The 56,904-nt window shown below is 50.6% G+C and overlaps 1 long non-coding RNA gene and 1 pseudogene across 1 annotated transcript; one reads left to right on the forward strand and one right to left on the reverse strand.

Annotated features, from left to right (window-relative positions):
- Positions 1 to 1,022: 1,022 nt before the first annotated feature.
- Positions 1,023 to 36,061, reverse strand: LOC139358583 (zinc finger protein 337-like; annotated as a pseudogene).
- A 1,953-nt stretch (positions 36,062 to 38,014) lies between these two features.
- On the forward strand, positions 38,015 to 54,887 carry LOC139358889 (uncharacterized). Its single transcript, XR_011614391.1, has 5 exons — positions 38,015 to 38,136; positions 41,935 to 42,062; positions 45,884 to 46,011; positions 49,832 to 49,959; positions 53,781 to 54,887. It is a non-coding gene; the product is annotated as an uncharacterized lncRNA (long non-coding RNA).
- The last annotated feature ends 2,017 nt before the right edge of the window (positions 54,888 to 56,904 follow it).

Genomic DNA, 56,904 nt, shown 5'->3' on the forward strand with positions numbered 1-56,904 from the left:
CACCTCCCGGGTTCACACCATTCTGCCTCAGCTTCCCGAGTAGCTGGGACTACAGGCACCCGCCACCACACCCGGCTAATTTTTTGTATTTTTAGTAGAGACTAGGTTTCACCATGTTAGCCAGGATGGTCTTGATCTCCTGACCTCGTGATCCACTTGCCTCGGCCTCCCAAAGTGCTGGGGTTACAAGTGTAATCCCAAATATAATTATGTATTTATATAATTATATTATATATGTGTGTGTGTGTGTACATATGTATTTGTCGAGCTTTCCTGTTCATCATTATATTGTGCATTGCCCATTTAATCAGCACAATCAGTGAAATGACAGTTTCTACTTTGTTGCTCCTATTAGGATGTGTTTTTTTTTTAGAATGTTAGAAATGTTGCAGAAACTAATTCAACCTTTTTTTTTTTGTTTTTGTTTTTGTTTAGACAAGGTCTCACTCTGTTGCCCAGACTTGAGTGCAGTGGTGTGGTCACAGCTCACTGCAGCCTCAACTCCCCAGCCTCAGGTGATCCTCCCATCTAAGCCTCCCAAGTAGCTTGGACTACAGGCATGTGCCACCACACCTGGCTAGTTTTTTGTAGAGATGGGATTTTGCCACTTTAGCCAGGCTGGTCTTGAACTCCTGCACTCAAGCGATCCACTCAACTTGGCATCAGAAAGTGTTGGGATTATAGGCATGAACCACTGTGTCTAATCTCTAATTCAACTGTTTTACTTCACTTCTCCATATGCACATTCTACCAGTGCACTAACTTCATGTTGAGTAAGAAACAGGGAAAAAGTAGCTATGAGTTGCCTTATGTTTCCAATCCCATCTGTGTGATCATTTTCCTGCTCAAAAGGAACTTGAGCAGGAAATGCGTTGACCAGGTTCCTTGGCTGTTTATGCTAAGATGTTGTCTTCTGAATTCAAATCAAATTCTGGGTCCAAATGGACAGTGGTGTCTCTTGGGGCTGTCAGTGTCCCTGATTACTCAGATGTAAATGTGTTCAATACGGAAGAGAAGCACAGAATTCTGGTGAACCCACAATGTATAGTGAAACTCAAAATGAGTATGAGGAAAGTTATGGAAGTTGAAGGGCAAGCATCACAAATACCGTTTACAAAAGGATAGGCATATTGCATGTATCTTCCCTGTGCTGGACAGGGGTTGTGTACAGCTATGTAGGGCACATGTGCATTAAGCTGGCCTTAATTGTGAAGGTTCTGTGGTAATGAATGGTGGAAATGCTATTCATAAGGAAGGATGGGCCATTTCTACACACTCAGATGGTCTGTGGCTGGGAGCATGGCAGAGGCAATCTTGGGCATCCATGGAGATGTTCCTGTATCATTTTTCAGGATCCCAGATTTTCCTCACAAAGGGTCTGACCTCTACAAAATAGACATGCATTGGCTAAGCATTCCAACATCTGTAGAGCTCTGCCACTGTAACTACAAGGCCTTCAGCCTACATATTTGGGCAATGATTCTGCCTTCTATCCAAGAAAATAAAGGCCTCGTAAGCACTCATCAAGGAGTCCTGGTTTACTTAACCACTGTTTGCTAATGGCTGAATGACGTCTTCAATTTCTCAAGGTCCTTCTGCAGGTGGTAATGCAGATCAGCGATAATCAGTCTACTCCGCTCTTTGTAGGCACTTTCTCTACATTTTCTAAGGCCTGCATCATCACACATGCCACAGCATTCTCTATCATTGAAGCATTTTCTCAGGAAATCACCTGTGAAATATTTTGCAGCTAACCACCTACCTGTGCCCCACTAGCCAACCTGCTTTACTCCTGCCAGGCAGGTGAGTGGTCCCCAGATCCCTATTTTACCACCTGTTTTGTCAGACTGTTCTTGGTATCACTGTGTTGGAGGGAGTTCTCTGCAAAGACCAAGATGGGACTGCATGTACAGAGATTTTATTTCAAGATATGATTGTGAGAGAATGATGAGGGGAGCAGTTACTTAGTCTATTTGAGCTGTTATAACAAAATACCACTGGCTAGGAAATGTATAAAGAGGACTTTATTTTCCCAGAGTTCTGGAGGCAAAGTTCATCATCAAAATATCAGTAGGTTCAATTGTCTGTTGAGGGCTCATGTCTGTTTCTAAGATGATGCCTTCATGCTGCATCTTTTGGAAGGGAGGAGCATTGTGTCCTCACAGAGCAGAAAATAGAAGGGCCACAGGACAAACTCCCTCTATCAAGCCTTTTCATAAGGGCACCTGATCCCATTCACAAAAACTCTATATTCATGACTTGACTTAATCACTTCCCAAAGGTCCCACTTCCTAATACTGTCACACTGTTTCAACAGTAAACAGTTTATGTAGCGTTTCAACATAAATTAAGGAGGGGACAAAACATTCAAACCAAGGAAGGCTGGGAGGGCAGCCAGAGGGAAGGAAAGTGCAAGAAGAGGTTTGGTGGAGGTGTCCTAGATTGCCTGCAGTCCAAGGAGGTTGGGGAGATTGTCAGTAACAGACTTCCCTTGGTATCCCTGCTCTGCAGTCACTGGCTAAGAGCAGTCCTTAGACAAAACAGCCTGGCACAAATACAAGAACATGTGCTCAGTAGGAAAGAGACCATATTTCCCCAATAGCCTAAATAATGCCCTCCCCTCAACTGGCATCTCTGTTCCTTAAACATTGACCTCTTTTCTCCGAATCTCTTGGGGACACATGGGTTGAATTCAGGTTCTCTGTGGCCCTCTGGATTCTGTCTGCCTTTGTTATATCTTCACAAACAAGTTATGCAGCCTCAACTGAAGCTTGTAACAAAGCAAAGTTACTCTCCTGTGTGTGTCCTCTGATGGCTGGTGAGATATGGCTTCAAGATGAAGCCTCACCCACACTCCCTGTACAAAAACCCTTCTCACGTAAGTGTCTCTTTAAGTGCTTACTGTAGTATGACTTATTGCTAAACTTTCGTCCACACTCTTGGCATTCATAAGGCCTCTCTCCTGTGTGTATTCTTTCATGCACAGTGAGGTCTGACTTACTGGTATAGCCTCGCTTACACTCCTGGCACACAAAAGGCTTCTTGGAGTGTATCCGCCAGTGGTGTCTGGTGAGACTTCTCTTCCAGCTGAAGCCTTGTCCACACACATTACACACGAAGGGCTTCTCCCCTGAGTGTGTCCTCTGGTGTGTGAGGAGATTTCCCTTCCAGTTGAAGCCTCGACCACACTCCTTGCATACAAAAGGCTGCTTGCCAGAATGTGCAAGCTGGTGTTTCACAAGGTTTGACTTCCAGATAAATCCTTGCCCACATTCACTACAGATGAAAGGCTTCTCCCCCGAGTGTGTCTTCTGGTGGAAGAGGAGAGTTGACTTTAGGATGAAGCCTCGCCCACAATCCTAGCAATTAAATGGCCTTTCCCCTGAGTGTGTCCACTGATGTCTAAGATTTGCCTTCAAACTAAAACTTTTCTCACACTGCTTGCACATGAAGGGTTTCTCTCCTGAGTGTGTCCTCTGATGTATGGTGAGATTTGGCTTCAAGGTAAAGCCTCGCCCACAATCCCTGCAGAAAAAACGTTTCTCTCCCAAGTGTGCCCTCAGGTGCTTGTTATACGAGGACTTATCCCGAAACCTTCGCCCACACTCCCGACATCCATAAGGCTTCTCCTCTGAGTGTGTCCTCTGGTGTAATGTGAAGGTTGACTTTTGGATATGTGGGGAAAAGGAAGAGAGATCAGCCTGTTACTGTGTCTATATAGAAAGAAGTAGACATAAGAGACTCCATTTTGTTCTGTATTTGTGATGCTGTTAATCTGTGACCCTACCCCCAACCTTGTCCTTTGCAAGAGACATGTGTTGCGGTGACTCAAGGTTTAATGGATTTTGGGCTGTGCAGGATGTGTCTTTGTTAAACAAATGCCTGAAGGTAGCTTGCTGGTTAAAAGTTATCACCATTCTCTTAATTTCAACTACCCAGAGACACGTACACGGCCAAAGGTCGCAGGGACCTCTGCCTAGGAAAGCTAGGTATTGTCTAAGGTTTCTCCCCATGTGATAGACTGAAACTATGCTGCCAAAAGGTTTATGGAGATGTTTACATATGCATCTCAAGGCACAGCATTGTCCTTTGAACTTATTCATGTCACAGAGGTTTTTGTTCATATGTCTTACTGCCGATTTCCTCTTTTTTCTTTGATCCTATTGTCCTGCCACTCCCCTGTCTTTAAGATGGTAAAGATAATTATCAATAAATACTAAGGGAACTCAGAGACTGGGGCCGGCGTGGGTCCTCTGTAAGCTGAGCGCCGGTCCCCTGGGCCCCCGCTTTTCTTTCTCTATACTTTGTCTCTGTGTCTTATTTCTTTTCTCAAGTCTCTCGTTCCACCTTACGAGAAACACCCACAGGTGTGGAGGGGCAGGACACCCCTTCAGGATAAAGCCTCGTCCACAGTCCTTGCACACAAAAGGCTTCTCCTCTGAGTGTGTGATCTGATGTTTCACAAGGGTTGACTTCTGAATAAACCCTTGCCCACATTCTCTACAAACGAAAGGTTTCTCCCCTGAGTGTGTTCTCTGGTGGTAGATGAGAGTTTGACTTTTGGCTAAAGCTTCGCTCACAATCCTTGCACACAAAAGGCTTCTCCCCTGAGTGTGTTCTCTGGTGTCTGAGGAGACTTCCTTTCACGCTAAAACTTTGCTCACACTGCCTGCACGCGAAGGGCTTCTCCCCTGAGTGTGTCCTCTGGTGTGTGATGAGGTGTGACTTATTGCTAAAGCCTCGGCCACACTCCTGGCATCTGTAAGGCTTCTCTCCTGAGTGTATTCTCTTGTGCACAACGAAGTATGACTTATTAGTATAGCCTCGCCCACACTCCTTGCACACAAAAGGCTTCTCCCCTGAATGTGCCTTCAAGTGCTTGTTGTATGAGGACTTATCATTAAACCTTCGCCCACACTCCTGGCATTCATAAGGCTTCTCTCCTGTGTGTGTTCTCTCATGCACAGTAAGGTATGACTTACTGGTGTAGCCTCGTCCACACACCTTGCACAGAAAAGGCTTCTCTCCTGAGTGTGTCCTCTGGTGTCTGAGATTTGCTTTGAGGCTGAAGCCTCGCCCACACTCACTGCATACATAGGACTTCTCTCCTGTGTGTGTCTTCTGGTGCAAGAGCAATGCTGACTCATTTCTAAAGCCCTGGTGACACTCCCTGCATGTAAAAAGTTTCTGCCTGGAATGTGCTTTTTTGTGTATGATTACTATCGTCTTCTGGCTGAAGTCTTGCCCACGCTCTGCACACCTGAATGCTCCCCATCTTGAATTTTCTATTCCTTTCAATACTTTGTCTATTTCTGTAGGATTTTCCCTCTGGCCTTGACTAGACTCTATTTCCACTACACTGTTCCTCCTCCTTGAGCTTACTGCATGTCTTAGGGGTGGGCTGGAAAATGCCATGGGCTTAGAGCTTTTTTCTTTCTCTTGACCTTCAGCTGTGTCACTCTGGAAGCTTTGATCAGAAAACTGTAGTTGCTGTTGCCTCTGATGTGCAAGTCCAAGATTCTTGGGCCGCAGGACATGTTCTGCATATATTCCTGGAGAACAGACCAACAATGAGACTGAATCAGTAATGAAAAGTCTTCTATCAAAGAAAAACCTAGGACCCAATTGCTTTACTGCTTAATTCTAGTAAACTCATAGAGAACAACAAACATCAATTCTTCTCAAACTATTCCAAAAACCTGAAGCGGGGCGGGGAGGAATTCTTCCTAACTCATTCTACAAGACCAGCATTATCCTGATACCAAAAACAGACAAGAACACAACAAAAACAGAGAACTACAGGCCAATATCCCTGATGACGCTAAATGGAAAAATCCTCAACAAAATACTAGCAAACCCAATCCAGTAACACAGAAAAGATAATACACCATGACCAAATGAGATTTATCCCAGGTATGCAATCATGATTCAACATACACAAATCAATACTTGTGATACATCACATCAACAGAGTGAAGGACCAAAAGACATATGATCATCTCAACAGATACAGAAAAGGATTTGATATAATTCAAAATCCCATTATGATAAAAACTTTTGTTTTTTTGAGACAGGGTCTCACTCTGTTGCCCAGGCTGGAGTGCAGTGGCATGATCATGGTTCACTGCAGCCTCGACCTCCCAGGCTTACACGATCCTCTCACCTTAACTTCCCGAATAGCTGAACTCCAGGTGCCTGCCTGTAGTCAAGCCACAGGTGCCACTGCCTGGCTAATTTTTGTATTTTTTGTAGAGATGGGATTTCGCCATGTTGTCCAGGAAAAGTACTCCAAAACTTGTCGGATATATGATTATATGAGCTTTCCTACATCATCTGTATAATTTCTAATTTTTCTGATCACTCAGATAATGAGAGTTAAGTTTGCTGATTCTGTAAAGTTACAGGGTAACTTACAATGGTGTTATTTTGGCACTACCCACATACACCCCATCTTCTCATACCTGCACTGAACCAGCTTTGTCATTCTGCCAGTAACCTCACTTATGAGTTAAATAAAATCCTAACATGTACTCCCATTACATTAAACATTCACACTTTCAGAAGTCAGTGGTAGACAAGAAGCCTTTTATTTTAATTAACTGACAGACAAATCAGCAAGCAATTAATATGGGGGCGAGAGAAGGGAGTTGATAATGGACTGAACGTTAGCATCCCCCCCCAAACTCATATGTTGATGCCTTAACCTCCAATGTGATGGTATTTGGAGGTGGAGTTGTTGGGAGATAAACAGGTTTAGTTGAGATCATGGGGTGACCATGAGAGGACACAGCAAGAAGGTCGCAGCCTGCGAGCCAGGATGGGGACCCTCACAATGAAGCAAAGGTGCCAGCACCTTCATCTTGGAATTCCCAGATTCTAGAACTGTAAGAAATAAATGTCTGTTGTTTAAGCCTCCCAGTCTATGATATTTTGTCATTTCTATGATATTTGAGATGACTAAGAAAGGAGTCTCTTCCCACCTATGCAAACTGAGGAAGTGGCACCGATCATAAATCCAAAAGCAGAGACTTCATACCCATGAAAACACAGACCGGCTCCAAATTTCTCAGTGGATGCCCCCACATTTTTTATGGGGTGGTGGGAAGCAAGGAATGAGAAAGAACTCCACAGTCTGTATGAACCTGCTTTTTTGGGAAACAACAGGACAAAGTCAACAACAATAACCATAAAAAAAAAATCAACCTGCTAATTTTCTGACAGAGAGTATACTGTGTAATTCCACTTACAAGAAGTTCTAAGATAGGTGAAATTAAGGCATATTGAACAAAATCCAAATAGTGATTTTCTCTGGTGGATGTGGGGGCAGGAAATGACTGGAAAAAGGCGTAAGAGTACTTCTGGGGTGAAAGTAATTGTTATGTGTTGTCACAGGGGTCCAGATTACATAAAGATATGCATATGTCAAAGCTCACTGAATGTTACACTTAAGATTTATGCATCTTACATAAGTCCTAAGAAGAACCACAAAGAAACATTATAATATTACTTATTGATATGCATGCTGAAGTGTTTATCAGTAAAGGATAATGATGTCTCCAATATTAAAGAGCATCAAAAGGAAGATGGACTTATGGAGAGAGCAATGTACAGCTGGATAAGTAAGTGAAAAAGAATATGGAGCACAGAGCTAAATGCTGACTGTAGGTGGTAGACTGACAGGTGTTCATTCTATAAGCCTTTCAACTTTTTAGTATCCACCAAAATATAATTGTTTAACATTTGCTTCACAAAAAAATGCTGGAAGAAAGAAAGTATTATAGGATGTAAACTCAAAATATACATGCCATGAAATAAGGAAAGTTAAATGAGCATTACAGTCACCAAAAATATCTTAAGAACTAATATTAATATTAAATGAAATAGATAATAATATAGTAACTATTATTATGTTTTACAAATGAAATACGATGACCAGGATTTGCTTCAAAATAATCCAGGAATGGGAGATGAGGGTGAAAGTACAGAGGACACAAGATTCCCTGTAAGCCAATAAAATTATAATAATTCTAACCTTGCATGTATTTAATAGTAGGCTAAAATATATAAAGTAGGTCCTACAAAACTTAGTAGATATAGAACAATCCACTATGAATATAGAAGATGTAAAAACCATCTTTTCAAGTATTGGATAGTTCAAACTGCCCTCCCTAAAAAAAATCTGTAAAGACACAGAAGAGTTAAGCAACAACAACAAAAATTTTTATATATAATTGGCCAAGCATGGTGGCTCATGTCTGTAATCCCAGCACTTTGGGAGGCCGAGGCGGGTGGATCACCTGAGGTCAGGAGTTCAAAACCACCCTGGCCAACATGATGAAACCCATCTCAAGTAAAAATACAAAAAAAAATTAACCAGGGGTGGTGGTGAGCACATGTAATCCCAGCTACTCAGAAAGCTAAGACAGGAGAATTGCTTGAACCTGGGAGGTGGAGATTTCAGGGAGCCAAGATCGTGTCACTGCACTCCAGTCTGGGTTACAAGAGTGAAACTCCGTCTCAAAACAAAACAAAACTTTGTATCTTTAAATCTTTGTATCTTTATAAACTTGATCTACGAAGGGTTTCTTAAACAAGACATAAAGAGACTTCTAAGTACTCGAGGAGAACTGCAGCTAAGTAAGGCTAAATCTGTCCACACATTCACTAAATAGGATATAAAGGTCAATAGAAACAGATGACCCTGAAACTGACACAAAACAAGACAGAGAAAACTAAATTTATCATTGTCATAAGCAGAAAACTTAACATCACTTTTTAGCTGTCTCCTGTGGTCTCACTGTGAGGAGTGAGGGAAGCCAGTAAACTAGAATGAAAAGAGAAGAGAGGAAAACAGGGCCTAACTGTGAACTAAAACTGCTCCAAGAGAGAACAAGTCCACCCTAGAGGCAAGAATCATCATCATCATCGTCGTCGAGGCAAGAATCATCATCATCATCATCGAGTCCTGATGATCATCATTATCATGATCATCATGAGTCCTGATCATCATCATCATCATCATGAGTCCGGATCATCATCATCATCATCATCATCATCATGAGTCCTGATCATCATCATCATCATCATCATGAGTCCTGATTATCATGATCATCATGAGTCCTGATCATCATCAGCATCGAGTCCTGATCATCATCATCATCATCATGAGTCCTGATCATCATCATCATCGAGTCCTCATCATCATCATCATGAGTCCTGATCATCATAATCATCGAGTCCTGATCATCATCATCATCATGAGTCCTGATCATCATCATCATGAGTCCTGATCATCATCATCATCGAGTCCTGATCATCATCATCATGAGTGCTGATCATCATCATCATCATCATGAGTCCTGATCATCATCATCATCATGAGTCCTGATCATCATCATCATCAGTCCTGATCATCATCATCATGAGTCCTGATCATCATCATCATCATGAGTCCTGAGCATCATCATCGAGTCCTGATCGTCATCATCATCATGAGTCCTGATCATCATCATCATCATCATGAGTCCTGATCATCAACATCATGAGTCCTGATCATCATCATCATCGAGTCCTGATCATCATCATCATCACGAGTCCTGATCATCATCATCATCATCATGAGTCCTGATCATCATGATCATCATCATCATGAGTCCTGATCATCATCATCATCAGTCCTGATCATCATCACCATCATCATGAGTCCTGATCATCATCATCATCATCATTATCATGAGTCCTGATCATCATCATCATCATCATTATCATGAGTCCTGATCATCATCATCATCATCCTCATGATCAGGACTCATGGGTCCTGATCATCATCATCATCATTATGAGTCCTGATCATCATCATCATCAGTCCTGATCATCATCATCATCATGAGTCCTGATCATCATCGAGTCTTGATCATCATCATCATGAGTCCTGATCATCATCATCATCATGAGTCCTGATCATCATCATCAACATCATGAGTCCTGATCATCATCATCATCATCATCATGAGTCCTGATCATCATCATCATCAAGAGTCCTGATCATCATCATCATCATGAGTCCTGATCATCATCATCATCATCATCATGAGTCCTGATAATCATCATCATCATGAGTCCTCCTCCTCCTCCTCATCATCATCATCATCATGGGTCCTGATCATCATCATGAGTCCTGATCATCATCATCATCATCATGAGTCCTGAGCATCATCATCATCATGAGTCCTGATCATCATCATGAGTCCTGATCATCATCATCATCATCATGAGTCCTGATCATCATCGAGTCGTGATCATCATCATCATGTGTCCTGATCATCATCATCATCATCACCATGAGGCTTGATCATCATCATCATCATCATCATGAGCCTTGATCATCATCATCATGAGTCCTGATCATCATCATCATCATCATGAGTGTTCATCATCATCATCATCATGAGTCCTGATCATCATCATCATCGAGTCCTGATCATCATCATCATCATGAGTCCTGATCATCATCATCATCATCATGAGTCCTGATCATCATCATCAACATCATGAGTCCTGATCATCATCATCATCATCATCATGAGTCCTGATCATCATCATCATCAAGAGTCCTGATCATCATCATCATCATGAGTCCTGATCATCATCATCATCATCATCATGAGTCCTGATAATCATCATCATCATGAGTCCTCCTCCTCCTCATCATCATCATCATCATCATGGGTCCTGATCATCATCATCATCATCATGAGTCCTGAGCATCATCATCATCATGAGTCCTGATCATCATCATCATGAGTCCTGATCATCATCATCATCATCATGAGTCCTGATCATCATCGAGTCGTGATCATCATCATCATGTGTCCTGATCATCATCATCATCATCACCATGAGGCTTGATCATCATCATCATCATCATGAGTCCTGATCATCATCATCATGAGTCCTGATCATCATCATCATCATCATGAGTGTTGATCATCATCATCATCATGAGTCCTGATCATCATCATCATCGAGTCCTGATCATCATCATCATCATGAGTCCTGATCATCATCATCATCATCAAGAGTCCTGAGCATCATCATCACCATGAGTCCTGATCATCATCATCATCATGAGTCCTGAGCATCATCATCATCATGAGTCCTGATCATCATCATCATCGAGTTCTGATCATCATCATCATCATCATGAGTCATGATCATCATCATCATCATCATCATCATGAGTTCTGATCATCATCATCGAGTCGTGATCATCATCATCATCATGAGTCCTGATCATCATCATCATCATGAGTGTTAATCATCATCATCATCATGAGTCCTGATCATCATCAAGTCCTGATCATCATCATCATGAGTCCTGATCATCATCATCATCATGAGTGTTGATCATCATCATCATGAGTCCTGATCATCATCATCATCATCGAGTCCTGATCATCATCATCATCATCATGAGTCCTGATCATCATCATCATCAAGAGTCCTCCTCATCATCATCATCATGAGTCCTGGTCATCATCATCATCATCATGAGTCCTGATCATCATCATCATCATGAGTCCTGATCATCATCAACATCATCATGAGTCCTGATCATCATCATCATGAGTCCTGATCATCATCATCATCATCATCATCATCGTGAGTCCTGATCATCATCATCATCATCATGAGTCCTGATCATCATCATCATCATGAGTCCTGATCATCATCATCATCATGAGTCCTCATCATCATCATTGAGTCCTGATCATCATCCTCATCCAGTCCTGATCATCATCATCATAATCATCATGAGTCCTGATCATCATCATCATCATCATCATCATGAGTCCTGATCATCATCATCATCGAGTCCTGATCATCATCATGAGTCCTGATCATCATCATCATCATTATGAGTCCTGATCATCATCATCAGTCCTGATGATCATCATCATCATGAGTCCTGATCATCATCGAGTCTTGATCATCATCATCATCATGAGTCCTGATCATCATCATCATCATGAGTCCTGATCATCATCATCAACATCATGAGTCCTGATGATCATCATCATCATCATGAGTCCTGATCATCATCATCATCAAGAGTCCTGATCATCATCATCATCATGAGTCCTGATCATCATCATCATCATCATGAGTCCTGATAATCATCATCATCATGAGTCCTCCTCCTCCTCCTCATCATCATCATCATCATGGGTCCTGATCATCATCATGAGTCCTGATCATCATCATCATCATCATGAGTCCTGAGCATCATCATCATCATGAGTCCTGATCATCATCATCATGAGTCCTGATCATCATCATCATCATCATGAGTCCTGATCATCATCGAGTCGTGATCATCATCATCATGTGTCCTGATCATCATCATCATCATCACCATGAGGCTTGATCATCATCATCATCATCATGAGTCCTGATCATCATCATCATGAGTCCTGATCATCATCATCATCATCATGAGTGTTGATCATCATCATCATCATGAGTCCTGATCATCATCATCATCGAGTCCTGATCATCATCATCATCATGAGTCCTGATCATCATCATCATCATCAAGAGTCCTGAGCATCATCATCACCATGAGTCCTGATCATCATCATCATCATGAGTCCTGAGCATCATCATCATCATGAGTCCTGATCATCATCATCATCGAGTTCTGATCATCATCATCATCATCATGAGTCATGATCATCATCATCATCATCATCATCATGAGTTCTGATCATCATCATCGAGTCGTGATCATCATCATCATCATGAGTCCTGATCATCATCATCATCATGAGTGTTAATCATCATCATCATCATGAGTCCTGATCATCATCAAGTCCTGATCATCATCATCATGAGTCCTGATCATCATCATCATCATGAGTGTTGATCATCATCATCATGAGTCCTGATCATCATCATCATCATCGAGTCCTGATCATCATCATCATCATGAGTCCTGATCATCATCATCATCAAGAGTCCTCCTCATCATCATCATCATGAGTCCTGGTCATCATCATCATCATCATGAGTCCTGATCATCATCATCATCATGAGTCCTGATCATCATCAACATCATCATGAGTCCTGATCATCATCATCATGAGTCCTGATCATCATCATCATCATCATCATCATCATCGTGAGTCCTGATCATCATCATCATCATCATGAGTCCTGATCATCATCATCATCATGAGTCCTGATCATCATCATCATCATGAGTCCTCATCATCATTGAGTCCTGATCATCATCCTCATCCAGTCCTGATCATCATCATCATAATCATCATGAGTCCTGATCATCATCATAATCATCATCATCATGAGTCCTGATCATCATCATCATCGAGTCCTGATCATCATCATCATCATGAGTCCTGATCATCATCATCATCATTATGAGTCCTGATCATCATCATCAGTCCTGATGATCATCATCATCATGAGTCCTGATCATCATCGAGTCTTGATCATCATCATCATCATGAGTCCTGATCATCATCATCATCATGAGTCCTGATCATCATCATCAACATCATGAGTCCTGATCATCATCATCATCATCATGAGTCCTGATCATCATCATCATCAAGAGTCCTGATCATCATCATCATCATGAGTCCTGATCATCATCATCATCATCATGAGTCCTCATCATCATCATTGAGTCCTGATCATCATCATCATCGAGTCCTGATCATCATCATCATAATCATGAGTCCTGATCATCATCATCATCATCATCATGAATCCTGATCATCATCATCGAGTCCTGATCATCATCATCATCTGAGTCCTGATCATCATCATCATCATCATCATGAGTCCTGATAATCATCATCATCATCATGAGTCCTCCTCCTCATCATCATCATCATCATCATGGGTCCTGATCATCATCATGAGTCCTGATCATCATCATCATCAAGAGTCCTGATCATCATCATCATCGAGTCCTGAGCATCATCATCATCATGAGTCCTGATTATCATCATCATCATCATGAGTCCTGACCATCATCATCATCATCATGAGTCCTGATCATCATCAAGTCGTGATCATCATCATCATGAGTCCTGATCATCATCATCATCATCATCACCATGAGGCTTGATCATCATCATCATCATGAGTGTTGATCATCATCATCATCATGAGTCCTGATCATCATCATCGAGTCCTGATCATCATCATCATGAGTCCTGATCATCATCATCATCATCATCACCATGAGGCTTGATCATCATCATCATCATCATGAGTGTTGATCATCATCATCATCATGAGTCCTGATCATCATCATCAAGTCCTGATCATCATCATCGTGAGTCCTGAGCATCATCATCATGAGTCCTGATCATCATCATCATAGAGTCCTGATCATCATCATCGAGTCCTGATCATCATCATCATCATCATCGAGTCCTGATCATCATCATCCTCATGAGTCCTGATAATTATCATCATCATGAGTCCTCCTCCTCCTCCTCCTCATCATCATCGTGGGTCCTGATCATCATCATGAGTCCTGATCATCATCATCATCGAGTCCTGATCATCACCATCATCATCATGAGTCCTGATCATCATCATCATCATCATGAGTCCTGATCATCATCATCATCATCATGAGTCCTGATCATCATCATCATCATAAGTCCTGATCATCATCATCATCATCATCATGAGTCCTGATCATCATCATCATGAGTCCTGATCATCATCATGAGTCCTGATCATCATCAACATCATCATGAGTCCTGATCATCATCATCATCATCATGAGTCCTGATCATCCTCATCATCATCATCATGAGTCCTGATCAAAATCATCGAGTCCTGCTTATCATCATCATGAGTCCTGATCATCATCATCATCATCATCATCATGTGTTGATCATCATCATCATGAGTCCTGATCATCATCATCATCATCATTGAGTCCTCATCATCATCATCATCAGGAGTCATGATCATCATCATCATCGAGTCCTGCTTCTCATCATCATCATGAGTCCTGATCATCGAGTCCTGATCATCATCATCATCATCATGAGTCCTGATCATCATCATCATCATCATGAGTCCTGATCATCATCATCATCATCATCATCATGAGTCCTGATCATCATCATCATCATCAGTACTGATAATCATCATCATCCTCATGATCAGGACTCATGAGTCCTGATAATCATCATCATCATCATGAGTCCTAATCATCATCATCGAGTCCTGATCATCATCATCATCAGTCCTGATCATCATCATCAACATCATGAGTCCTGATCATCATCATCATCATGAGTCCTGATCATCATCATGAGTCCTGATCATCATCATCATCATGAGTCCTGATCATCATCATCATCATCATGAGTCCTGATCATCATCATCATGAGTCCTGATCATCATCATCAGTGTTAATCATCATCATCATGAGTCCTGATCATCATCATCATCATCATGAGTCCTGATCATCATCATCATCATCGAGTCCTGATCATCATCATCATCATGAGTCCTGATCATCATCATCATGATTCCTGATCATCATCATCATGTGTCCTGATCATCATCATCATCTTGAGTCCTCATCATCATCATGAGTCCTGATCATCATCATCATGAGTTCTGATCATCATCATCATCATCGAGTCCTGATCATCATCATCATGAGTCCTGATCATCATCATCATCATCATGAGTCCTCATCATCATCATTGAGTCCTGATCATCATCATCATGAGTCCTGATCATATCATCATCATCATCATGAGTCCTGATCATCATCATCATCATCATGAGTCCTGATCATCATCATCATCAGTCCTGATCATCATCCCCATCATCATTAGTCCTGATCATCATCGAGTCCTGATCATCATCATCATCGTGAGTCCTGATCATCATCATCATCATCATGAGTCCTGATCATCATCATCATCATCATGTGTCCTGATCATCATCCTCATCATCTTGAGTCCTCATCATCATCATCATGAGTCCTGATCATCATCATCATCATGAGTCCTGATAATCATCATCATCATGAGTCCTCCTCCTCCTCCTCCTCATCATCATCATCGTGGGTCCTGATCATCATCATGAGTCCTGATCATCATCATCATCGAGTCCTGATCATCACCATCATCATCATGAGTCCTGATCATCATCATCATCATCATGAGTCCTGATCATCATCATCATCATCATGAGTCCTGATCATCATCATCATAAGTCCTGATCATCATCATCATCATCATCATGAGTCCTGATCATCATCATCATCATGAGTCCTGATCATCATCATGAGTCCTGATCATCATCAACATCATCATGAGTCCTGATCATCATCATCATCATCATGAGTCCTGATCATCCTCATCATCATCATCATGAGTCCTGATCAAAATCATCGAGTCCTGCTTATCATCATCATGAGTCCTGATCATCATCATCATCATCATCGTGTTGATCATCATCATCATGAGTCCTGATCATCATCATCATCATCATTGAGTCCTCATCATCATCATCATCAGGAGTCATGATCATCATCATCATCGAGTCCTGCTTCTCATCATCATCATGAGTCCTGATCATCGAGTCCTGATCATCATCATCATCATCATCATGAGTCCTGATCATCATCATCATCATCATCATTGAGTCCTCATCATCATCATCATCAGGAGTCATGATCATCATCATCATCGAGTCCTGCTTCTCATCATCATCATGAGTCCTGATCATCGAGTCCTGATCATCATCATCATCATCATGAGTCCTGATCATCATCATCATCATCATGAGTCCTGATCATCATCATCATCATCATCATCATGAGTCCTGATCATCATCATCATCATCAGTACTGATAATCATCATCATCCTCATGATCAGGACTCATGAGTCCTGATAATCATCACCATCATCATGAGTCCTAATCATCATCATCGAGTCCTGATCATCATCATCATCAGTCCTGATCATCATCATCAACATCATGAGTCCTGATCATCATCATCATCATGAGTCCTGATCATCATCATGAGTCCTGATCATCATCATCATCATCATGAGTCCTGATCATCATCATCATGAGTCCTGATCATCATCATCGAGTCCTGATCATCATCATCATGAGTCCTGATCATCATCATCATCATCATGAGTCCTGATCATCATCATCATCATCGAGTCCTGATCATCATCATCATCATGAGTCCTGATCATCATCATCATGATTCCTGATCATCATCATCATCTTGAGTCCTCATCATCATCATGAGTCCTGATCATCATCATGAGTCCTGATCATCATCATCATCATGATTCCTGATCATCATGTGTCCTGATCATCATCCTCATCATCTTGAGTCCTCATCATCATCAAGTCCTGATCATCATCATCATCGAGTCCTGATCATCATCATCATCATCATGAGTCCTGATCATCATCATCATCATCATCATGAGTCCTGATCATCATCATCATCAGTCCTGATCATCATCCCCATCATCATTAGTCCTGATCATCATCGAGTCCTGATCATCATCATCATCGTGAGTCCTGATCATCATCATCATCATCATCGAGTCCTGATCATCATCATCATCATCATGAGTCCTGATCATCATCATCATCATGATTCCTGATCATCATAATGTGTCCTGATCATCATCCTCATCATCTTGAGTCCTCATCATCATCAAGTCCTGATCATCATCATCATCGAGTCCTGATCATCATCATCATGAGTCCTGATCATCATCATCATCATCATGAGTCCTGATCATCATCATCATCATGATTCCTGATCATCATCATGTGTCCTGATCATCATCCTCATCATCTTGAGTCCTCATCATCATCATCATGAGTCCTGATCGTCATCATGAGTCCTGATCATCATCATCATCATCATGAGTCCTGATCATCATAATCATCATGAGTCCTGATCATCATCATCATCATGAGTCCTCATCATCATCATTGAGTCCTGATCATCATCATCATCGAGTCCTGATCATCATCATCATAATCATCATGAGTCCTGATCATCATCATCATCATCATCATGAGTCCTGATCATCATCATCATGAGTCCTGATCATCATCATCATCATCATGAGTCCTGATCATCATCATCATCATGAGTCCTGAGCATCATCATCATCATCATCATGAGTCTGATCATCATCATCATCATCATCATCATCATGAGTCCTGATCATCATCATCATCGAGTCCTGATCATCATCATCATCATGAGTCCTGATCATCATCATCATCATCATGAGTCCTGATGAACCACTGCAGTGACTAAGGGGACTTAAGAGGGTGCACAATTCTAGACCACAGCCCCACTCAGGCAGTACTTCTGGGGGAAATGGGGGAAGGAGGAAGGTGAAGTGACCTCTGGCAACAGTAGTACTGCTTAAAACATTAAAAGACAAGGAAAAAAGCTATGGGAATTGAAGAATAATAATGGACAGAGGTTTTAAGAAGCTAAAATAGAACTTAAACAAATTTACAAAAAAAAAAAAACCCATCAAAAAATGGGCAATGGATATGAACAGACACTTCTCAAAAGAAGACATTTATGCAGCCAACAAACTTAGAAAATATGCTCATCATCACTGGTCATTAGAGAAATGCAAATCAAAACCATAATGAGATACCATCTCATGCCAGTTAGAATGGCAATCACTAAAAAGTCAGGAAACAACAGGTGCTGGAGAGGATGTGGAGAAATAGGTATGCTTTTACACTGTCAGCGGGAGTGTAAATTAGTTCAACCATTGTGGAAGACAGTGTGGCGATTCCTCAAGGATCTAGAACTAGAAATATCATTTGACCCAGCAATCCCGTTACTGGGTATATACCCAAAGGATTATAAATCATTCTAGTATAAAGACACAGGCACATGTATGTTTATTGCAGCACTGTTCACAATAGCAAAGTCTTGGAACTAACCCAAATGCCTATCAATGATAGACCAGATAAAGAAAATGTGGCACATATATACCATGGAATACTATGTGGCTATAAAAAAGGATGAGTTCATGTCCTTTGCAGGAACATGGATGAAACTGGAAACCATCTTTCTCAGCAGAGTCACATAAGAAGTGAAAAATCAAACACTGTATGTTCCCACTCATAAGTAGGAGTTGAACCATGAGAACACATGGACACAGGGATGGGAACATTATACACTGGGGAATGTTGGGGGTTGGGGGGCAGGGGGAGGGATAGCATTAGGAGAAATACCTAATGTAAATGATGAGTTGATGGGTGTAGCAAACCAATATGGCACATGTATACCTATGTAAGAAACCTGCATGTTGTGCACATGTACCCCAGAACTTAAATTTAAAAAAAAAAGAAAATCAGTATATAGAAGAATGAGATCCAAATTATGTCAAAAAATTTATATTTACTTATACGGAAAAATAAATAAAAAACAAAACAAAACAAAAAGAAGCTAACATAGGAATACCCTGACAGTATCAGGAAGGGGCGACAGACTTAGGCTTGCAGTCGGGCAGTCACGAGGAAAGTCACAAATGAGGAGACTGAGTGGGAGAAAGAAGCCTAGCAAGTAGGGGGAAAGGAGGCTTCCTGGGAGAAGGAGTCCAGGGGCCCCAAGAGAACCCCTCACTCAGCAAGGACTGAAAGGCAGGCAGGGCCAGGTGGTCTGAAGAGCAGCCAAGGAGGCCAGAACAGCTTCCAGGTCCCCTGGCCTCAGAGAAGCCTCCTCCCTCCTGAAAGGCTGAGTGCTTTGTGCTCTGTCTGCCCTGTCTATCCCCTCACCTGCACGGGGGCCTGGCCGGCATCTTCTCTCTTCTCCCCAGGGCGCTTCCCCTTGCCCTAGCCACCTGATGAGTTCTGGTTTAGGATGGAGAATTCCTGCTCACAGAGAAAAAAACCATAAGGTGACTCCTGGTTGTAGGCTCCAGGGGCCATTTGCTGGAGCCACCCAGGGCAGGAAGGGAGGGAGACTCAGAGGGGGAAGGCTCAGGAGGACCCTGTCTACCATGCTCAGAGTACAAACCCCCAGGGGGAGCCGCAGGGTGGGGAAAGAGGCCTGCAGGTGCCCAGTGGCAGTCAGTATGAAACTTTACCAAAGGTAGACCTTCCTCAGGGGAATAGAGAAAACAACATTCTTGTCTCTGAACCTAACCCTATGGCAACATCAGAGGCGCCACAGGTCAAATGTTAGGCTCGAGGGAAGCCACGCTTACCTAGTGAGACCAGGTGGCTGTAGTTCTCCAGTGTCACCTCCCTGTACAGGGCTCTCTGAGCAGGATTCAGCAGCCTCCAATCCTTCTGGGTGAAATCCACAGTGACATCCCCAAATGCCAAGAAAGCCTGTAACACAAAACCCAGGCATGCTCACCAGGGACAGTGTTGCACTCAGGCAGTTGGAGGATTCCAGGTTCTGCCACCTGTGCCTGGAGTTCCAAGACCTCCGTCTCTGCCTGGCCCCAGTATTTATGGTGCTAGGTAGTCTTAATGGGGCTTCCTAGAAGCACAGAGAGTTTCAACTGCATGGAGCTTTAAACCTAGGCAGGGAGAAGAGGGAAACTCAAAAAATTAACTAACAGTGTTTCCTACAAACATATGAACAGTAAATAACACATTACTAAAGTTTTACGGTACCCTGAGCCATGTTCTGAGTTAGATACTCCATGAATTTCTAAATGAGCAAGACACAGCTCTCATGGATCTTCTGATAAAATGACAACCGATCATTTGGGACCTGCGCTGGAAAATGTAAATCTCCACTGCAGGATCCCAGAATTCAGATCCAGGTTAGATCTGATTTCTACCAAAAATCCAGTGCTGTATAGGGCAGTCTGAGCACATCTGAATTAGTGGATGGAGCACTTTTGAAAGAGCCCTTCTCACAGTACATCTGTTCTGCAACTACGCACGTGACCAGTTTGGCATCTCTGTAGGTGCCTGATGAATTTAAATTCCATTTGTGGCCAGGCACGGTGGCTTGTGCCTGTAATCCCAGCACTCTGAGAGGCTGAGGCGGGCGGATGACTTGAGGCCAGGAGTTTGAGACCAGCCTGGCCAACACGGTGAAACCCTGTCTCTACTAAAAATATAAAAATTAGCCAGGTGTGGTGGTGCATGGCTGTAATCTCAGGTGCTTGGGAGGCTGAGGCAGGAGAATCGCTTGAACCTGGGAGGAGGTTACAGTGAGCTGAGATTGTGCCACACCACTCCAGCCTAGGCGACAGAGCAAGACTCTGTCTCATAAATAAATAATCAATTCGTGAAGCTCATCAGACTACTAGACTCATGAGTCAGAAAGCCTCTCCTTTGACCCTTAACTGTCAATCCCTATTTCCCCCAGCACTGATCTATCATGTCACACCTACTGTAAAGATCCTCAAAATCCAGGCAGGCTGGGCATGCTGGCTCATGCCTATAATCCTAGCACTTTGGGAGGCTGATGCAGGATTGCTTGCATCCAGGAGTTTGAGACCAACCTGGGCAAAATAGCGAGACCCCAACTCCACATACACAAAAATAAAAAATTAGTTGAGCATGGTGGCAAGTGCCTGTAGTCCCAGTTAGTTGGGAGGCTGAGGTGTGAGCACTGTTTGAGCCTGGGAGGTCAAGGCTGCAGTGAGCTATTATTGTGCCACTGCACTTAGCCTGGGCAACAGTGAGACCCTGACCACCACCCCCCCAAAAAACCCAAAAGAAAAGCCAAGAAAACCCCAGACAGCTTAAAGACCAAGTTGGGCTCCTCAGGCTGGCATCCAGGCCTCTGTCCTCAGGAGGGTCAGAGGTAGCCAGCAGTCTTTAGGAATAATCAGATGACAGGGGCCAATGAGGGAGGTAGGTGGGAGCTATCTCAGCAGTTTAGGCCACGCTGTGAGGAGTCTGCAGGAAGTGGCAGAGCTATGGGAGGTGGCAATCCTACACTGTCAAACCGTGAGGACCCTGGTGAGCTTGGGCATCTGTGGCCAACTGACAATGCAGGCTCGGCACAGGGCAGTGACTGCTCCTCAGAGACGTGGCCGATCCAGGGCTGTAGGTGCAATCTCCCAGTTTGGTAATGCTGAAAGCCCATCTAACCATCCAACATGCTGTCTGCCAAACCAGAGATATTCAGGTGCCCTGTGTGACTCTGCACCTCCACTAGAACACACAGAAAATCAGCTGTGGCCACCCCAAGCCAGCACCTGGCAGACTTCTGAGTTGGGAGCCTAAAGGACCACAGTCCACTCCTGCACCCACATCTAGGCCATGCTTCTCGCAGCTGTTCCAGGCAGTGGCCATGCATTTTAAGGACATCAAGGCAAGCCCCTTCCGATCCAGGCGCTCCTCTGATGGCCCACTATGGCTTGAAGACCTGCTGGCCTGGCTGAGCCTCCCAAGGCTGTACTTGGTCTCCGATACTTCCACGCAATTTTATCCCCCTCTCCTCACTGGAGTCTGATGAGGCTCCAGTCATCCCCTTTTCTCTCTTGCAGGCCTTTCCTCTAACATGAGCCCAGCCCATCTCATTGCATCTTGGGATCTGCTTCTCCTAGGACCTGGATTCATCCACCAGCCGTCTGTGAGAACGTTGACTGCTAAAACCCTTCGTCCCTGCAGTTGAGCAGTCTGCCCAGTGGCGGCCTGAGATTGAGCACACTTCTGCCTCTTCCCCATCTCCTGTACTTGCCACATCTCTCGCAACTGCCCAGGGAGCCCCTCCCACTGGAGGCCTTTGTGACCTCCCTCTCTGCCCTACCCTTCATTGACACCAACCCAACATCATCACTGGACACCTGAGTGTGGAGATTCCTGTCTTTGGCTGTAAATGCTCCCTGGGTGTTGTACACAGATCACTACTTGATAAGTGACACCCACAGGCCAGTCACTTGCTGGAGGACGCCAGGAAAGACAGATCACTCCCCAGGAGCGGTGCTGGCCTTGGTCCTGTGCTAACAATGTGACTGCTAGGGCCAGTGAAGGAAACGAGCCTATCCTGTGACAGCAAGAAGGACAGTTCTGGGAAGTCTCACCTGTCTCCTGGCTCCCTGGGGTCCCATGACTGTCTTCCTGCTCTCCATGGAGAAGGGAAGCTTGCAGATGGCTGATCTGTGGGAGGAGAGAAGTCAAAGGGTGGCTGGGTGCAGCTGCCCTCCCCACATGTGACACAGGCCTGATTCCAATACCAACTGGGGATCTGGGGAGAGCACATCTGCACAATCCCCCTGTGGGGGTCTGGCCAAAAGGTCTAGGGAGCCAGGCTCCCTGCAAATCCAGGACAAGCTCATCTGGGAGTGAAGACCCTGTGTCCCAGGAGCTGGGTGAGGTTTGTTGCTTACATCACTGAGGGGCTAAAAGGATGTGCAACACCTGCAGATGAGGTCTTGAGTTTAAGGTTAGGGCTCAGAGTTGCAGGTGTTCTTTGCATTGGACAGAACACACAAAAGCTGTCTGCCTCTTCTAGCCTCCGTCTACCTGGGTTTAAAGTCAGGATAATCACAGGGGCAGACAAACTTAAGAAGGCCACAGGCAGATGGCATTGGCAGTTATTAAGTACTGTACAACACCAAAGCCTGTAACAAATTAATAGCATGGGGAGTGTGAGCCTTCAAGAATAAAAGTCCTCAGACATGTGGTCAATCTAAGGCAGTGAGTGATCCAATGCAATTTGGATCCTGATTGCAACAAAGAATACGTGAGGAGTTTTAGCAGCCAGTGAAATCTGAACACTAATTGGATATTAGATTATCAAACATTGATTTTGTTGTTATAAAAATATTTTGGGTTTTAAAAGCATGAGCCCTTCCTTGTATACAAACTTTCAGAACATTCATGAGTGAAAATGATGTCTGGATGTGCTTAAACACCCCTTCTCACCCTCAAAAGTCAATTGAGCATTATTGGCCACACTTGATAATTTTTAGAACTGAATAATGTGTACTGGGTTCATTGTACTATTTTCTCTGAATTTTTGGAAAATAATTCCAGTAGAAATACAGGAAAAGAATTAATTGTAAATTAAAGTGGTGGGTACAATGATTTCATTAGAGTACTCACTATACTTTTAAGTGAATGTTTTGATAAAAAAAAAATTCAAAGTAAAAACAGACATACAAGGGTGAAAAGAAGGAAATGTGAAGGAACAAAGATGCTATCGTGGTGATTATGATGAACACAGCATACATCCACTGGCCAGCAACTTTGAGACAGAAGAAGTGAACAAATACTACGGTGTTATGAAAGGAAAATAAAACTAGGGACCCCAGTCCACTATGCCAAAAGGAAAGCATGTAAGAAGCTGCCTTTTCTTTTGTTCCAAAGGAGATAGCTACAGATAAAAGGTTAAGTATCTCCATAGTAGCTGCTCTATGCACACCTTATCTTACATAAAGTGCTGATTTACTGAGTGTGAGATGAATACATAACTGATTATTCTCCTACCTGCTCCTTTTCTCTTGCCACAGGTGGATTACCATACCCTCCCTCTTTCCCCTCCAGCCTACTTTTCCCTTTTAAACAATGAAGCTCTCAAACTCATCTTTGGGGAAAGCCACTGACCTCTCTCTGGGGCATGTGCTCAACCTTGGCAAAATAAACATCTATTAGCACATCAAAAAGCTTATCCACCATAATCAAGTGGGCTTCATCCCTAAGATGCAAGGCTGGTTCAACATATGCAAATCAATACATGTAATCCAACATATAAACAGAACCAAAGAAAAAAACCACATGATTATCTCAATAGATGTAGAAAAGGCCTTTGACAAAATTCAACATCCCCTCATGCTAAAAACTCTCAATAAATTCGGTATTGATGGAATGTACCTCAAAATAATAAGAGCTATTTATGACAAACCCACAGCCAATATCATACTGAATGGGCAAAAACTGGAAGCATTCCCTTTGAAAACTGGCACAAGACAGGGATGCCCTCTCTCACCACTCCTATTCAACATAGTGTTGGAAGTTCTGGCTAGGGCAATCAGGCAAGAGAAAGAAATCAAGGGTATTCAGTTAGGAAAAGAAGAAGTCAAATTATCCCTGTTTGCAGATGACATGATTGTATATTTAGAAAACCCCATCGTCTCAGCCCAAAATCTCCTTAAGCTGATAAGCAACTTCAGCAAAGTCTCAGGATACAAAATCAATGTGCAAAAATCACAAGCATTCTTATATACCAGTAACAGACAAACAGAGAGTCAAATCATGAATGAACTTCCATTCACAATTGCTTCGAAGAGAATAAAATACCTAGGAATCCAACTTAAAAGGGATGTAAAGGACCTCTTCAAGGAGAACTACAAACCACTGCTCAGTGAAATAAAAGAGAACACAAACAAATGGAAGAACATACCATGCTCATGGATAGGAAGAATCAATATTGTGAAAATGGCCATACTGCCCAAGGTAATTTATAGATTCAATGCCATCCCCATTAAGCTACCAATGACTTTCTTCACAGAATTGGAAAAAACTGCTTTAAAGTTCATATGGAACCAAAAACGAGCCCACATTGCCAAGACAATCCTAAGTCAAAAGAACAAAGCTGGAGGCATCACGCTACCTGACTTCAAACTATACTACAAGTCTACAGTAACCAAAACAGCGTGGTACTGGTACCAAAACAGAGATACAGACCAATTGAACACAACAGAGTCCTCAGAAATAATACCACACATCTACAGCCATCTGATCTTTGACAAACCCGAGAAAAACAAGAAATGGGGAAAGGATTCCCTATTTAATAAATGGTGCTGGGAAAATTGGCTAGCCATAAGTAGAAAGCTGAAACTGGATCCTTTCCTTACTCCTTATACGAAATTAATTCAAAATGGATTAGAGACTTAAATGTTAGACCTAATACCATAAAAACCCTAGAAGAAAACCTATGTAGTACCATTCAGGACATAGGCATGGGCAAGGACTTCATGTCTAAAACACCAAAAGCAACGGCAACAAAAGCCAAAATTGACAAATGGGATCTATATTAAACTAAAGAGCTTCTGCACAGCAAAATAAGCTACCATCAGAGTGAACAGGCAACCTACAGAATGGGAGAAAATTTTTGTAATCTACTCATCTGTCAAAGGGCTAATATCCAGAACCTACAAAGAACTCAAACAAATTTACAAGAAAAAACCAAACAACCCCATCAAAAAGTGGGCAAGGGATATGAACAGACATTTCTCAAAAGAAGACATTCATACAGCCAACAGACACATGAAAAAATGCTCATCATCACTGGTCATCAGAGAAATGCAAATCAAAACCACAATGAGATACCATCTCACACCAGTTAGAATGGCAATCATTAAAAAGTCAGGAAACAACAGGTGCTGGAGAGGATGTGGAGAAATAGGAACACTTTTACACTGTTGGTGGGATTGTAAACTAGTTCAACCATTATGGAAAACAGTATGGTGATTCCTCAAGGTTCTAGAACTAGAAGTACCATATGACCCAGCCATCTCATTACTGGGTATATACCCAAAGGATTATAAATCATGCTGCTATAAAGACACATGCACACGTATGTTCATTGTGGCACTATTCACAATAGCAAAGACTTGGAATCAACCCAAATGTCCATCAGTGACAGACTGGATGAAGAAAATGTGGCACATATACACCATGGAATACTATGCAGCCATAAAAAAGGATGAGTTCATGTCCTTTGTAGGGACATGGATGCAGCTGGAAACCATCATTCTCAGCAAACTATTGCAAGAACAGAAAAGCAAACACCGCATGTTCTCACTCATAGGTGGGAACTGAACAATGAGATCACTTGGACTCGGGAAGGGGAACATCACACACAGGGGCCTATTATGGGGAGGGGGGAGGGATTGCATTGGGAGTTATACCTGATGTAAATGACGAGTTGATGGGTACAGCACACCAACATGGCACAAGTATACATATGTAACAAAACTGCACATTATGCACATGTACACTAGAACTTAAAGTATAATAATAATAATAATAAAAACATCTAAATTGGTACTTGATTCTGATACTTTTTGGTTTACACGCAGTTAGAGAAGAAAAGCAGTGAAATTTCTTCTTCTGATGGCAGTTGAAAGGCGATTTATAACATTTATTTTTGTTGTTTCTGTACACTTAAATAGTTTACATCCTTGCATGTCTCATCTGTGCTATCTTTACCTATTCCAAAGTCACAAAGATATTCTCCTACATTCAGTCTTAGAAGTTTAAACATTTTGTTTTTGGTGGTAGTATAAATATGTATTTCATTTTTTAACTGTTTGCTGCTAGGTTACAGAAATACAAGTGCTCTTTAAAAATACTGACCTTATTTTCTCAAGTTCCTAAACTGTGTGTTACTAGTATCTAGTTGTTTAACTACAGATTCTTCCATGTACACACTCACATCTGTGAATAAAAAGTTTTTCTTGTTCTATTTCAACGTTTATGCCTTTTATTCCTTTTTAATACCTTAACAAATTACCTTGATATTCTAAGATAATGCTAAAGAGTGATGAGAATCAACATTAATGCTTGTTCCTGATCTTAGTGTGAACACACTTCACCATTAAATATGATGATTGCAGCCAGGCTGTCACACATAACCTTTGTTTTATTAAGGGAAATTCTTTCTACTCCTCATCTGCTGAGAATTTTTACCCTGAATAGGTGTGAAATGTTATCAAATATTTTTCTGCATTAAGATACTCGTGTAGGTTTTTCTCTTTTGCTCCCTGAAAGCAGTGAAAGGAAAATAAAAACGTGGGAACTCAAACCACTCTGCCAAAAGAAAAATATTAAGCTGAAAGCTGATTCATGCAAGAAGCTGCCTTTCCTTTCCTTCCTGAGCTGAGAACCACAGATAAAAGGTAAAATATCTCCGCCGGGCTCAGTGCGGTCGGTGGCTCACGCCTATAATCCTAGAACTTTGGGAGGCGGAGGTGGGTGGATCATGAGGTCACCATCCTGACCATCCTGGCTAACACGGTGAAACCCCCTCTCTATTAAAAATACAAAAAAATTAGCTGGCCGTGGTGGCAGGCACCTGTAGTCCCAGCTTCTAGGGAGGCTGAGGCAGGAGAACGGCGTGAACCCAGGAGCAGGCAGAGCTTGCAGTGAGCGGAGATCGCGCCACTGCACTCCAGCCTGGGTGACAGAGCGAGACTCTGTCTCAAAAAAAAAAAAAAAAAAAAAAATAGCCGGGAGTGGTGGAGGGCGCCTGTAGTCCCAGCTACTCAGGAGGCTAAGGCAGGAGAATGGTGTGAACCTGGGAGGCGGAGCTTGCAGTCAGCAGAGATTGTGCCACTGCACTCCAGCCTGGGCGACAGAGACTCAGTCTCAAAGAAAAAAAAAAAAAATTAGCAGGGCATGGTGGCAGGTGCCTGTAGACCCAGCTACTCGGGAGTCTGGGGCAGGAGAATGGTGTGAACCCACGAGGCGGAGCTTGCAGCGAGCGGAGATCACGCCACCGCACTCCAGCCTGGGGACAGAGCAAGACTCCGTCTCAAAAAAAAAAAAAAAAAAAAAAAAGTTAAATATCTCCACAGGTAGCTTACTCTATGTTCACCCTATCGTTGGTTTTTTAGGCACAAACTCCATTTGGCTAGAATATATCATCCTTTTCATGCATTGCTGGATGCTACTTGTCCATATTTTGGTGAGAATTCTTGACTATTTTCCTCTAGAGTGATTACATATAAGGGCACATGAGAACTCTGTTGAAATGTTCTGTATCTTGATTGAGGTGATAAGTGACCTGTGTCAAAACTCATTAAAGTATACAGTTAAAAGCAGTGCTTCTTATGGTACCCAAGTTACACCTCAACATTGATTAAAAATCCTCTCAGAGACCAAATATATATGGGTAAAATAACAAGACATCTGGATTTGTTTAAAATACTTTGGCACATAAACAGGGGGAAGGGATAAATCTAACAAAACTATCTATGGTTTTAAAATTTATCGAATCTGGATGAAGGCAACATGGGGATTCATATTACCATTCTCCCAATTTTGCTACCCATTTGAGATTTTTCATAATACTAGTTTACAGAAAAAGCATTAATCATATTGCTAATTCTATGCTTACCAAAAAATTGCCTAAAATAATCTTATAGGAACAAACTTCATTTGAAAATACTCAAAAGTCCCCAGTATTCAAGAAACTGCCCAATCAAGAAAAAGCCACATTAGAAACAGGAGGCAGTTGGCTGGGCACAGTGGCTTTCCTGTAATCCCAGCACTTTGGGAGGCTGATGCATGTGGATCGCTTGATCCCAGGAGTTCAAGACCAGCCTGGGCAACATGGCAAAGGCTTGTCTCTACAAAAAATATAAATATTAGCCATGTGTGATGGCACGTGCCTGTAGTCCTAGCTACTCCTGGCTTGAGCCCAAGAGGTTGAGGCTGCAATGAGCTTTGTCACTCCAGCCTGGGCAACAGAGCAAGACACAGTCTCAGGAAAACAACAACAACAACAACAACAACAACAACAAAAACAAAACAGGAGACAGTCATATTTGCAACCCAATACTCCTTATTCCCAGTGTTCTATCCTGTCCAAGTGCTGCCTAACGGAAAAATCTCATGGTGAACTTGCCTATAGATCCCTGGGGCAAAAAATTACAGGTGCAGAATACAACAGAGCTTCTAAAGCAGCATCCCAGTTTCCACTTCCTTCCCTCAAATCTGAGAAAGCAGAGTAGACCTTTCTTACAAGGTTCTAAGCTGTTGGAGGCTGCCTGAGGGACTGCTCTCTCTGTTTTGAGGATCTCACACCTTAGGGAGGAAAAGCACTGGATCATGCTTGGCAAAGATGCAGACAGACTGAAAAGCAGATGCCTGGGGCAAGATATTATGGGTAGAGACATGCAACAGACCATCAAGGGCCCAGAGGAGAGACTCTTGGGACAAATAAGTATTTAAAAGCAGTTGCCTATGAGCAAATGGAAAAAGCCACAAGCAAAGGTAAGATCCATGCTCAAAAAAGGCCTGAGAAAATCTTAAACCTTCTCCTCAGACTGATCCCAAAGCTTAGAACCAATGCCAAGGTAATAGCAAAAATCCTCCCTGGAAAAGAGTCAGTCTGCAAAAATTGGAAAAGGAGGTTGTTTTTTCCCACAATGCCTAATTTCTAACAACAACAACAACAACAACAAAAACTCAGAAAACATGGACCAATAGTGGAAGAAAATAAAGTGATGCAAACCTTCCCTGGAGAAACATAAGCTTCAGGCATACTAGACAGATTTTAGACTGTCTAAAATATTCTCAAAAACTCATGTAAACACATATAGAGAAAAGGAAATCAGGAAAATATATATGAACAAAATAAAAATATCAACAGAGATTACAAAAAGGAAGCAAACGAAAATTCTGGACCTGAAAACATAGTAACTGAAAAATTCAGTAGAGGGGTTTAACAGCAGATGAGCAGGCAAAAAAAAATAATCAGTAAACATACAGGGAAGAAATTACAGAGACAGAGAAGCAGGAAGAGAAAACAATGACATAAAGTAAACAGAGCCAAGAGAGTTATAAGGCACCATTAACTGGACATATATATGGGTGTCTAGGAGAAGATGCTGATAGATTACTGAAGAAATAATGGCCAACACTTCAAAATTTGAAGACAGACATGAATCTACAAGGCCAGCACACTCAACAAACTCCAAGAATAAATTCAAGGAGGTCCCTACCCACACTTCACAACTACGCTTACATGAAACCAGCTTCAGGAACACAGGACTGGCGGGGGGAGAGAAGTTAAGAATAGTGGCATCATGCCTCTCTCAGGGATAAACTGTCACAATAGACTGAGAACTGGAGAGGGAGAGGGTTCCATCTTGTCATTTTCACAGCCCATAGTGGAGTTTCTCTCAGAGCGGACCAAAATGGGGGTGGGGAGGGTAGCAGTTTGTGTGTCAAATGTTACAGACTCTCACTGTTCTCAGAAAGGCTCGGTTGATTTTTCTGAATAAATGTTTCTCTAAATTCCTGAGTGGTCTTAAGACAAATTCTGTGTAGTTTAAATGGTTGTTTTTGGTTTTCTAAATTACAAGTTACGGTGTTTTACTGGAAATATAGTCCACATAGCTCCTCACTGCCATTTCAGAATCCACATTTCTGATTATAGTTGGGACCAGAACTAGGGCCAGGCAATTAGGTAAGTGGCTGTGATCATTATTTGTCCTCATGGGCAGAGAGGCAAAAGACAATGGAGAAGTAGAATTAGGAGATGAGCCTGGCAGGCAGAAGGAGGAAGCGGAGGAAAAAGCCATGACAAGGAAAGCATGAACAAGCCTCAGCACCTAAGCAAGCAGATGGGTAGTTTGCCAAGGTACGGAAACTTCCTTTACCTAGATCACAAAGAGAGAAGTAAAACAGACAGGGGGCACTACTGAGCTGGTTTCTAGATGTTTCTTCTCTCATGCTTCCCATCTTAATGAACCTGAGTGTGAAATCTGAATTGTGAGGAGAAATTTTTGAGACCTGGACAATTTCCGCATAAACTGGGTAATGGGTGAAATTAATAAATTGCTAATTTTGTTGAGTGTGATTCTGGTACTCTAGTTATGTTAAAAAGCAAAACAATAACAACAAAAATAGTCCTCAGAGAAGCAGCTGCAGTAAATTTACAGATAAAATGGTGTCTTGGATTGGCTTCAAGATGCTCTATCCTGAAAACAGAAAGCGTGGGGTGGGGAGGGGGTTGGATGAAGTAAGAAGAGCAAAGTGTTAAGGTGCAAGTAGGGAACAGAGAGATTTGTTATATATTCTCTCTACTTTAGTTCCTTCTTCAATATTTTTCATTGTAAATTTGAAAAAAAAAATTGAATATCCCTTCCAAGATAATTTGGAGAGGAAAAACAGAGGAAACCTTCATTTCCAGGGTGTGAGTGGAGAACACTGCAAACTGTTTGATCTCACTCCTGCCATCTGTTGACATCTGTGGGACTTAATATCCAGTAGGAACAGAAACTGAGAGCCAGAAGAAAGTGGTTTAAATTAGTTACCAATAAATTAGATATGAACATAAGGCAAACTTGAAACATTTAGCTCCTCCACATACATTTCATTAAAATTTTCCTAAGATTAAAAAACAGCTCCTACATTTTTGGGGATGAAAAATGTTCATATGTTGATTTGAAGATTAAGACTTCACTATATACATTTCTTAAAACTCATTAACTAGAACTTAAAATGTGAGAAATTTTGTCTCAATTATACCTCAGTGAAGCTAATTCTTAACAGAAACCCCCAAAATCCCAGCTTGCTCCACAACCCAGTCCACTTGATCCCAGATATGTTACATAAAGTAAAAATTATTATTTTTTGAGACAGTCTCAGTGTCCCCCAGGCTGTAGTGCAGTGGCATGTTCTCTGCTCACTGCAACCTCCATCTCCTGGATTCAAGCAATTCTCTTGCTTCAGCCTCCAGAGTAGTTGGGATTACCGGCGTGAGCCACCATGCCTGGCTAATTTCTGTATTTTTAGTAGAGACGAGGTTTCACCATGTTGGCCAGGCAGGTCTCGAACTCCTGAGCTCAGGTGACCTGCCGACCTTAGCCTCCCAAAGTGCTGGGATTACAGGTGTGAGCCACCATGCTCAGTCGTGAAAATTATTTCAACTGATTAACACACTACTTCTTAGTCTGGGAAATGGGGATTCCAATTCTTACCTTCCATACTGGTTGAAGAGATGAATATGGCAATGACTATAAAGCCCTGTCCCTGGGACAGGACAATGGCTCAGCACATGCTGACAGAATAATTTTTTACAAGACCTGGTCTGCACCATGAATGCAGCAGCCTGAATAAAGCACTGAGAGAAGAAATGTAGGGACAATGATGGAAGTGCCCTGAATGAGGGCATCAGATCTGGGGAACCTTCCCCACGAGGAGAACCAGCTGAGAGGTTCTGAGCCTCAGACGGGACAGTGTAGGGCACAAGATGTCAGACATTAGCAAAGGAAACCCATGATGGTTTAGGGCAGAGAAGGCACTGCAGGAAGGCAATACATAAGAAGTCCCCACCTGGGGTTGGGCTGTCCTCCCTTACCCTGCAGGCAGTCCTCTCATGGGTAACATGGGAGTGGAGGAAGAGGAGCTGGGGACTAAAATAGTTCTAAAATTAGCTCTGTGATCCTCAAAGGTGGCCTTGGAAATCCTCAGTACCAGGGTAGAGCCTCTTCTTGTTAAAAAAAAGGACCCAAAGTCTTCCAGAGAAGAAAACCATTGTAGGCAGGTTCCTGGGAACAGATTCCGAGTGTGGGCATCACAACAGAGCCTGTCCTGAAACGATGCTTACACTAAACACAGCTTATCCTGTCGGTGCTTCCAGAATAAGGAAGTGTTGATATTCATTATAATATTTAACACATTGAGAATTTAATATATGCCAGGGACGGTTCCAGGCATGGCACAAATTTTTCTGCATTCAATCTTCACAAATGTTCTATGAAGTGACTATTACCCACCAATTTCAGATGATGAAACAGGCACAAAACATTTAAATACCTTTCTCAAAGCAACACAGCCAAGAAAGTGATAGAGCCTGGGTTTCAGTTCTCACTGTAAAGGGTTATGTCTTAACCAGTAGGCAGGGCTCTGACATTTCTCAATGAATCTGCACAGGTTAGGAGGGGATCTGGGTCAAGCTAGATTAGCTTGCAAGGTCATGAGGTATATCTTGACTGATGGGTCTCTCTACCATGGGGTTCTGCTTACAATTTTTCCATAATGAAATGATTAAAGTCAGTTATTTGGCCAGTCCACAGCCCCAGAGGCATTTAAAAAAACTGCTGGGCCCAATGGTTGCTGTTACTCCCACTCCACTAACCAAGGAAGCCCTACCAACCTGGTGAGGATGAAACTCACCTTTTTTCCCTTGCCCAAATGCGTATATATGGGGCTTGGGGAGTCCTGTCCTAGAAACCATAAAATCTAATCAGATGAGTTTTATTACTCTTATATAATGTGGCTCACTTTCCAACCTGACTCTGGTACAGCATCACATGACAGCAGATGCTGAAGGAATTTATTTTAGCCCAAAATATACTTCTTTGACAAGTTTTGAAGTGGCTGCCACAGGCGCAACATACTGAAATGGATAGCCCCGCAAAGCTGCCTTTAGTGGGAAAATTTGCATCTGTAGCAAATCTCCACTAATGTAGCCAGATCTCCTTCGTTCTAAGCCTTTCCTAGGCTGGAAGAGACAGCCAGTTTGACGCATGGTGGCTCACACCTGCAATCCCAGCACTCTGGGAGGCCGAGGCAGGTGGATCACCTGAGGTCACGAGGTCAAGACCAGCCTGAGCAACATGGTGAAACCCCATCTCTACTAAAAATACAAAAATCAGCCAGGCGTGGTGGTGGGCATCTGTAGTCCCAGCTACTCAGGAGGCTGAGGCAGGAGAACTGCTCAAACCGGGGAGGTGGTAGTGGCAGTGAGCTGAGATCACGCCACTGCACTCTAGCCTGGGCGACAGAGCAAGACTCTCTCTCAAAAAAACAAAAACAAACAAAGAAACAAAAATAACTGAAAACATACATTTACCATCTATTCTGTGTGCTGCCAACTAAGAGGCTTCATCTACATAACAAGAACTTTGATCTATGCAATCCCCTTAACTCTGGCATACTTCTGATTCCAGTCTTTAGGCAACAGCTTAAGTCTCTCAACCAATTGTCCACTAAAGAATACCTAAGTGCCCCCATGAGGTGTAAACCCGTTTGGAGATACTGGATTTTTGGGAGGAACCCATGTGTATCTTTCTCACATTGATTTATGATTTTCTGAGGCAGGATCTCGCTGTGTTGCCCAGGCTGGCATGCAGTGCAGCCAACATAGCTCGTTACAGCCTCCACCTCCCGGACTCAACTGACTGGGCCACCGAAGTAGCTGAGACCACAGGCATAGGACACTACGCTCTGCTAATTTTTTTTTTTTTCTAATTTCACGTAGAGACAGGGTGTCTCGCTGTGCCGCCCAGGCTGCTCTGGAACTCCTGACCTCCCACAGTGCTCAGGCTGATTTATGATTTTACCTGAAATTCCTGTCTCCCTGGATTGTATAAGATTAACCTGCAAGCCGACCACCTCGGGCACTTTCTCAGGACCTCTTGAGACTGAATAACCTGGGCCACAGTCACTCACACTGACTCAGAATAAACCTCTTTAAATATATTTTGCCATCATTAGCAGGGCTCCAGGGAAGAGGCCACCTGGGTCCCCACAGCTACCTCACCTCCCGCGGACGCTGCCCCACGCAGAACCCCCACACACGTCTAGAAGTGCCCGTGCCAGGACATCTGGTCCCGGCCTACCCTCCCACCCAAGGAAGATAGTCCCAAGGCGGGCTGCCCCCAACCCAAAGCAGCGACCCTTCCCCAAAACACGCGGGCGAAGTCCTCCCCGGTCCCGCCTCCCACAACAAAGTCTGGAGCATCAAGAGTCGGAGGGAACCCGAGTCGGACCTAGTCCATCAGTCTCTGGGCTGTAAGCCCCACCCAACCGGTGGACCCAGTCTGTGGCCGAGTCCCCCACCACCTCCAGCCAAACGACCCCCGTGGCAGCTACCTAGGCCGCTGGCCCGTCCCCACTCGAGGAGCGGCGACCCTGGCACACGGAGACCTGGGTTGCTCGGTGCCCCTGTGAAATCCTGGCTGCCTAACCGCCTAACCACTACACGCAACCGGGGACGGAGACTGAGTAGCGGCCCAGACCCGGGGCGCTCGGCAAGCCGCAGCACCACAGCCCACTCCAAGGCGCGGCCTGGGTCTCCGCCCCTCCCCAGAACATGGAGACGCCGGGCCTGAGGGAGGGCGCGCTACGGCCCCAGCAGCGCCCTGGCGGCCCAGGCCTTCCCGGCCCTTCTTCCTGCGCAGGAAGGGCGGGCTGGAGAGAGGGACCCGCAGGAGCGCGACTCACCAAGACGGCTGACGGCGAACGGAGGAGGTGAGGTCACCGACGGTGGACTACCCACCTCCCAGCTCGGTGACGCCCAGGCATCTGGACCGCTCGGCGCCGCCCGGGCTACGCTACGCAGAAGCCTCTGCGCGGCCGGGATTACGCTACCCAGAATCCTCGGCGCGACCCGTGGCTCTGCGACCCTCCGCTTCGCATCCCGGCAGTGGACTACACTCCCCAGAGTCCTCGGCGAGTCGTCCAGGTACACGCCCCAGAATGTTGGTCAAAGCCGTCCACAGGGGACTGCGCGACCGGGAATCCTTGGAAGAACTCCCCTGACCGCGACCTTGTGGTCTTTTGGACGCGGAGGGATCCTTTCAGAACCAGCGATTTCTTTTATTTATGTAGCCCTGTACATACAATAAGAATATTTGTCCATTTCTATGATACAGGTAAATAATTTTCCCACGGTCTTTTGATTATTGTTATATCTTTTTTTCTTTTTTTTTTTTTTTTTTTTGCTATGTAGTCCTTTTGATCTCCGAGAGATTTTCCTACGGATTTTGTGGTTTTATCATTTGCATTTAGATCTCTCAATGGTTTTTCTCCAGGTATACACTGTGAATATATACTTATTTTTAAATTTTCCAATATTTTATTTTCCCATTAAATTTATTAAAAATATAGTCTTTTACCACATAATTTAAGGTTTCAGCTACATCACTGAGTATACTCACAATTTACATTTGCATTTCAGTTTCTAATTTTCCCCCATATATCTAATTATGCATCAGTGCCACTTCAGGGCAAGACCCTGGCCCTGAAGTGGATTTGAAGGGATCCTGTCCCTGATTTAATCTTGCTCTGCCTTCGCCCGTCCCTCTCCTGGCCCTACCATGGCCCTGCCCCTTCCCTGGCTCTGCCCTGGTCTTGTGCTTACCCTGAGCGAGAACTTGACCCTGCCCCAGCCTTGTCCCAGACCTGGCCATGGCCCTGCCCCTGCCCTGGGCCGGCGCTGGCACTGGCATGGACCCTGGACCTGGCTCTTGGCTACTTAAGGCCATACCCTGGCCCAGCCCTCCTCCTGACCCTGTCCTGGCCCTAATTTGCCCTGGCCCTATCCTGGCATGCTATTCTGGCCCCACCCCAGACCCTGTCTCTATCCTGGCTCTAGCTAAGTTGGCTATGGCCGTGTTCCTGACATTGCCCTTTCCTGGTCCTGGCCCTGGCCCTGGCCCTGCCCCGGCCCTGCCCCGGCCCTGGTCTGAACCCCGGCCCTGCAATGGACCTGCCTTGGCCCTGCCTATACCCTGCCTCTGGCCCTAACACTGCCCTGGCCATACCCTTGCCCTGGCCTGGACTCTGATCCTGGTCCTTGTCCTGCCCCAGCTGTGGCCCTGGCCCTGACCTGCCTGTACCCTGTTCTATCCTGGGCTGGCCCTGCCGTTGTCTGGTCTTGCTATTGCCCTGCCCTAGCCTGCCTTGCTTGTGCCCTAGATCTGCCCCGGCCTTTGCTCTTGTCTTGGTTCTAGCACTGAGTCAGCCCTGGACCTTCCCTGACCTTGCCTCAGCACTGGCACTGCCCTGGCCTTGCCTTGGCATTTGCCCTACTCTCTCTAATGCCTGGCTCTGGTCCTGCCTTGCTCTGCGCTTGTTCTGTCCTGGCACAGCCCTGGACCTGGTCCTGCCCTTATGCAGGCCTGACCCTGCCACTGCTCTGGCTTTGACCTGGACCTTGGCCATACAGTGACCCTGCCTTGACCCTTTCCTGGCCCTGGCCTGGAACGTGGCCCTGCCAAGGACTCGCCCTGGCTCTGTCATGGCCCTGGCGTTTTCTTGGATTTGGATGTGTCCTGTCCCTTATTTGCCCCAGCCCTTCCCTGGTTCTGCCCTTCCACTTCTCTGGGGTAGGGGGACAGGGTCAGGACCAGGCCAGGGCAGGGTCAGGACCAGGGTAGGGCTTTGGTAAGGCCTGAAGATGGGAAGGGCCAGGGCAGCGGCAGGGCCAGGGAAGGGTGTTAAGTTGAGGCTCTTAATGCTACCACCCCTCGCATCTTCCTCTAGGCTTTTGTGGCTTTGCCCGCCCAGCTGCTCTGTGCCAGGAGGAGGAGGAGACGCCTGGAGCCTGAGACACCACGGCTTGCCTCGCTGAGGGTGGGTGGCAGTGACGGAGACTGCAGCGTGCTGGAACGGTAGGAGAGTGACCACGCTAGGAGGTCAGGCGGCTGCAGCCAGGGTTGGGGGTGAGGCTTACAGCGATGGCCGGGCTGCGGCAGTGGCCAGGTGGTAGAAGCCTTGTAGGGTGGGCTGTTGCATTGGCAATGGGCCTGGCTTTGCCCTGCCACTGCCGTGGACCTGGCCCTGTACTGCCCTGCCTTGCCCTGGCCCTGCCCTACTGTTACCTGGACTGTCTCGGCCCTGCCCTGCTCCGATCCCATCCTGGTTTTGCCTTTGCACTGGCCTTTCCCTGAACCTGTGCTGGCCCGGCCTTGGCTCTGGCCCTGCCTCTTGTCCTGACCCTGGTCCTGTCATGGCACTGGCCCTGCTAGTGGTCATGGTCCTGCTCCTGTTCTGGCCTTGACCTGGCCTTGGACGTGTCCTGGCCCAGATTTGTTCTGGCCCTGCCTTGGCCCATCCCTGCCCTGGCCCCACCGTGGCCCTGCGTGTTGTGCCCTCTCCTGGCACTGACTTTGCCCTGTCATGGCACAGTGGTGCCATTGACCTGCCTTGCACTGCCCTGGTTGTGCCCTGGCCCTGCCTGGCACTGGCCTCTCCCTGGATCTGCTCTGACCCTGCCTTGGCCTTTGCCCTGTCCTCACTATGGCCTGGCCCTGGCCTTGTTCTGGCTTAGCCCGGGCCCTGGCCCTACCCCTGGTCCTACCGTATCCCTGGCCTTGCCCTTATCCAGACCCTGCCCCTGCCTCTGCCCTGGCCCTGGCCTGGAACCTGGTCCTGTCAAGGACTTGCCCCGACTCTGCCATGGCCCTGGCCCTGCTCTGCCTTGGTCCTGGCCCTGACCCAGACCCTTTCCTGGCTGTGCCCTGGCCATGGCCTTTCCTTGGCCCTGAGTTGGCAGTGGTCTGCCCCTGGTCTTCCCACCACCTTACCCTGCCATGCACTGGATGTGTCATCAGCCTGCCCTGGCCCTACCTTGTCCCTCACCCTAGTCTTCGCTAGGCCCTGCTCTGGACCTGGCCCTAGTCCAGACCTGGCCCTGACCCTGGCCCTGGCCTTTGTCCTTCATAGCCCTGGGCCTGAAATGGACTTGGAGGTGTCCTGGCCCTGGAGTGACCTGGCTCTGCCTTAGCCTGTCCTTGCCCTGCCCCTACCATCAGCTTGCCCTGTTCTGCCCTGTCCTAGTACTGACCCGGCTGTGTCATTGCCCTGCCCTACCCTGCCTGGGCTGTGCCCTGGCTCGATTCTGGCCCTGGCCCCGCCCTGTGCATGCCATGACACTACCTCAGCCTTGGCACTAGCCTGGTCCTTTCCTGGCATGAGCCCTGCTCTTTCTATGGACCGCCTTTTGTCGTGTCCTGCGCTGGCCATTCCATGCCCTGCCCTGCCCTGACTCAGCCCTGGCCTTGGCATTGGCCTTGGTCCTGCCATATTTCTTGCCCTGTCCCTATCCTGGCCTTGGCCCTGACCCTTACCTTGCTCTGGCCCTGCCCTTGCCCTTACGCAGCCCCTGGCCCTGTCATGGACCTGCCCTGGACCTGTCCTGGCCCTGGCCCTGCCCTGCTTCAGACCTTGCCCTGGTTCTCCCCTGGCCCTGACCGTGAAATGCCTGGCCCTACCCTGGCCTTGCACTGCCCTGGCCCTTGCCCTGACTCTGGTCCTGTCACTGGAAAAGCCCCAGCCCTGTTGCTCGTCTTCCCATGGCCCAGACCCTGCCTTGGCCCTGCCCTGACACTGTCCTGGACGCTGGCTGTGCCAAGAACCTGCACTGTTGTTGCCCTTGTTTTGCTCCTGTCCCGAACCTGGTCCTGCCCAGGCCATGGCCATGGCCCTGTCCCTGCCCTGGCTGTTCCCTGGCCCTGCTCAGGTCTTGGCACTGTCCCGGCCCTGCCCTGCCTTGGCCCTATGCTTTCCTGGCCCTGCCTTGCCTGCCCTGGTCCTGCCTTGGCCGTACTCTAGCTTTGACCCTGCGCTGGCCCTACCTTGGCCTTCACCCTAGCCTTGCCTGGGCACTGTGCTGGACCTGGCCATAGCACAGACCTGGTTGTGGCCCTGGCCCTGCCATGGCACTGTCCCAGACCCTAGCCCTGCCAGGTACCTGTCCTGGCCCTGCTCTGGGCCTGGCTTTGTCCTTGGTTCTTAGATGACCCTGGCCCTGCCCCTGCCCTTGCCCTGGCACTGGCCTTGGACATGTCCGTGGTCCTAACCCCGGCCCTGCCCTGGAGCTGTCACTGTCTTGGCCCTGCCTTGGCCCTGGCCCTGGCCCTGCCACAGCCATAGACCTGCCCTGGTTGGTCATGCCCTGCCTTTACCCAGTGCTACCCTGGGCCTGCTCCACCCTGCCCTGGCTCTGCCCTGCCTTTGGCCCCGCCCTGACCCCGCCTTGGCCCTCACACTGGCCCTAGTGCAAACCTGGTCCTTGCTCTGGCCTTGGCCCGGCATTGACCACTGCTCCTGACCCTGGTCGTGCCATGGCCCTGGCCCTGCCAATGATCCTGACAGTCCTGGCCCTGGCCCTGTCTTGGCCCTGTCCTGGCCCTGGCCCTGGCCTGACCCTGGCCCTGAAGTGGATTTGAAGGTATCCTGTCCCTGGTTTAATCTTGCTCTGCCTTCGCCCGTCCCTCTCCTGGCCCTACCATGGCCCTGCCCCTTCCCTGGCTCTGCCCTGGTCTTGTGCTTACCCTGAGCGAGAACTTGACCCTGCCCCAGCCTTGTCCCAGACCTGGCCATGGACCTGCCCCTGCCCTGGGCCGGCGCTGGCACTGGCATGGACCCTGGACCTGGCTCTTGGCTACTTAAGGCCATACCCTGGCCCAGTCCTCCTCCTGACCCTGTCCTGGCCCTAATTTGCCCTGGCCCTACCCTGGCATGCTATTCTGGCCCCACACACCCCTGACCCTGTCTCTGTCCTGGCTCTAGCTAAGTTGGCCATGGCCGTGTTCCTGACATTGCCCTTTCCTGGTCCTGGCCCTGGCCCTGGCCCTGCCCCGGCCCTGCCCCGGCCCTGGTCTGAACCCCGGTCCTGCAATGGACCTGCCTTGGCCCTGCCTATACCCTGCCTCTGGCTGTACCTCTGCCCTGGCCATACCCTTGCCCTGGCCTGGACTCTGATCCTGGTCCTTGTCCTGCCCCAGCTGTGGCCCTGGCCCTGACCTGCCTGTACCCTGTTCTATCCTGGGCTGGCCCTGCCGTTGCCTGGTCTTGCTATTGCCCTGCCCTAGTCTGCCTTGCTTGTGCCCTAGATCTGCCCCGGCCTTTGCTCTTGTCTTGGTTCTAGCACTGACTCAGCCGTGGACCTTCCCTGACCTTGCCTCAGCCCTGGCACTGCCCTGGCCTTGCCTTGGCATTTGCCCTACTCTCTCTAATGCCTGGCTCTGGTCCTGCCTGGCACTGCTCTTGTTCTGTCGTGGCACAGCCCTGGCCCTGGCCCTGGTCCTGCCCTTATGCAGGCCTGCCCCTGCCACTGCTCTGGCTTTGACCTGGACCTTGGCCATACAGTGACCCTGCCTTGACCCTTTCCTGGCCCTGGCCTGGAACGTGGCCTTGCCAAGGACTCGCCCTGGCTCTGTCATGGCCCTGGCGTTTTCTTGGATTTGGATGTGCCCTGTCCCTTATTTGCCCCGGCCCTTCCCTGGTTCTGCCCTTGCACTTCTCTGGGGTAGGGGGACAGGGTCAGGACCAGGCCAGGGCAGGGTCAGGACCAGGGTAGGGCCTTGGTAAGGCCTGAAGATGGGAAGGGCCAGGGCAGCGGCAGGGCCAGGGAAGGGTGTTAAGTTGAGGCTCTTAATGCTACCTCCCCTCGCATCTTCCTCTAGGCTTTTGTGGCTTTGCCCGACCAGCTGCTCTGTGCCAGGAGGAGGAGGAGACACCTGGAGCCTGAGACACCACGGCTTGCCTCGCTGAGGGTGGGTGGCAGTGACGGAGACTGCAGCGTGCTGGAACGGTAGGAGAGTGACCACGCTAGGAGGTCAGGCAGCTGCAGCCAGGGTTGGGGGTGAGGCTTACAGCGATGGCCGGGCTGCGGCAGTGGCCAGGTGGTAGAAGCCTTGTAGGGTGGGCTGTTGCATTGGCAATGAGCCTGGCTTTGCCCTGCCACTGCCGTGGACCTGGCCCTGTACTGCCCTGCCTTGCCCTGGCCCTGCCCTCCCCTCCTGTTACCTGGACTGTCTCGGCCCTGCCCTTCTCCGATCCCATCCTGGTTTTGCCTTTGCACTGGCCTTTCCCTGAACCTGTGCTGGCCCGGCCTTGGCTCTGGCCCTGCCTCTTGTCCTGACCCTGGTCCTGTCATGGCACTGGCCCTGCTAGTGGTCATGGTCCTGCTCCTGTTCTGGCCTTGACCTGGCCTTGGACGTGTCCTGGCCCAGATTTGTTCTGGCCCTGCCTTGGCCCATCCCTGCCCTGGCCCCACCGTGGCCCTGCCTGTTGTGCCCTCTCCTGGCACTGACTTTGCCCTGTCATGGCTCAGTGGTGCCATTGACCTGCCTTACACTGCCCTGGTTGTGCCCTGGCCCTGCCTGGCACTGGCCTCTCCCTGGACCTGCTCTGACCCTGCCTTGGCCTTTGCCCTGTCCTCACTATGGCCTGGCCCTGGCCTTGTTCTGGCTTAGCCCGGGCCCTGGCCCTAGCCCTGGTCCTACCGTATCCCTGGCCTTGCCCTTATCCAGACCCTGCCCCTGCCTCTGCCCTGGCCCTGGCCTGGAACCTGGTCCTGTCGAGGACTTGGCCCGACTCTGCCATGGCCCTGGCCCTGCTCTGCCTTGGTCCTGGCCCTGTTCCAGACCCTTTCCTGGCTGTGCCCTGGCCATGGCCTTTCCCTGGCCCTGAGTTGGCAGTGGTCTGCCCCTGGTCTTGCCACCACCCTACCCTGCCATGCACTGGATGTGTCATCAGCCTGCCCTGGCCCTACCTTGTCCCTCACCCTAGTCTTCGCTAGGCCCTGCTCTGGACCTGGCCCTAACCCAGACCTGGCCCTGACCCTGGCCCTGGCCTTTGTCCTTCATAGCCCTGGGCCTGAAGTTGACTTGGAGGTGTCCTGGCCCTGGAGTGACCTGGCTCTGCCTTGGCCTGTCCTTGTCCTGCCCCTACCATCACCTTGCCCTGTTCTGCCCTGTCCTAGTACTGACCCGGCTGTGGCATTGCCCTGCCCTACCCTGCCTTGGCTGTGCCCTGGCTCGATTCCGGCCCTGGCCCCGCCCTGTGCATGCCATGACACTACCTCAGACTTGGCACTAGCCTGGTCCTTTCCTGGCATGAGCCCTGCTCTTTCTATGGACCGCCTTTTGTCGTGTCCTGCGCTGGCCATTCCATGCCCTGCCCTGCCCTGACTCAGCCCTGGCCTTGGCATTGGCCTTGGTCCTGCCATATTTCTTGCCCTGTCCCTATCCTGGCCTTGGCCCTGACCCTTACCTTGCTCTGGCCCTGCCCTTGCCCTTACGCAGCCCCTGGCCTTGTCGTGGACCTGCCCTGGACCTGTCCTGGCCCTGGCCCTGCCCTGCTTCAGACTTTGCCCTGGTTCACCCCCGGCCTTGACCGTGAAATGCCTGGCCCTACCCTGGCCTTGCACTGCCCTGGCCCTTGCCCTGACTCTGGTCCTGTCACTGGAGAAGCCCCCGCCCTGTTGCTCTTCTTCCCATGGCCCAGACCCTGCCTTGGCCCTGCCCTGACACTGTCCTGGACCCTGGCTGTGCCAAGAACCTGCACTGTTGTTGCCCTTGTTTTGCTCCTGTCCCGAACCTGGTCCTGCCCAGGCCATGGCCATGGCCCTGTCCCTGCCCTGGCTGTTCCCTGGCCCTGCTCAGGTCTTGGCACTGTCCTGGCCCTGCCCTGCCTTGGCCCTATGCTTTCCTGGCCCTGCCTTGCCTGCCCTGGTCCTGCCTTGGCCGTACTCTAGCTTTGACCCTGCGCTGGCCCTACCTTGGCCTTCACCCTAGCCTTGCCTGGGCGCTGTGCTGGACCTGGCCATAGCACAGACCTGGTTGTGGCCCTGGCCCTGCCATGGCCCTGTCCCAGACCCTAGCCCTGCCAGGTACCTGTTCTGGCCCTGCTCTGGGCCTGGCTTTGTCCTTGGTTCTTAGATGACCCTGGCCCTGCCCCTGCCTGTGCCCTTGCCCTGGCACTGGCCTTGGACATGTCCGTGGTCCTAACCCCGGCCCTGCCCTGGAGCTGTCACTGTCTTGGCCCTGCCTTGGCCCTGGCCCTGCACCTGGCCCTGGCCCTGGCCCTGCCACAGCCATAGACCTGCCCTGGTTGGTCATGCCCTGCCTTTACCCAGTGCTACCCTGGGCCTGCTCCACCCTGCCCTGGCTCTGCCCTGCTTTTGGTCCTGCCCTGACCCCGCCTTGGCCCTCACACTGGCCCTAGTGCAAACCTGGTCCTTGCTCTGGCCTTGGCCCGGCATTGACCACTGCTCCTGACCCTGGTCGTGCCATGGCCCTGGCCCTGCCAATGATCCTGACAGTCCTGGCCCTGGCCATGTCTTGGCCCTGTCCTGGCCCTGGCCTGACCCTGGCCCTGAAGTGGATTTGAAGGTATCCTGTCCCTGGTTTAATCTTGCTCTGCCTTCGCGCGTCCCTCTCCTGGCCCTACCATGGCCCTGCCCCTTCCCTGGCTCTGCCCTGGTCTTGTGCTTACCCTGAGCGAGAACTTGACCCTGCCCCAGCCTTGTCCCAGACCTGGCCATGGCCCTGCCCCTGCCCTGGGCCGGCGCTGACACTGGCATGGACCCTGGACCTGGCTCTTGGCTACTTAAGGCCATACCCTGGCCCAGTCCTCCTCCTGACCCTGTCCTGGCCCTAATTTGCCCTGGCCCTACCCTGGCATGCTATTCTGGCCCCACACACCCCTGACCCTGTCTCTGTCCTGGCTCTAGCTAAGTTGGCCATGGCCGTGTTCCTGACATTGCCCTTTCCTGGTCCTGGCCCTGGCCCTGGCCCTGCCCCGGCCCTGCCCCGGCCCTGGTCTGAACCCCGGCCCTGCAATGGACCTGCCTTGGCCCTGCCTATACCCTGCCTCTGGCTGTACCTCTGCCCTGGCCGTACCCTTGCCCTGGCCTGGACTCTGCTCCTGGTCCTTGTCCTGCCCCAGCTGTGACCCTGGCCCTGACCTGCCTATACCCTGTTCTGTCCTGGGCTGGCCCTGCCGTTGCCTGGTCTTGCTATTGCCCTGCCCTAGTCTGCCTTGCTTGTGCCCTAGATCTGCCCCGGCCTTTGCTCTTGTCTTGGTTCTAGCACTGACTCAGCCGTGGACCTTCCCTGACCTTGCCTCAGCCCTGGCACTGCCCTGGCCTTGCCTTGGCATTTGCCCTACTCTCTCTAATGCCTGGCTCTGGTCCTGCCTGGCACTGCTCTTGTTCTGTCGTGGCACAGCCCTGGCCCTGGCCCTGGTCCTGCCCTTATGCAGGCCTGCCCCTGCCACTGCTCTGGCTTTGACCTGGACCTTGGCCATACAGTGACCCTGCCTTGACCCTTTCCTGGCCCTGGCCTGGAACGTGGCCTTGCCAAGGACTCGCCCTGGCTCTGTCATGGCCCTGGCGTTTTCTTGGATTTGGATGTGCCCTGTCCCTTATTTGCCCCGGCCCTTCCCTGGTTCTGCCCTTGCACTTCTCTGGGGTAGGGGGACAGGGTCAGGACCAGGCCAGGGCAGGGTCAGGACCAGGGTAGGGCCTTGGTAAGGCCTGAAGATGGGAAGGGCCAGGGCAGCGGCAGGGCCAGGGAAGGGTGTTAAGTTGAGGCTCTTAATGCTACCTCCCCTCGCATCTTCCTCTAGGCTTTTGTGGCTTTGCCCGACCAGCTGCTCTGTGCCAGGAGGAGGAGGAGACACCTGGAGCCTGTGACACCACGGCTTGCCTCGCTGAGGGTGGGTGGCAGTGACGGAGACTGCAGCGTGCTGGAACGGTAGGAGAGTGACCACGCTAGGAGGTCAGGCGGCTGCAGCCAGGGTTGGGGGTGAGGCTTACAGCGATGGCCGGGCTGCGGCAGTGGCCAGGTGGTAGAAGCCTTGTAGGGTGGGCTGTTGCATTGGCAATGGGCCTGGCTTTGCCCTGCCACTGCCGTGGACCTGGCCCTGTACTGCCCTGCCTTGCCCTGGCCCTGCCCTCCCCTCCTGTTACCTGGACTGTCTCGGCCCTGCCCTTCTCCGATCCCATCCTGGTTTTGCCTTTGCACTGGCCTTTCCCTGAACCTGTGCTGGCCCGGCCTTGGCTCTGGCCCTGCCTCTTGTCCTGACCCTGGTCCTGTCATGGCACTGGCCCTGCTAGTGGTCATGGTCCTGCTCCTGTTCTGGCCTTGACCTGGCCTTGGACGTGTCCTGGCCCAGATTTGTTCTGGCCCTGCCTTGGCCCATCCCTGCCCTGGCCCCACCGTGGCCCTGCCTGTTGTGCCCTCTCCTGGCACTGACTTTGCCCTGTCATGGCTCAGTGGTGCCATTGACCTGCCTTACACTGCCCTGGTTGTGCCCTGGCCCTGCCTGGCACTGGCCTCTCCCTGGACCTGCTCTGACCCTGCTTGGCCTTTGCCCTGTCCTCACTATGGCCTGGCCCTGGCCTTGTTCTGGCTTAGCCCGGGCCCTGGCCCTAGCCCTGGTCCTACCGTATCCCTGGCCTTGCCCTTATCCAGACCCTGCCCCTGCCTCTGCCCTGGCCCTGGCCTGGAACCTGGTCCTGTCGAGGACTTGGCCCAACTCTGCCATGGCCCTGGCCCTGCTCTGCCTTGGTCCTGGCCCTGTTCCAGACCCTTTCCTGGCTGTGCCCTGGCCATGGCCTTTCCCTGGCCCTGAGTTGGCAGTGGTCTGCCCCTGGTCTTGCCACCACCCTACCCTGCCATGCACTGGATGTGTCATCAGCCTGCCCTGGCCCTACCTTGTCCCTCACCCTAGTCTTCGCTAGGCCCTGCTCTGGACCTGGCCCTAACCCAGACCTGGCCCTGACCCTGGCCCTGGCCTTTGTCCTTCATAGCCCTGGGTCTGAAGTTGACTTGGAGGTGTCCTGGCCCTGGAGTGACCTGGCTCTGCCTTGGCCTGTCCTTGTCCTGCCCCTACCATCACCTTGCCCTGTTCTGCCCTGTCCTAGTACTGACCCGGCTGTGGCATTGCCCTGCCCTACCCTGCCTTGGCTGTGCCCTGGCTCGATTCCGGCCCTGGCCCCGCCCTGTGCATGCCATGACACTACCTCAGACTTGGGACTAGCCTGGTCCTTTCCTGGCATGAGCCCTGCTCTTTCTATGGACCACCTTTTGTCGTGTCCTGCGCTGGCCATTCCATGCCCTGCCCTGCCCTGACTCAGCCCTGGCCTTGGCATTGGCCTTGGTCCTGCCATATTTCTTGCCCTGTCCCTATCCTGGCCTTGGCCCTGACCCTTACCTTGCGCTGGCCCTGCCCTTGCCCTTACGCAGCCCCTGGCCCTGTCGTGGACCTGCCCTGGACCTGTCCTGGCCCTGGCCCTGCCCTGCTTCAGACTTTGCCCTGGTTCACCCCCGGCCTTGACCGTGAAATGCCTGGCCCTACCCTGGCCTTGCACTGCCCTGGCCCTTGCCCTGACTCTGGTCCTGTCACTGGAGAAGCCCCCGCCCTGTTGCTCTTCTTCCCATGGCCCAGACCCTGCCTTGGCCCTGCCCTGACACTGTCCTGGACCCTGGCTGTGCCAAGAACCTGCACTGTTGTTGCCCTTGTTTTGCTCCTGTCCCGAACCTGGTCCTGCCCAGGCCATGGCCATGGCCCTGTCCCTGCCCTGGCTGTTCCCTGGCCCTGCTCAGGTCTTGGCACTGTCCTGGCCCTGCCCTGCCTTGGCCCTATGCTTTCCTGGCCCTGCCTTGCCTGCCCTGGTCCTGCCTTGGCCGTACTCTAGCTTTGACCCTGCGCTGGCCCTACCTTGGCCTTCACCCTAGCCTTGCCTGGGCGCTGTGCTGGACCTGGCCATAGCACAGACCTGGTTGTGGCCCTGGCCCTGCCATGGCCCTGTCCCAGACCCTAGCCCTGCCAGGTACCTGTTCTGGCCCTGCTCTGGGCCTGGCTTTGTCCTTGGTTCTTAGATGACCCTGGCCCTGCCCCTGCCTGTGCCCTTGCCCTGGCACTGGCCTTGGACATGTCCGTGGTCCTAACCCCGGCCCTGCCCTGGAGCTGTCACTGTCTTGGCCCTGCCTTGGCCCTGGCCCTGCACCTGGCCCTGGCCCTGGCCCTGCCACAGCCATAGACCTGCCCTGGTTGGTCATGCCCTGCCTTTACCCAGTGCTACCCTGGGCCTGCTCCACCCTGCCCTGGCTCTGCCCTGCTTTTGGTCCTGCCCTGACCCCGCCTTGGCCCTCACACTGGCCCTAGTGCAAACCTGGTCCTTGCTCTGGCCTTGGCCCGGCATTGACCACTGCTCCTGACCCTGGTCGTGCCATGGCCCTGGCCCTGCCAATGATCCTGACAGTCCTGGCCCTGGCCATGTCTTGGCCCTGTCCTGGCCCTGGCCTGACCCTGGCCCTGAAGTGGATTTGAAGGTATCCTGTCCCTGGTTTAATCTTGCTCTGCCTTCGCGCGTCCCTCTCCTGGCCCTACCATGGCCCTGCCCCTTCCCTGGCTCTGCCCTGGTCTTGTGCTTACCCTGAGCGAGAACTTGACCCTGCCCCAGCCTTGTCCCAGACCTGGCCATGGCCCTGCCCCTGCCCTGGGCCGGCGCTGACACTGGCATGGACCCTGGACCTGGCTCTTGGCTACTTAAGGCCATACCCTGGCCCAGTCCTCCTCCTGACCCTGTCCTGGCCCTAATTTGCCCTGGCCCTACCCTGGCATGCTATTCTGGCCCCACACACCCCTGACCCTGTCTCTGTCCTGGCTCTAGCTAAGTTGGCCATGGCCGTGTTCCTGACATTGCCCTTTCCTGGTCCTGGCCCTGGCCCTGGCCCTGCCCCGGCCCTGCCCCGGCCCTGGTCTGAACCCCGGCCCTGCAATGGACCTGCCTTGGCCCTGCCTATACCCTGCCTCTGGCTGTACCTCTGCCCTGGCCGTACCCTTGCCCTGGCCTGGACTCTGATCCTGGTCCTTGTCCTGCCCCAGCTGTGACCCTGGCCCTGACCTGCCTATACCCTGTTCTGTCCTGGGCTGGCCCTGCCGTTGCCTGGTCTTGCTATTGCCCTGCCCTAGTCTGCCTTGCTTGTGCCCTAGATCTGCCCCGGCCTTTGCTCTTGTCTTGGTTCTAGCACTGACTCAGCCGTGGACCTTCCCTGACCTTGCCTCAGCCCTGGCACTGCCCTGGCCTTGCCTTGGCATTTGCCCTACTCTCTCTAATGCCTGGCTCTGGTCCTGCCTGGCACTGCTCTTGTTCTGTCGTGGCACAGCCCTGGCCCTGGCCCTGGTCCTGCCCTTATGCAGGCCTGCCCCTGCCACTGCTCTGGCTTTGACCTGGACCTTGGCCATACAGTGACCCTGCCTTGACCCTTTCCTGGCCCTGGCCTGGAACGTGGCCTTGCCAAGGACTCGCCCTGGCTCTGTCATGGCCCTGGCGTTTTCTTGGATTTGGATGTGCCCTGTCCCTTATTTGCCCCGGCCCTTCCCTGGTTCTGCCCTTGCACTTCTCTGGGGTAGGGGGACAGGGTCAGGACCAGGCCAGGGCAGGATCAGGACCAGGGTAGGGCCTTGGTAAGGCCTGAAGATGGGAAGGGCCAGGGCAGCGGCAGGGCCAGGGAAGGGTGTTAAGTTGAGGCTCTTAATGCTACCTCCCCTCGCATCTTCCTCTAGGCTTTTGTGGCTTTGCCCGACCAGCTGCTCTGTGCCAGGAGGAGGAGGAGACACCTGGAGCCTGTGACACCACGGCTTGCCTCGCTGAGGGTGGGTGGCAGTGACGGAGACTGCAGCGTGCTGGAACGGTAGGAGAGTGACCACGCTAGGAGGTCAGGCGGCTGCAGCCAGGGTTGGGGGTGAGGCTTACAGCGATGGCCGGGCTGCGGCAGTGGCCAGGTGGTAGAAGCCTTGTAGGGTGGGCTGTTGCATTGGCAATGGGCCTGGCTTTGCCCTGCCACTGCCGTGGACCTGGCCCTGTACTGCCCTGCCTTGCCCTGGCCCTGCCCTCCCCTCCTGTTACCTGGACTGTCTCGGCCCTGCCCTTCTCCGATCCCATCCTGGTTTTGCCTTTGCACTGGCCTTTCCCTGAACCTGTGCTGGCCCGGCCTTGGCTCTGGCCCTGCCTCTTGTCCTGACCCTGGTCCTGTCATGGCACTGGCCCTGCTAGTGGTCATGGTCCTGCTCCTGTTCTGGCCTTGACCTGGCCTTGGACGTGTCCTGGCCCAGATTTGTTCTGGCCCTGCCTTGGCCCATCCCTGCCCTGGCCCCACCGTGGCCCTGCCTGTTGTGCCCTCTCCTGGCACTGACTTTGCCCTGTCATGGCTCAGTGGTGCCATTGACCTGCCTTACACTGCCCTGGTTGTGCCCTGGCCCTGCCTGGCACTGGCCTCTCCCTGGACCTGCTCTGACCCTGCCTTGGCCTTTGCCCTGTCCTCACTATGGCCTGGCCCTGGCCTTGTTCTGGCTTAGCCCGGGCCCTGGCCCTAGCCCTGGTCCTACCGTATCCCTGGCCTTGCCCTTATCCAGACCCTGCCCCTGCCTCTGCCCTGGCCCTGGCCTGGAACCTGGTCCTGTCGAGGACTTGGCCCGACTCTGCCATGGCCCTGGCCCTGCTCTGCCTTGGTCCTGGCCCTGTTCCAGACCCTTTCCTGGCTGTGCCCTGGCCATGGCCTTTCCCTGGCCCTGAGTTGGCAGTGGTCTGCCCCTGGTCTTGCCACCACCCTACCCTGCCATGCACTGGATGTGTCATCAGCCTGCCCTGGCCCTACCTTGTCCCTCACCCTAGTCTTCGCTAGGCCCTGCTCTGGACCTGGCCCTAACCCAGACCTGGCCCTGACCCTGGCCCTGGCCTTTGTCCTTCATAGCCCTGGGTCTGAAGTTGACTTGGAGGTGTCCTGGCCCTGGAGTGACCTGGCTCTGCCTTGGCCTGTCCTTGTCCTGCCCCTACCATCACCTTGCCCTGTTCTGCCCTGTCCTAGTACTGACCCGGCTGTGGCATTGCCCTGCCCTACCCTGCCTTGGCTGTGCCCTGGCTCGATTCCGGCCCTGGCCCCGCCCTGTGCATGCCATGACACTACCTCAGACTTGGGACTAGCCTGGTCCTTTCCTGGCATGAGCCCTGCTCTTTCTATGGACCACCTTTTGTCGTGTCCTGCGCTGGCCATTCCATGCCCTGCCCTGCCCTGACTCAGCCCTGGCCTTGGCATTGGCCTTGGTCCTGCCATATTTCTTGCCCTGTCCCTATCCTGGCCTTGGCCCTGACCCTTACCTTGCGCTGGCCCTGCCCTTGCCCTTACGCAGCCCCTGGCCCTGTCGTGGACCTGCCCTGGACCTGTCCTGGCCCTGGCCCTGCCCTGCTTCAGACTTTGCCCTGGTTCACCCCCGGCCTTGACCGTGAAATGCCTGGCCCTACCCTGGCCTTGCACTGCCCTGGCCCTTGCCCTGACTCTGGTCCTGTCACTGGAGAAGCCCCCGCCCTGTTGCTCTTCTTCCCATGGCCCAGACCCTGCCTTGGCCCTGCCCTGACACTGTCCTGGACCCTGGCTGTGCCAAGAACCTGCACTGTTGTTGCCCTTGTTTTGCTCCTGTCCCGAACCTGGTCCTGCCCAGGCCATGGCCATGGCCCTGTCCCTGCCCTGGCTGTTCCCTGGCCCTGCTCAGGTCTTGGCACTGTCCTGGCCCTGCCCTGCCTTGGCCCTATGCTTTCCTGGCCCTGCCTTGCCTGCCCTGGTCCTGCCTTGGCCGTACTCTAGCTTTGACCCTGCGCTGGCCCTACCTTGGCCTTCACCCTAGCCTTGCCTGGGCGCTGTGCTGGACCTGGCCATAGCACAGACCTGGTTGTGGCCCTGGCCCTGCCATGGCCCTGTCCCAGACCCTAGCCCTGCCAGGTACCTGTTCTGGCCCTGCTCTGGGCCTGGCTTTGTCCTTGGTTCTTAGATGACCCTGGCCCTGCCCCTGCCTGTGCCCTTGCCCTGGCACTGGCCTTGGACATGTCCGTGGTCCTAACCCCGGCCCTGCCCTGGAGCTGTCACTGTCTTGGCCCTGCCTTGGCCCTGGCCCTGCACCTGGCCCTGGCCCTGGCCCTGCCACAGCCATAGACCTGCCCTGGTTGGTCATGCCCTGCCTTTACCCAGTGCTACCCTGGGCCTGCTCCACCCTGCCCTGGCTCTGCCCTGCTTTTGGTCCTGCCCTGACCCCGCCTTGGCCCTCACACTGGCCCTAGTGCAAACCTGGTCCTTGCTCTGGCCTTGGCCCGGCATTGACCACTGCTCCTGACCCTGGTCGTGCCATGGCCCTGGCCCTGCCAATGATCCTGACAGTCCTGGCCCTGGCCATGTCTTGGCCCTGTCCTGGCCCTGGCCTGACCCTGGCCCTGAAGTGGATTTGAAGGTATCCTGTCCCTGGTTTAATCTTGCTCTGCCTTCGCGCGTCCCTCTCCTGGCCCTACCATGGCCCTGCCCCTTCCCTGGCTCTGCCCTGGTCTTGTGCTTACCCTGAGCGAGAACTTGACCCTGCCCCAGCCTTGTCCCAGACCTGGCCATGGCCCTGCCCCTGCCCTGGGCCGGCGCTGACACTGGCATGGACCCTGGACCTGGCTCTTGGCTACTTAAGGCCATACCCTGGCCCAGTCCTCCTCCTGACCCTGTCCTGGCCCTAATTTGCCCTGGCCCTACCCTGGCATGCTATTCTGGCCCCACACACCCCTGACCCTGTCTCTGTCCTGGCTCTAGCTAAGTTGGCCATGGCCGTGTTCCTGACATTGCCCTTTCCTGGTCCTGGCCCTGGCCCTGGCCCTGCCCCGGCCCTGCCCCGGCCCTGGTCTGAACCCCGGCCCTGCAATGGACCTGCCTTGGCCCTGCCTATACCCTGCCTCTGGCTGTACCTCTGCCCTGGCCGTACCCTTGCCCTGGCCTGGACTCTGCTCCTGGTCCTTGTCCTGCCCCAGCTGTGACCCTGGCCCTGACCTGCCTATACCCTGTTCTGTCCTGGGCTGGCCCTGCCGTTGCCTGGTCTTGCTATTGCCCTGCCCTAGTCTGCCTTGCTTGTGCCCTAGATCTGCCCCGGCCTTTGCTCTTGTCTTGGTTCTAGCACTGACTCAGCCGTGGACCTTCCCTGACCTTGCCTCAGCCCTGGCACTGCCCTGGCCTTGCCTTGGCATTTGCCCTACTCTCTCTAATGCCTGGCTCTGGTCCTGCCTGGCACTGCTCTTGTTCTGTCGTGGCACAGCCCTGGCCCTGGCCCTGGTCCTGCCCTTATGCAGGCCTGCCCCTGCCACTGCTCTGGCTTTGACCTGGACCTTGGCCATACAGTGACCCTGCCTTGACCCTTTCCTGGCCCTGGCCTGGAACGTGGCCTTGCCAAGGACTCGCCCTGGCTCTGTCATGGCCCTGGCGTTTTCTTGGATTTGGATGTGCCCTGTCCCTTATTTGCCCCGGCCCTTCCCTGGTTCTGCCCTTGCACTTCTCTGGGGTAGGGGGACAGGGTCAGGACCAGGCCAGGGCAGGGTCAGGACCAGGGTAGGGCCTTGGTAAGGCCTGAAGATGGGAAGGGCCAGGGCAGCGGCAGGGCCAGGGAAGGGTGTTAAGTTGAGGCTCTTAATGCTACCTCCCCTCGCATCTTCCTCTAGGCTTTTGTGGCTTTGCCCGACCAGCTGCTCTGTGCCAGGAGGAGGAGGAGACACCTGGAGCCTGTGACACCACGGCTTGCCTCGCTGAGGGTGGGTGGCAGTGACGGAGACTGCAGCGTGCTGGAACGGTAGGAGAGTGACCACGCTAGGAGGTCAGGCGGCTGCAGCCAGGGTTGGGGGTGAGGCTTACAGCGATGGCCGGGCTGCGGCAGTGGCCAGGTGGTAGAAGCCTTGTAGGGTGGGCTGTTGCATTGGCAATGGGCCTGGCTTTGCCCTGCCACTGCCGTGGACCTGGCCCTGTACTGCCCTGCCTTGCCCTGGCCCTGCCCTCCCCTCCTGTTACCTGGACTGTCTCGGCCCTGCCCTTCTCCGATCCCATCCTGGTTTTGCCTTTGCACTGGCCTTTCCCTGAACCTGTGCTGGCCCGGCCTTGGCTCTGGCCCTGCCTCTTGTCCTGACCCTGGTCCTGTCATGGCACTGGCCCTGCTAGTGGTCATGGTCCTGCTCCTGTTCTGGCCTTGACCTGGCCTTGGACGTGTCCTGGCCCAGATTTGTTCTGGCCCTGCCTTGGCCCATCCCTGCCCTGGCCCCACCGTGGCCCTGCCTGTTGTGCCCTCTCCTGGCACTGACTTTGCCCTGTCATGGCTCAGTGGTGCCATTGACCTGCCTTACACTGCCCTGGTTGTGCCCTGGCCCTGCCTGGCACTGGCCTCTCCCTGGACCTGCTCTGACCCTGCCTTGGCCTTTGCCCTGTCCTCACTATGGCCTGGCCCTGGCCTTGTTCTGGCTTAGCCCGGGCCCTGGCCCTAGCCCTGGTCCTACCGTATCCCTGGCCTTGCCCTTATCCAGACCCTGCCCCTGCCTCTGCCCTGGCCCTGGCCTGGAACCTGGTCCTGTCGAGGACTTGGCCCGACTCTGCCATGGCCCTGGCCCTGCTCTGCCTTGGTCCTGGCCCTGACCCAGACCCTTTCCTGGCTGTGCCCTGGCCATGGCCTTTCCCTGGCCCTGAGTTGGCAGTGGTCTGCCCCTGGTCTTGCCACCACCCTACCCTGCCATGCACTGGATGTGTCATCAGCCTGCCCTGGCCCTACCTTGTCCCTCACCCTAGTCTTCGCTAGGCCCTGCTCTGGACCTGGCCCTAACCCAGACCTGGCCCTGACCCTGGCCCTGGCCTTTGTCCTTCATAGCCCTGGGCCTGAAGTTGAATTGGAGGTGTCCTGGCCCTGGAGTGACCTGGCTCTGCCTTGGCCTGTCCTTGTCCTGCCCCTACCATCACCTTGCCCTGTTCTGCCCTGTCCTAGTACTGACCCGGCTGTGGCATTGCCCTGCCCTACCCTGCCTTGGCTGTGCCCTGGCTCGATTCCGGCCCTGGCCCCGCCCTGTGCATGCCATGACACTACCTCAGACTTGGCACTAGCCTGGTCCTTTCCTGGCATGAGCCCTGCTCTTTCTATGGACCCGCCTTTTGTCGTGTCCTGCGCTGGCCATTCCATGCCCTGCCCTGCCCTGACTCAGCCCTGGCCTTGGCATTGGCCTTGGTCCTGCCATATTTCTTGCCCTGTCCCTATCCTGGCCTTGGCCCTGACCCTTACCTTGCTCTGGCCCTGCCCTTGCCCTTACGCAGCCCCTGGTCCTGTCGTGGACCTGCCCTGGACCTGTCCTGGCCCTGGCCCTGCCCTGCTTCAGACTTTGCCCTGGTTCACCCCCGGCCTTGACCGTGAAATGCCTGGCCCTACCCTGGCCTTGCACTGCCCTGGCCCTTGCCCTGACTCTGGTCCTGTCACTGGAGAAGCCCCCGCCCTGTTGCTCTTCTTCCCATGGCCCAGACCCTGCCTTGGCCCTGCCCTGACACTGTCCTGGACCCTGGCTGTGCCAAGAACCTGCACTGTTGTTGCCCTTGTTTTGCTCCTGTCCCGAACCTGGTCCTGCCCAGGCCATGGCCATGGCCCTGTCCCTGCCCTGGCTGTTCCCTGGCCCTGCTCAGGTCTTGGCACTGTCCTGGCCCTGCCCTGCCTTGGTCCTATGCTTTCCTGGCCCTGCCTTGCCTGCCCTGGTCCTGCCTTGGCCGTACTCTAGCTTTGACCCTGCGCTGGCCCTACCTTGGCCTTCACCCTAGCCTTGCCTGGGCGCTGTGCTGGACCTGGCCATAGCACAGACCTGGTTGTGGCCCTGGCCCTGCCATGGCCCTGTCCCAGACCCTAGCCCTGCCAGGTACCTGTTCTGGCCCTGCTCTGGGCCTGGCTTTGTCCTTGGTTCTTAGATGACCCTGGCCCTGCCCCTGCCTGTGCCCTTGCCCTGGCACTGGCCTTGGACATGTCCGTGGTCCTAACCCCGGCCCTGCCCTGGAGCTGTCACTGTCTTGGCCCTGCCTTGGCCCTGGCCCTGGCCCTGGCCCTGGCCCTGGCCCTGCCACAGCCATAGACCTGCCCTGGTTGGTCATGCCCTGCCTTTACCCAGTGCTACCCTGGGCCTGCTCCACCCTGCCCTGGCTCTGCCCTGCTTTTGGTCCCGCCCTGACCCCGCCTTGGCCCTCACACTGGCCCTAGTGCAAACCTGGTCCTTGCTCTGGCCTTGGCCCGGCATTGACCTCTGCTCCTGACCCTGGTCGTGCCATGGCCCTGGCCCTGCCAATGATCCTGACAGTCCTGGCCCTGGTCATGTCTTGGCCCTGTCCTGGCCCTGGCCTGACCCTGGCCCTGAAGTGGATTTGAAGGTATCCTGTCCCTGGTTTAATCTTGCTCTGCCTTCGCGCGTCCCTCTCCTGGCCCTACCATGGCCCTGCCCCTTCCCTGGCTCTGCCCTGGTCTTGTGCTTACCCTGAGCGAGAACTTGACCCTGCCCCAGCCTTGTCCCAGACCTGGCCATGGCCCTGCCCCTGCCCTGGGCCGGCGCTGACACTGGCATGGACCCTGGACCTGGCTCTTGGCTACTTAAGGCCATACCCTGGCCCAGTCCTCCTCCTGACCCTGTCCTGGCCCTAATTTGCCCTGGCCCTACCCTGGCATGCTATTCTGGCCCCACACACCCCTGACCCTGTCTCTGTCCTGGCTCTAGCTAAGTTGACCATGGCCGTGTTCCTGACATTGCCCTTTCCTGGTCCTGGCCCTGGCCCTGGCCCTGCCGG

Source organism: Macaca nemestrina, chromosome 15, assembly GCF_043159975.1.
Source record: "Macaca nemestrina isolate mMacNem1 chromosome 15, mMacNem.hap1, whole genome shotgun sequence".
Taxonomy (NCBI): domain Eukaryota; kingdom Metazoa; phylum Chordata; class Mammalia; order Primates; family Cercopithecidae; genus Macaca; species Macaca nemestrina.